General features: G+C 41.5%; 4 protein-coding genes across 6 annotated transcripts; all 4 read right to left on the bottom strand.

Moving 5' to 3' along the window:
- Positions 1–5,801: 5,801 nt before the first annotated feature.
- Positions 5,802–13,914, bottom strand: si:dkey-229b18.3 (uncharacterized). Of its 2 annotated transcripts, none has more exons than XM_063888428.1 (7): positions 12,603–13,914; positions 11,891–11,964; positions 11,435–11,663; positions 8,589–10,528; positions 7,952–8,170; positions 6,835–6,970; positions 5,802–6,720 (listed from the first exon to the last, which is right to left on the bottom strand). In XM_063888428.1, the coding sequence occupies exons 1-6, from the start codon at positions 12,949–12,951 to the stop codon at positions 6,866–6,868; spliced, it is 2,916 nt and encodes a 971-aa protein (XP_063744498.1). In that variant the 5' UTR covers positions 12,952–13,914; the 3' UTR covers positions 5,802–6,720; positions 6,835–6,865. The 2 variants fall into 2 exon arrangements, with proteins under 2 accessions (XP_063744498.1, XP_063744499.1); XM_063888429.1 differs by having other exon boundaries at positions 7,952–8,167.
- Positions 13,915–14,849: 935 nt separating this feature from the next.
- chaf1b (chromatin assembly factor 1, subunit B) lies at positions 14,850–24,821 on the bottom strand. Its single transcript, XM_063887931.1, has 14 exons — positions 24,143–24,821; positions 23,651–23,796; positions 22,935–23,067; positions 22,621–22,741; positions 22,068–22,171; positions 21,828–21,924; positions 21,650–21,734; positions 19,496–19,589; positions 19,323–19,392; positions 19,134–19,225; positions 18,856–19,015; positions 18,022–18,642; positions 16,503–16,591; positions 14,850–15,442 (listed from the first exon to the last, which is right to left on the bottom strand). Exons 2-14 carry the CDS (start codon positions 23,774–23,776, stop codon positions 15,342–15,344), a joined length of 1,893 nt encoding a protein of 630 aa, XP_063744001.1. The 5' UTR covers positions 23,777–23,796; positions 24,143–24,821; the 3' UTR covers positions 14,850–15,341.
- A 184-nt stretch (positions 24,822–25,005) lies between these two features.
- Positions 25,006–35,056, bottom strand: morc3a (MORC family CW-type zinc finger 3a). 2 transcript variants are annotated; one of them, XM_063887929.1, is made up of 19 exons: positions 34,867–35,056; positions 33,632–33,704; positions 32,976–33,108; positions 32,639–32,865; positions 32,245–32,395; positions 31,079–31,226; positions 29,979–30,107; positions 29,763–29,882; positions 29,560–29,657; positions 29,366–29,473; positions 29,131–29,259; positions 28,498–28,575; positions 28,181–28,214; positions 27,961–28,035; positions 27,747–27,867; positions 27,419–27,491; positions 26,412–27,333; positions 25,600–25,802; positions 25,006–25,475 (listed from the first exon to the last, which is right to left on the bottom strand). In XM_063887929.1, exons 1-19 carry the CDS (start codon positions 34,903–34,905, stop codon positions 25,313–25,315), a joined length of 3,024 nt encoding a protein of 1,007 aa, XP_063743999.1. In that variant the 5' UTR covers positions 34,906–35,056; the 3' UTR covers positions 25,006–25,312. The 2 variants fall into 2 exon arrangements, with proteins under 2 accessions (XP_063743999.1, XP_063744000.1); XM_063887930.1 differs by having other exon boundaries at positions 26,412–27,330.
- A 1,095-nt stretch (positions 35,057–36,151) lies between these two features.
- On the bottom strand, positions 36,152–56,998 carry dop1b (DOP1 leucine zipper like protein B). Its single transcript, XM_063887478.1, is given in 39 exon segments — positions 36,152–37,412; positions 37,688–37,826; positions 37,937–38,080; positions 38,163–38,218; positions 38,297–38,433; positions 38,556–38,684; positions 38,979–39,040; positions 39,273–39,422; positions 39,515–39,624; positions 39,715–39,797; positions 40,126–40,279; positions 40,396–40,462; positions 40,577–40,681; positions 42,521–42,576; positions 42,685–42,819; positions 42,925–43,047; positions 43,197–43,388; positions 43,479–43,578; positions 43,786–45,364; positions 46,003–46,193; positions 46,271–46,371; positions 46,505–46,657; positions 46,743–47,017; positions 47,577–47,812; positions 47,814–47,972; positions 48,062–48,372; positions 48,466–48,702; positions 48,880–48,988; positions 49,181–49,300; positions 49,396–49,516; positions 50,350–50,461; positions 51,021–51,130; positions 51,220–51,343; positions 51,572–51,670; positions 51,801–51,990; positions 52,590–52,760; positions 52,868–53,049; positions 53,640–53,817; positions 56,765–56,998. Coding segments are annotated over 38 exon segments (6,918 nt in total). The 5' UTR covers positions 53,778–53,817; positions 56,765–56,998; the 3' UTR covers positions 36,152–37,154.
- Between the last annotated feature and the right edge of the window lie 2,696 nt (positions 56,999–59,694).

Genomic DNA, 59,694 nt, shown 5'->3' with positions numbered 1-59,694 from the left:
TGCACGTTAATGTGTGCAAACCGGAGATACTAGACAAGATGGAGAGCAAGTGTCTCTGCTTTAAGCACGAGGAATGGTTAGGCCCTCTGTAGCATCTAAATCCACATAATACATACGCTGTGTGTGTGTGTGGGCACGTATACAGAGGGATGTGTGAGCGCTGCTTGCATGCAGTGTGTGTGTGTTTTTACGAGTGTGTGTGTTTGTGTGGTATGCTGCTCTCAGTCTGGTCCCTCTGTTTCTCTGCTGTCTGTGGCCTCCTCTTCCCCATGAATACTAATGTGCTTCAAACCCCAGAGATCAACCCTCCTCCCTCTCCCTCCTCCGCCAGCCTCCCTCCCTCCCTCTCTTCATCCCTGCCTTCCTTCACCAGCTTCTTCATTCATTTCTCGGCCCCCTTTACCTTTCAACTTTCCCTCTCTTTCATCTATCCTTTAACTCCCCATCTTTTTCTCCTCCCCAAACGCCCTCCCTTGCTTCCTTTTTCCCTGCCTATTTCCTTACCCTTCCCTCCCTCTTCCGTTTGCCTTTACTCCCCTTCATTTTCCTCTTTTTCTTTTCATCCTCTCCTCTTTTCTATCCTCAACTCAGCCTTTCATCCCCTTCATTTCACGTTACATTGCACAACTCTTCTTTTAACATCACCTCTTCAGTAACCTTTCTCTCGTTTCCTATCCTCTCTTTTCCTATCTCATCAAATACTCTTTCTTCTTTCCTTTCCTTGTTGTCTCCTATTCTTTCCGTCTTCTCCTCACCTGTCCTTCTCTCCTTTCCTCTTCTTCTCCTCGCCTGTCTTTCACTTTCCCCTCTCCTTCCCTCTTCTCTTCTTTCCTCAGCTATTCCCTCCTTTTCCTGTCATCTCCCTTTATTTCATCAAATCCTATTTATTTTTACTCCTTTTTTCGTATCCTCTTCCTCCTCTCCTCATCTTTTCTTTTCTATCATCATTCTGTCTCTCCATCTCTGTTCTCTCCTTTTCTCACTCCTCTCCTCATCTCTACTCTCCACTTTCTGCCTTGTCCCCTCCTTTCTTTACAGTACACTTCCTCGAGAGGACATGTAAATGAGGTCAGAACAGTCGAGTATATCAACTGCATCACTCAGGTGTGAACGTAGGTGTGCACCGACGCACATACATGCACATATCAAACATGTAAGTCAGCCAGTGTGTGTTTGTGTGTGAATTTGTTATGTGTGTGTGCTGCGTTCAAGTCCTAATAAAGAATTTCCTCTCTTAAGCTACAGTGAACCAAGTGCTCCAATTACATGAACGCCTTCACCCCGATACATTTTGACATCCTGGAAATTATTCACGGCCTAATTCATTTAAAATTGCATTCCGTATCTTGGCCTCCTTTTTTTCTGCTCTTTTTTTTTTTTTTTGAAACCACAAGCCGTGGAAACAGATGATGAGTCGGGTTGAAGGGATGAGAGGAGCTTTCAGTTACTTGTGTAACATAGAGGCTGCTGCTCTTTCGGTAGCCTGCTGCTTCTGCTGCTGCTGACTGGACGTTCTCAAACTTTACTGCCTTTCCACACACAAAGGATGAGTGTGGAAATAAAACACTGTGACTGCCAACAGCAGAGTGTGCATTGGTGATGATATGAGAGGGAGGTAAAGAGAGAAACGAGAGAGATGTGGAGGTGAGTGAAATGTTATAAAATGGGAGGAGATGAGGAGGAGAGGTCAGTTTTCTAGAGTTTTTTAGGGAGGAAAGAAGCAAGCTGCTTGTCGTGTGTTAATCATTAAGACCAGGTTGTAAAATGTTCCTGTTTGTGTCAGCAGGCAGCAAAATGTGTGTGTCCATGTGTGTTTGTTCAGCAGCAGCAGAAGTGGGAATAATAAAGCCAGAGAAGATGAATCCTGCAGGAATCCATTTGAGTCTACATTCCTCCTGATGCAGAACTGAGAGCAGTCAGAAGCAGAAAGCAACAGGCTACTGGAGATTGACCCTGTGCACACACACACACACACACACACACACACACACACACACACACACACACACACACACACACACACACACACACACACACACACACACACACACACACACACACACACACACACATTCTTAGGACAATAACAGCCTCTACTGGGGAGAAAACACATAACATGACCACACAGTAAAACACAGACAATTGCAAGCAGAAAAAAACCCACCCACAGACTGAACACAACACCCACACACACACACACACACACACACACACACACACACACACACACACACACACACACACACACACACACACACACACACACACACACACACACACACACACACACACACACACACACACACACACACAAATAGCACATACAGGATCCGCACAGATTGTTAGTAAACAGATTAAATTGGAAAAGCTATTCACACTGGCAGGCATGCAGAGCAACACAGGCAAATATGCAGATGCACATATGAGCATCCGTGTGTGTATGCTCGCAGACACACACGCAATTCACACTGCAGGACCACTTCAGGTTTCATCATCTTCTTTTCCTTTTTTTTTTTAGCTTTCTTTCTCTTGAGAGCTCGGGGAAGAGGGGGGACCAAGGGGGGTGTCTCATTCCCTCTCTTTTGTTGCTGCTGGGGAGAGAGAGCACATATCCATACAGAACGCTCTCTCCAGCCTCATTCACACCCACACACCGCTCCCCCCTCCCTTTCCTCTCTCCACACACACATCCACAAAGATACAACATCAAAGAGCCGCCACCGCCGAAGGATTACTTCAACCACACACTACTGGCTCCTCAATCCGGGTCTGTTCCTCTTGCGGATCCCCCCTCTTGCCTGGTTGCACTTGGTACGGTCCAAGCATTCCTGCCAAGAAGCTTTCACACATGGAGGGGAAGCTTGTCTCAAGCAATTGCTGACATGCTACAAACAAGACAGCCTCCCTTTCCCTCTCTCTCCACTTTTTTTTTTACCCTCCCTCTCTCTTTCTCTCAACCCTGCAACTCAGGTCTGCTCCTCACTCTTCTCTTTGCTCTTTCTAACCTCTCCATCCCCCCTTCTTTTCCTCCTTCTCGCCCCTTATTCCTCCCTCCCCCTCTTCTCTCTCTCTCTGAGAATGTGGGGGCCCCACTAGCATAAATTGTCAGCTGTTCCTGGGCGTACTCTCCATGGCTCCCTAAACTCACATAAGCCCACATATGCAGTCGCTGGTGGGACAAGGGTAACCCAAGTAAGCCCTGTTGGTTATGAGTCTGAAAAAGTATACCGTGGCCCCCGAATAATGCTGCAGTGTGAAGGCACTGAGAGTTTTACGCTATAATAAGCTGCAACAGATACCCAGGCTAATGGTATTTGGGGGTTAACTTCAACATGCCTTCCTTTGGCCTTTTTAATTCATCATAGCAAATATCTGCACAATATTGTTGGACTGGATCATCATGGCATAAAAGGAAACTATTACTATTACTTCCCTTTCCTCCAATTAAAGAGTTTATTCAATAGCGCAACTCCAAACAGGGTCAATCACATTGACATTTTGAGACCACAATCCTTTACCTTTTTCTCAGTTTTTATACTTATCACAGTCTATAAAGAGTAATAAATAATCATAGGCACATACAGGTAATTTATGCTTAGCTAGAGTTAATTAAAATGTGGATACTCACAACATCCTTTTAGCATTTTGTCTAAATGTGCTCTATGAATAAAACTAATTTCAGTTTTCCCCCACTCTGAGATTGGGGGTGTCTGGAGTTTTCCAGAGGTAGGGGTTTATAGGGCTTGCATTGTAGTGACACTGTTACAGAGCAGCCATTGTTAGTGCAGGCTGTCATCTAGTGTCGGGTTTGGGTACTGTTGGTTTAATAATGCTACACTTAAGGGTGCAGTTTTACAGCAAAAGGGCTGTTTATTAGATAGAATAAGGGACAGGTAAAAATAAAAGGTTTCTGCAAGTTTGGAGACAAATACAATGACCTGAATAATCCCCCAAATTTGAATTAATATGCTCAATAAAACAATAAATATTAATGTGAGTATTTTCTGAGTGTTACACAGATTCAACAAAGAAGTCCCTTCTTCCTCTGTCTGTGTGATTTCATGACAATCCTTATTACAGCAAAATTCACCAGTGAGACTTCTTTGCTGGAATATTCTCTTTCGAATATTCCCCTTCTCAGCTGGGGAGAGCTAGGTTCAGCTGCAGAGCGGTTTGGGTTGCAGTAACTTGCCTAAAAATACTGAAGTTTCAACATGTGTCCTCAGGTGGGGGGCAGTTTGGACAGAAATGAGTATAATGTCAATGGCAAATAGTAAATCAATTCTCTATTTCCAAAACAAATGCAGCCCAACATAAATCAATGTCTAATTGTCCACATATGTGTTCAGGGAGGAATATGATTTTTAAATCTTCCTGCACAGTAATGACAGAAAAGCTGCACAAGTGTTGTTGGCATTAATTTACAGAGACACCAGCACCGTGGGATAAACACTACCAGTGAGCTAAGGGGGCCAAAAAAAAGAGCTATTTCTCTCCCTTGCTTTAGAAACTGTTTAATAGTGAGAGTGCATTAAATCATATCAATCATTCAGTTGATCCGCTTTAGCTTAGATTGATCTGAAATAAATTCAAGGCTATTTCTCATCTGTTATTTTCTGCGTCTTTTTGGATGAACAGTGCACATTTCCTGAAAATGATTCTCCATCCTTCTGTTTTGTGAATTATGCAAATATTAATGACAAGAGCAAATAATGAAAATGTGCCTTTTCACTATCCTTTAGGCACATGATTTACCTCTGCAATTTGAATACTTTTGATAAAGGTGAATAACGATGGATAACTTTCCCCCAGGTGCATTTCCATAGTTTGACATCGAATATGATTAATGTGTAATATTCAAACAGTGAACTATTACATTTACTTATTCCCTTACAACTAAACTCAAACTGTGGGATTTGAATGCTCGACTATGATTTTGAATAGCTTTAAGCCTTTATTCTTGTATCCAAATACTTGTACTCCTTGTCATTGTTGTATATTCCCTGTCTCAATGGGTGTACTGACTGAATCGAGTTTGATTGATACTTTGGTTGAAAATATAAGTCTGTATTTTATCCCGTCTAAACACAAAGGCTTTCATTTTACCTGCAGATGAGTCAATGAGAAAGGATGCAAAGAAGTGATTAACGCCTAAGGCTCTTCCTCATTCCTCCTGGATCACTTCCTCCAGACAGGACTAATCCAGTGCCTCATATAACCACCACTTCACTTAGCATAGGGAGTATTTTTGCAGTCAAACTGTATTAGAAAAATTTCCCTGGTAAATGATATCTGTATGTAGCATTTATTACAATATGCTATTCATGTGATAACTGTATTTCTATTAATAGTGTGGTTTATAAGATTTAAAACATTGTGAACCATGTCCTTATGCCTATTGGTGGTTTTGTACAACATACTGTCCAAAAAAAAGAAAAAGACCCAATAGAGAGGCTGGAAACACATTTAGTTTTTTCTTACAACCAGATTGTTAATGATAGTTCATGTAATTGTTTTAGCTCCACTACTGTGTATACGTACACAGTATATCTATACCAGTAACTCAGAACATGACACCCACCTTAAGAAATAGATATATGTACTTTTACAAAACATCTGTGATATATATATATATATTTTCACAGAAAAGATCCACTTAAAACTTCACTTTGCCTTCACTTCCCAACTTGAATTTGTATTAGGAAACTGATTTCATATTAAAGAAATCATCACACTGGCTTCACTTCCTTCTTGTCTTTCAATTACAGTACAATACATGCAACTAAAGCAAGAACAAGACATAAAAAGGCAAAGATTTATTCAGTCTTTTAACATAACGAACGATATGTCAACAGATTGCATTTAAATCAGTAGGAGGGGAATTTAAAGTACAAGACGACGTACATCTTTTTCCTGGATTAAAGTGAAAGGAGATCAATAAAACATCTGTAATGACACAGCTGTGTTGATTACTATTCAGAAAATTCATATTTTAAAACAAGAAACATGTTCCCTTTTTAAAATTGGCAGCCTTAGAAAAGACAGTGGATCCCAAATGGCCTGCAAATACACATGCAGTGGTGTCCCCATAGCAGCCCGAGTCGAACCACAACTCAGGAGCATTATAGACTAGATGATTGATACGAAAGGAGGGACTGGTTAAGCCGTTTAAGAGTTAGCACACCAAAAGGACACAGACCCACTGAAACACCCAAAGGACAGTCTCACTCCTAAGACCCCCGCTTATCAAGTAGTCCCTCCAGCGCTTGCATCACTTCAAGTATTCCCGCCATGGACTGCAAATCTTCAATTTCACCACTTCTTAGGTTCACAACATAAGCTATTATATAAGTGCACTCAAGAAATCATCTATACATAGAAAAATAACAATAAGTAGCAGTAATAGTTATAACAATTACTTTTCATTTTATACACAACTGTGACGACAAAGCACTTTATACCGTGGCATCAAATTCCCCGCCCCCTGAGTGTAATGTTCAAGTTTAACCTTCTGTAGCTACAGAAACCAGACCAGCAACCTACGTTTGGTTTTTTAAATAACATTGGCGGTCTTCGGCGACAGCAATGATTAGAATCAGAGAAAATACGCCTTCCCACAGACCCCGGGCTTGTGTGTGACGAATGCATTATGTACAAGCTGCTGATCGATCATGTGCCTCTGGATTCAGCCTGCTCGCTGTGTCACTGACAGCCTTCGTCCTGGAAAATAAACACAGATGTCAAGACGTACAGAAATGAACGTTTCAACACATGATCTGATGAAGAAGTTTTAGGAGTGACAGTAAAGTGTAACCCTCTTTTACTTTCACCCACCTCAGTTCCGCTGCTCGAGTCGCCGGCTGCTTCAGGTAGCGGCAGCAATGCAGCTCCGGCATTTGTACAACTTAGGGTCATGGGTGCGGATGTGGCTCCGTACATTCCTCAGTAGAAAGAACGTCTTACTGCAGAGCTAAGCGACAGAAAGGGGAGGACAGAGAGTTAGCTGCTTATAAATGACAGCTTTCAGTTTAGACAAATCAACTTGACAAAAGTTAGATAGGAACATTTAAAGTACTCTCAGTTGTGTACGACAAATATGAAGATACTGCCCGCAACTGGTTAGCTTACAAAAATGAGTTAGCAAAGCTGTTTCCATCCGTTTTTATCAGCTAATCAGCGGCAGGATCACTGGAACGGACCAATAATTCCTCCAGCGTGTTCTCGGTCGACCCCTGGGCCTGCCCAGAAAACCCTTAATGAGAAGCCCCCCAGGAGGCATCCTGATTAGCTGGCTCTTTTCAAAAGGGAACGGCACGCGGTATTACCCTCAGCTCCCTAGGGATGTCTGAACTGCTTTATATTGAAAGGGTCTGTATTATTTTACCTGTGCACCGCAAGCTACACGTTGTTATGTAGAGCCCCTCCCTTTTCTAATGCATGTCTCAGTCTAAGCTCGTCCACCCTACGTAGGACATACATTTAAGCGGCTTGGATTCAATACATAACTTTTTAGGTCAATACCCAGAGAGCTCATTCATCTACGCCTGTCCATCTCCAATTCACCATCACTCACAGTACAACATTCTGTCAGAGGTCAAGAAATACGCCTGCGATCAGATCCAAAGTAAGGTGTTGTTGGCCTCCTCTATACGAAATCAGACCTCCTGGGTTATTGTCTGACAAGTATAAAATGAAATTATTCAAGTGAAGAAAAAGTTTTTCATAATTCTAAACAGTACATTATTCAGGCAATGTACTTAAACTTTCAAACCAATCCACAACGGGAACACCCAGCTCACACTTACACGCACGGTCATGTTTGTGTTTACAGCATGATGAGCTTTTTCTCTAAATCACAACGTTTCATTCTGGAATAAAACCTGCAGGTTCTCGGTGCTCAGGGTCATGATTTTCAATGCATTACAGTTGTGTGGTCCTAGTCTATGCTTACCAGACAAGGCCAGTGCTTGCCCTCGATGTGTCTGAGGCGATGCATGATCAGAGCGTCACAGTTCTTGTAGGAGGCTGAGCATTGCGGACAGGCGTGGCCCGCCTTCGGGACTTTCGGGACTTGACTACGAGGCCCTCGGAGCTGCTTTAGCCTTGCCCGACATACAGCGTCCGACATAACACAACTCCTGCTGCTTAACCGACGGCGCTTAACCGGCTGCTGGAGATGTAGCAAAAAAGCAAATATTATATTAGAAAAAGATGAAATATACATAAAAAATCTAAATGAAAGGATTAGATAAAAGGAAGCACTCGCAAGCTAAACACTCGGGCTGTAATTTACTTAATACATTTGTATTCGTCTAACACTCGAAAGATTTTGTACACTAATCAGTTACCTAATTGAAGCAACAGATCTGCAAAGTTTCTCCAAAAACAATACTTCAAAAGCTCCAGTTTGAAACGTGTATCAGCTAGAGATGTGATCATAAGTGTATCATGAAAGCAGGCCTTAAAGTGTTTAATAGATATTAAATTATTCTACGGCAACACGTTGAAGGGGACATGTTCCCCCTTTACTGCCCTTTTACTGTGTTTTACGCCACAAAAAACATTAGTCATCATTAAAAATATCATACCTTTGGCGCAGTGCATGTGGCCTTTGACCCCGCAGATTTGGCCAGGTGGAGATTGCAGCTGCGGGACTTTGGCCTGGGTCTCTGAGCCTTGCTTTGGCTCACGCTCCTCTCCACCCTCTCCTTCTTTATCACCGGCGGGGCGGGGGGTCTGGCTCTCAGAGACCTGTGGGGGGATTCCACCGCTCCAAATCTTTCCCCAACTTGTGAAACAGAGCGTGTTAAGCAGATATCCACGCTCTCCTCCTCTTTCTTCAGTATTGCCATCGGGCCCCCTGCTGGCCGACAGAAGCTGAACAAAAAGCCTGAGTCCAGTAGCTTGATGGGGGGCTTGCTCTGACGCTTGCCCAGGTCCGGTGAGGGGGGATCAGGGAAGGCTCCTCCAACGGGCACGGGATCTGCGGGCTCCTCTTTGATGACTTTGTACAGAGGGTGGCTGTAGATGGATGTGGGAGGAGGATGATCTGAAAACATGAGCCCATCACGTTCGTTAACCTTCCTCTCCTCCTCTCTGGGCTTACACTTTGTCTTACCCACCTCCCTTGTGGAGGCCTGCTTAAGCTTGGCCTTTGTTGCAGGCCGGCTGCTGTTGTAACGCAGCGTTTTAACAGTCTCTACAGTGACTTTATTCTGGGCCTGTGTCCTGTGTGAGGGGGGGTACTTGTGGGGTGTGTGGTCCAGGGGATTGTTTGATAAAAGAGGGAAACCTGAGACAGAGTATTCAGTCGGTTCTGATTTAATCCTGACTGCATTTTTCACTTTAGTCTTGATGGCGTAGCCTCTCAAAGGCTGCTGGGCAGTGTCACCCTTCCTCACTGACCGCCTAAGTTCCCTCCCCGTGAAGGGAGGCCTTGATGCAGGGCGGAACATGTCTGGTAATGTACCTTTACTTCGCATGCTCCTGTCACTCGGAGGGACGGTCTTTGGCCTCTTTGGTTTCATCTGCAAGGTGCCGATTGAACCCACAGGCTTAGTCTTTGCTGACTTGCTAAGAAGATGAGTGTTAACAGCGGTACAGAGGGGAAGCGACAGCGTCACAGCCCTAAACGGCAGTGCTGGGGAAGCAGAGCGGGGTTTCCTACGCTTTGTCAGCGAATAGTTGTTAGCCTTCAGCTTCCTTAGTCGTTTCTTCTGTCTCCAGCCTATCAGATCTTCTGGTCTTGGGAGGAGGGCGGTCCTCTGCAACCCAAGAACATTCATCAGATGGTACTTCTCCTGTGCTCTTGCGTAATCCTGTTCATCTTCTCCAACCTCTTCCACTTCCTGCTTTACCCTCACAGGGCTGCACACAGCGACCTTTGCAGCCCTTGACATCGAGGTGCGGGAATGCTGGGTGACAGAGGGAGGTTTTTTGTTTTTTCGAGGGCTCTCTGGCATAGGTAGCAATCTCTGAACCTTTTTGGCAGCCCCCGGAGTGGAGCGGAGAAGACGGCTGTTTGATGGTGATATGCGCGAATAATTCTGCGACTGAGGGGAGGGTGTAGTGTGTCGAGGTGTGGTAGCTTTCTTGGAAGAGGGAGATTTGAAGTCCATGAGCTTCATTCTGTGTGAGGGGCTGAGAGGGAGACCATTATGGCATTGGGCTTTTGGTGTCCTGCGCAGATTGTGCCTTGGACTTTCTTCTAATGAGTCATTTGATGCATCCAGCCTCAGACTGAAGCAGTCGCTCATACTGTCCCCGAAATCCGACACCCTTTTTCTTTTGCCTACCCTCTGCTGGCGGTGATGCTCATGACAGGCGCCAGTGCAGGCTGAGGTAAAGTTCTTGCCGGGATGGAGTTTTTGGTCTTGCTCTTTCATGAGGGCCGAGCAGGCTTCCACAGCAGGCCACATGCCCAGGTGGCGGGCCATGGCGATAACTTCAGGTAGGTCCTCCGGGCGGACACACAGAGTGGAGGAGTAGGAGAAATCCAGCAGAGACAGGAGGTTGTCCTCACTAAAGCCTGCAAGGAGATGGGAGCCTTTAATACATTTGATGAACCCTGGTCAGTCAGGGAGCAAAATAAAAGTGGCTGAGTAAACATCAGGGTGGGGAGCAAAGTGTAAACATGATGGTACAGACCATTAAACCAGCGCTTTAATTAGGGCCATTTCTGCTCCTATGCGACGACATATATCAAAGATACCTAAATGAGGAGACAGACTAGGGCTGTGTCCCAATTCAAATTCTGGATCCTTCAACTTCAAATTTCTAGATCAAATAGGTTTTTACAAACTACAGAGGCAGACCCTTTTGACAGGGACTTTTTCATGCAGCCGACGGTTTGCCTGAATGACCAGTGTATCCTGTGCTGCTTTCAGTAGCAAACATTCAAAGCGTTGTTTGAGCGGAAATCAGAAATGAACCTTGTCAACTCAAGTCTCCCGTCTTGTGACTGCTTAAAAACAAATCTATCAATGCAGTCATGGTTATCCCAGGGCGTTAGAGAAACATTGATTAGAATGAAATGCATCGTTACTAGAGCTGCAAAGATTATTCAAGTGACTGATTAGTCAATCGACCCTGATTTCAATAATCTAATTATCTCTTTTTAATACCTTTTGAACATCTACTGGTTCCAGCTTTGTCATAAATGATAGATAAATATCTATGTGAAAAGGTAATGCTCACTTTTCATTATTTAATGACAGAACAAATAATCAAATGAAGTAAAATAGTTGTTTTTTTTGGGTACACTGATGTACATTTCTGGTGATGAACTTAAAAATAATATTGACGAAGTTAAAGTGGAACTCTTTCGTTCCCAAATAAACCATTTGGAATTCAGATCCAAAATCGACCAACTAAACTTAAACAGAGATCTTGCAGCAATGTTTTTTCATTGTGTCACTTTGGCCCCTAATCTTACCAGTGAGATCTATGTCTGATTTCATGCTCGAGTCCATTTCTGTGAAGATCTCCTGAAAGTGATCGCTGACGGCCGCCAAGACAGCTCTATGGGCAGAGTAGGATTGTCCGTTGGTCCGCAGTGTAATGTCACAGAAGAGCCCGGCCTCCCGCTGACTCCTCAGCTTGCTCAGCATGTCAGCACTGTGTGACACCATCGTCTTCGTGACACATCCTCTGCCACCCAGCCCCTGAGAGACAAAGACAGCAAAACAGAAGAAGATAGAGAGGCATCATTATTGTAATGCAATGTGTGTGAAAGCACTTGCAGAGTGTGAGAGCAAGATTTAGGTGAGAATGAGGGTGAGAAAGTGTGGATTAAAATGTGTGAGATGCAGAGAATGAGGCACTGATAAAATGAAAGAGCTGAAAGTTTGATAAGAGTGTAAATTAAAATAACAGCAGGACAGTTGTATACCTCTGGTTTCTTGGTGCGCTGGCTCTGACACTCTAGACAGCCCAGGACAAAATCTCTGATCTGGAAGTACATCCCTGTGAAGAAAACATAAACGAAATCAAAACTCCAGCAACATAGGTGTCTGACCCTGATGAAAGCCACAATGTTGAATGTACTTCACAAATAAGTAAAGCAAGTGACGTGTTTAACAGCCTTCAATGATGTGTGAGTAAATGTCTTCATCTTTGATGGATTGAATCACTAGTGAATGCCGCTTCAAATGTCCCTACACATCCTTACAAACGATTACCCATTCAAAGGCTTTATTGGGCTATCTATAATAGATGCAGCTAGTTTTGGCAATACATAATATAAGATAATGTAGGATAAGATATACTTTATTCATCCCAATGGTGTTTTTTAGTCACAGAAGCATTTTAACGAACATTACACAAATAAAAAAATATAATTACAATAGAAAAAAATAAACATAAACAGTAAAGATATATACATAAACAATAGATAGTGTATATATCAATAACGTATCTAAAGGATACAGATTATACAACGCAAAGAATAAGTTAGAATACTATAATGGACCAACCTACTACATTACCTGAAATATGATACATACATTGTGAATTTAAGTGCATTTTTCTTTTAATTTATCAAATGTAAGCCTGGGAAGTAAATATGATAAGTAGCAGGCTGTATGCAGTGAGCTTCCTCATACCTTCCCACCAGTAGTTTTCAGCCACACATTTGTAGGTCTCTTCCAGGGACAGGTGGGGCTGTCCGAGACGCCGTCGGTGAAAGGTGGAGAGGGCCTCCTGTCTCCGGTCCTCATCCAAAACCTCCCGGTAGTTGAAGAAGCCCTTCTCCAGCTTCTTGCGGTACAACAGCCCGTCTATCGTCTCAAAGTTGGGCGACCACCGTGCGGGATGTCCACGCCCTTTCATGTTCCCAGCTGCCTGCATCCCTCTGTCTCTGGCTTCATCCGACCAGGGTTTGGACGGACAAAACGTCTCTGACTTCGTGAAGTGAGCATTCATGTGGGTGCAGTCGCCGGCCATTTTATCCATTTTCTAAATATTCTGTGGTAAAAGGTAACTTTGTGTCTTTGGCTGAGAAGCACCACAGCTGCTCCCTCTGAAGTAATCAGTCTCAGCGGGAGACTGAAAGCCTAACTTTACCCACCGACCTGCAACAAAGTCCACGTGGATACGGTGACAGCAGACAACAGAGCACCCTTTTAACAATAAATACAGAAGAAACAGTCTTTGACACCCTGCTAATAGTCTGACAAACCCTAGTGGACGGATACAAAATAGCCTATTAGCGTAAATGAACCTCAACGTCTCTCATTATGGCTTATACAAAAGCGTGTTTTTCCTAAGGAGAAGATGGGCAATTCACTAGCTGTCATCACTTCTCACTATCCAAACAGTTGTGGCTAACATCTTTACAATATCAAAATACTTTATTTTGGGGAAGCATTTGGTCAAATCTACGTCACACCAAGATACATGTTTGACTGTCCATCCGAGTGTAGATTAAAAAAAAATCAGCCAAGAGGGAATTGCGCCAACAGCCGCGAGACAAGTGATGTAAAGTCACCAGTTTCACAGCGACCCCGTGAACAGGCGATGCCCGAGAAACGCTCACCAGCAGCCCGTCTCCATCAGTCTCAGGGGTCGGGAGTGGCCCTCCGGGAATGGATGGCGGCGGGCAGTCTCACCTCCGGCTTTAACTTGAGATTTCTTTTCGCCAACTCGAGTCGGAAGCAACATGATGACGCAGCTATCAGCTCAGCATCGCCACTTGAACCAACGACCTAAAAGCGAGGTTGTCTCCGCTATCAGTCAGAAATGTTCAGAATCGTAAGCCCCAATCTCGTCAAAAGCGACCCAACAAGCTCCGGTTAGACACCCGACATAGTTGGTAGCTCTCTCGGTGCCGAAAAGCCAGTATGTCGGTCACATTCCCTATTTTTCTAAACTCGTAACCTTCTGTTTGTTGCTAATCAGCAGACCAACCGAGACGAGTTTTCCCCGCCTTCACACAAAGGCTATTAGCAGAAGCTTTAAAGAGAATCTGCCAGACGGCATGTGATTGGTTGAAAGAGCTGCCTTTCAAATTAGTTTTCTTCCCTGTGCAGCAAGGTAGGTTGCTTGCACACGATGCCAGTATACTAGAATTTGCTTCACTTGCTGGCCATAGACCATTATACAAAACAAAATACCCACTGTGTTTTCATCAATACATGGCCATTTAAGTTTTATTCTCCCATTTTTAATTTCACAAAATAATGTAAAAATGTCAATAGCAACAAATGTATAGTGTAATTCTCACAGATACATAAGTAGAGCATAAAATGACAACATCAAAAGATAGTTGATCTTCACAATCACAAAGTGTATTATTTTAAATACAGATTATGAAGTTGTGAATCTACATTCTGACCACAGAAAATTCTTCATCTGTTCAAAGCAAAGTTCAGAGTGTAATCTACTCATTTGGAATTGTATAATCATATATACAAGAAGTAAACTGCTATAAAAAGACGTTGGACATTTTGCCTTAAAATGTATTGAACAGTGAAAACAAGTTAAGACTGAGCTAAAGCCACCATGTAATGCTACAATACACCTAAGTCTCATGCTCTGAATTTAGGAGGATTTAGTGGTTATGGTTCTACGAGAGGAAATGCAGGTGGTTGGTAATGTCCTGGATAATCCTTATATTATGCAAGTCCCAATATGTTTAACATGGTCTCATTTCTGATAATAAAAATAAAATCCTGGTTACAGTCCTAAACATTTAGAATCAGACATGCACATCATTGATATACATACTGAGCAACATTAACCCCACATTATTCTGGTCCACACTGTTTTGGTCTAACTCAAAGACACAATTTTCATAACCATCAGCAACTTGTAGTTAGAAAAGCACGCACTGGAAACCACTTAAACAGGCAGTGTTTATGAAACGTCTTTTATTAAACAATGAGAAATGGACTTAACACTTTGAGCTTTTCTCCTAAGTTGCGGGCCCGCAGTCTTCAGCAATAATAAGACTTAGGTCACTTATTCAAAGTTTTCGCAAGGCACTAAACGTTGAAGTGTTTTTTTTTCTTCTTCAGGTTTAACAATTACATATTTGAAAAGAAGTGAAACAAAACTTTTCTTTTTCACTTAAGCATCTTAATGTCAAAAAAATCAGATACAATACTGTTAATGTATGATACAAAAATACACAATGAAAATAAGTACTAATTCATTAGACAGTTTTTTTAATAACCAAGTACATTATGTGAGGATAAAGCTTTGTCTAGTAAATCAAGTACAATCAACCCTGACACAACACGGAGGAGCTTCATCTGTGGGGAACATCATTGTTTTTACACTGAAGCGTCTCCCTCTGCTGCTTTAAATCTTTTCTGAAATCACTATCACACTGTCTCCAGACATTAAGTCTGGGTGGCACTGTTCTTCGCTGCGGCCTCACTGGTCTTTGACCGCTTTGGCTCTGGAGGCTGGCACACCGGATCTTTGGGAGGAGAAGGACGCTCTGGAGAGATACAACAGAAGGGTTTAGTGACAGAAGGGTTACCCCTGAAGGACTGACTAGAAAACACACTAATAATGAAAATGCTGGAGACGGGGCATGACATGAGTTCCTCCTTGCCAAAATTATTGGTACTTATTTGTATTTTTGGCCATTAATTGCATATGGCAAGAATCAAGATCAGACAGGCTATTATACAGGCTTTAAACAAGCCCCAGTTTAGTTTGACTTATTCCAAAGAGATTTTTTTATTCCATTCTGTCTGCGGTGAACAAGCTTGATGGAGACGCCAATTTCATTTTTCAGCAGGACTTGGCCCCTGCCCACACTGCCAAAAGTACCAATACCTGGTTTTATGACTATGGAATTACTGTGCTTGATTGGCCAGCAAACTCGCCTGACCTGAACCCTGTATAGAATGTACGGGGTATTGTCAAGAGGAAGGTGAGAGAAACCCGGGCTTCCATAACACCTCAGCAGCAGGCCGATCGCCCCCATGCCACGCCGCATTGATGCAGCAATTCATGAGAAAGGAGGCCCAACCCAGAACCGAGTGCATACACATGAACATCCTTTTCAGAAGGCCAACATTTCTGAATCAACAGTTTTTTTTTATTGGTCTGATGTTATATTCAAATTTTCTCAGATACTGAATTTTGGGTTTTCATCAGCTGTTACCATAAAGATTAAAACGCTGGAAATGATTCACTTAGTTTTTAATGAAGCTAAACAATATCTGAGTTTTAACTTTACATTTAATTTCTGAAATAAATTAACTTCTCCATGATATTCTAATTTATTGAGATGCACCTGTAGGGATGCACTGATGCTACGTCACATCATAATCAATCATAAAAAGGGAGTTTGACGCGGAGTGTAGTACTAAAAAACATCCTGTCTGGAGGTTTCTGACTCGGTATCAAGAGAGGTACAGGTGGGTTGTTGCATTCCTAAGCACAACAGCAGTCAGGTTGTGAGGCTGTCAATGAGGGAGGAGGGATTGTTTGGGACCTCAGCCTCACACTTGCAACATTAAAAGGTAGTCAAAGTACCCCTCACTCACCGTGTTTGGCCTTCTCAGTGGAGGAGGGAGCGCGGAAGAGGGAACTAACAGCTGGAGATCGGGATGCAACTGTAGTCAAAGATACCCTCCTGAAAACGCACAAAGAGGCGTGAGAAAACACAACAAAATACAAGGACTCCTAAAGTCAACAAAGTAAATCACTGCTATGCTTCATTTCTTTTCTCTATGTTCGTTGCCAACTAGTAAAACTATTTAAAACTATCCAAGGTGAACGCTCAAAGTTACAGACACAAGGCAAATACAAAAGCCTGTGCAGGCTTGCCTTTGTCTGCACGCAGTCTGTCACAGTGATTATTATTTTATAATCAGTGGGGGGTCCAACGGATCCCCCATACCAGACAGGGCTTTGTTCTCGCAGCCAGTACTGAGCTCATGTAAACAGACCATTATAGCCATCTTAATTGTTCCTGCATTTGTTAAAGTGTATTTCTAAAATAGCATTTTACACTTTCTTAAGATCACAGCGCTTTTAGCAGTCATTTGTAAACGGCATCTTTAGAGATAATCAGATTAGTAACTTTGATCATCAGAGGTGGATGCAGAACGCTCTTTAGGGTTCTTAAAGTCTGATCCTAGTCACATTTGAATAGTTCAAGTATTTCCATAAATTACCATATGCACTCCTCTTTTGAAGCAGCACCTGCATTCTGAATACTCTTGAGAGCAAATGTTTAGGATCTTGCTGGAAAATAAATTGTTTTACATTAAACCTGTTGATGGAATACTAACGAGAACATCAAAGCTTTCCCCTTTAACCTCGCTGAGTGGTTCCCCGCGCCTGATTATGGTCCAATTTAAGATTTCATTCAAAATCTTTCTTATTAGTTTTCTCTCCACTGTATATCAGTATTACGTGGTTTCTTTAACAGTCTGCCCCTGGGGTTCGGATCAGAAAGTCTTGCAAGAGAAATGTATTGACCCGATTGGTTCCTATTGTTTCCAATATACGGTCGCTCTGGTCTTTGATATAAATATTAATGCTTTTTGTTGTAATTTTCGCAACTGAAGCATTTTGTTATCCCTTATTTTTTTAAAGGTTTACTTATTTACTAATGATTATGTAAGAAGTATGTATATCTTGCTCTAAACCCTCTGAATAATGTCTTTGGAGGTATTGATTAACATGATTTAATTGTGATTTGGTTTATCATTATTACCTCAGAAAGGTGGTTATGCACTTGGTCATGTTCTCAGCAGGATTCAATCAAAGACTACTGGCTTGATTTGAATAAAACCTGGTGGAAGGGTGAAGCGTGGGCTAGGGAAGACCCAACTTAAATATACAGAGTGGATCCAAAGTTACAATTATACCTTCAAATATTATAAATCAAATGATTTGCAGCCCTACTACATGTACACACAAACACTTCTGCCATTCTGTCCATTAGAACTCCTACCTGTCAAATCAAAGCATAGCTGTGTAAATGTGTGCACACTTTCATTGGTCTGACAATAAACATATCTCTATCCCAATCATACCTAACTACTATGCATTTACCTTGGGGTGGGCCCCTTTGGGGTGGTGGAACCTTTGGGTGTCGTTTGCCCAGCATTATTACCACTTTTGGCGGTTTTAGGGGTGGAGGGGGTGAGGGGGGCAATCCGGGGCTGTGTTGAGGATGAATTGGTAGGGGTGAGAGGGGCGAGCCTCGGCTGTGTTGAGGAGGACTGGGTTGGGGTAAGAGGGCCGATGCGAACTTGGGGAGAGGAGGATGCGCTGGTGCTTTCAGATGTCGGGGTCTGAGATGCTGGTGGAGCTGTGGTTTTGGGGGAGGAGGGCTTCCCCCAGCCCTGCAGGGTGTTCAGGGTGATTCTCCGGGGCTGAGGTTTGGACTTGGCACTCGGGGTGCTCTTCTTCTCCTCTGGGGGGGTGACAGAGGGGGCATCTTTGCCAACCATGGTTGTGGGAGTTTGGGCTGAGCTTTGTGGCTGGGTCAGAGGAGACGAGTTTCTAGCAGCTGCCGACTTCTTGCCCTTTTTCTCAGTGGCAGTGCTTGGTATAAAGACCTCCAGGGTGGGGGGCTCCTTCAGCGGAGTGCCTAGCTCCCCAGGAGAGAAGGAGAGGAAGGAGCAGTAGCCGTCTGTGGAGGACACAGCCAGGAACGAGCCGTCCCGTGACCTAAAGAAGATACAATATGAAAACATGTCAGTCCTGGAGGGCTAAAAAATGATTAAAACATATTTAAAAATCAGGAGGAGGACGATATCTTGCTACATACGATTTAGTAAGTATCCATTCTTATAAAACTGCACCGTTGCTCACATCAAAGACATGCACGACGTAAAGCTTTGCAGGAAAGCTAGCGGACAATAGAAGTGAGCCCTGGTTTACCATGTCAGGTCGCTGAGTGTGTGGTAGTGGATGTTTGACACCAGGCCGAAGGGAAGGGTCTGCTGCGTGTCGTACAGGTAGATGGAGTCCTCAGACGCCACAGCAAACACCATGCGGTACGGCAACTGGAATACGTTGGGAAGGGTCTGAACAGTACCATCTGCAGAGGAGAAATGGAGGAAGAATGAACAACACAGACAAGTAAAGCATTACGGGTAAAGACAATAAAGCGAGGAAGGGCTTCATAATCATTCCAGCTTGTAGATAGATGTTCTTGCCTTCTAGCGTCTTGGTCCTCAGTTCAAAGTAGACGGGGCAGCAGCGCACAGCCAGTGTAGCTTTAGTTGGACATGGCAAGTGTGCGATAGGCCTAAAACAATCAGACAGAGGTTTGAACATATTTAACACCAACAATTGACAACATTGACTGAAAACATAAGTATCCCAACTCATGTCACAAAGATTACCTCTTGAGACTCTTCCTGGAAAAGATGTAAGTGGTATTTATGATGTTTTCTCCAACCTCCACACAGCCAGCTGAGGTTAAAAAGGTTGACAACATGTAAGCTATTTTAATTTGAATTCTACAACAACCTTAAATGCCAGCTGAAACCACATTTTGAGCAGGCTATGTAGGTACCTGGGGCGAGCAAGAAGGACCCATCTGGAGTGAATGAAAGACGACGGAAAAACGACCTCATGCTGTCATCATGGAACATTCTGTGCTGCTTTACCTGGGAACATAGAAATGCAGCACTGAGAGAGAGTGTGTCGCTTGCCTCACTCGCTTTGCAGCAGGGTGGCTCTCTGACAATATCAGGGTTTTGTCCAAACCAGGTAACAGGGGGGCTGCGTGCTCTCAGTCAGCGGTCAGTAAGTCAGCAGTCTTATACTTAAACTGGGATTTGTGAATTAGATCTTTTCTTTTACTGTCCTTTTTTCTCTAGAGGAAGTAAAGAAACCATAACACCGAATGTACTGGTTGTTAGAGATGCAGTGGGGCAAAAAAGTATTTAGTCAGCCACCAATTGTGCAAGTTCTCCCATTTAAAAAGATGAGAGATGCCTGTAATTTTCATCATAGGTACACTTCAACTATGAGAGACAGAATGGGGGAAACAATCCAGGAAATCACATTGTAGGATTTTTAATGAATTAATTGGTAAATTCCTCGGTAAAATAAGTATTTGGTCACCTACAAACAAGCAAGATTTCTGGCTCTCACAGACCTGTAACTTCTTCTTTAAGAGGCTCCTCTGTCCTCCACTCGTTACCTGTATTAATGGCACCTTTTTGAACTCGTTATCAGTATAAAAGACACCTGTCCACAACCTCAAACAGTCATACTCCAAACTCCACTATGGCCAAGACCAAAGAGCTGTCAAAGGAGACCAGAGACAAAATTGTAGACCTGCACCAGGCTGGGAAAACTGAATCTGCAATAGGTAAGCAGCTTGGTGTGAAGAAATCAACTGTGGTAGCAATTATTAGAAAATGGAAGACATACAAGACCACTGCTAATCTCCCTCGATCTGGGGCTCCACGCAAGATCTCACCCCGTGGGGTCAAAATGATCACAAGAACGGTGAGCAAAAATCCCAGAACCACACGGGGGGACCTAGTGAATGACCTGCAGAGAGCTGGGACCAAAGTAACAGAGGCTACCATCAGTAACACACTACGCCGCCAGGGACTTAAGTCCTGCAGGTTCCAGACGTGTCCCCCTGCTTAAGCCAGTACATGTTCAGGCCCGTCTGAAGTTTGCTAGAGGGCATTTGGATTATCCAGAAGAGGATTGGGAGAATGTCATATGGTCAGATGAAACCAAAATAGAACTTTTTGGTAAAAACTCAACTCGTCGTGTTTGGAGGAGAAAGAATGCAGAGTTGCATCCAAAGAACACCATACCTACTGTGAAGCATGGGGGTGGAAACATCATGCTTTGGGGCTGTTTCTTCTGCAAAGGGACCAGGACGACTGATCCGTGTAAAGGAAAGAATGAATGGGGCCATATATCGTGAGATTTTGAGTGAAAACCTCCTTCCATCAGCAAGGGCACTGAAGATGAAGCGTGGCTGGGTCTTTCAGCATGACAATGATCCCAAACACACCGCCAGGGCAACGAAGGAGTGGCTTCGTAAGAAGCATTTCAAGGTCCTGGAGTGGCCTAGCCAGTCTCCAGATCTCAACCCCATAGAAAATCTTTGGAGGGAGTTGAAAGTCTGTGTTGCCCAGCGACAGCCCCAAAACATCACTGCTCTAGAGGAGATCTGCATCGAGGAATGGGCCAAAATACCAGCAACAGTGTGTGAAAACCTTGTGAAGACTTACAGAAAACGTTTGACCTCTGTCATTGCCAACAAAGGGTATATAACAAAGTATTGAGATGAACTTTTGTTACTGACCAAATACTTATTTTCCACAATAATTTGAAAATAAATTCTTTAAAAATCAGAAAATGTGATTTCTGATTTGTTTTCTCATTTTGTCTCTCATAGTTGAGGTATACCTATGATAAAAATTACAGGCCTCTCTCATCTTTTTAAATGGGAGAACTTGCACAATTGGTGGCTGACCACTGTATAGTATATGACTCAGCAGCTTTAAGACATGAGGAAACTATTATTTTCCGTTTCACTCTGGTGCATTATATTCGCCGGAAAGTGGACGGGGCCTTCATACTATATTTTTCCAGAAAAACCCCGAATACAACTAAGTACAATTATAAATACAATGACTGTATATGGCTAATTATAGACCGTAGTCACAAATAAAACTTCAACATTTCTACTGACCTCTCCCTCTGCGAGAGGCCCACAGCTCATCTTGCTGATGCTGAAGGCTTTCTTCTTGGTGTGAGTGCTGTACACCCGCATCACTCTGAAGAGGAGGACAAACAAACATATGTTGGGTATCAATACTGAAGAGCAGCCCCAATAATGAGACCATGAGTCTGGATCCATGTTTTTGTACCTGTCACAGCTGAGGGTGGCTACATATTGCCCCAGAGGATCCCATGTCACCCCTTGCACGTAACTCTTATGGTCATTCAAGATAGACAGCTTCTGTCCTGAACACACAAAACAGATGCAACCAACATCATAAATACAATAGCTAAATACACATAAATATGATAATGGACTTATCAATGAAATAAAAATATAACCGATGAAACTGAAAGGAAAACACAGATATTTATGAGTCAAAGCAAACCTTTGTTGATGTCCCACATAATAGCTGTGTTGTCAACAGACCCGGAGATCATGGAGCTTGCATCCCGTGTCCAGCAGATGTCATACACATCCTCTATGTGACCCCTAAAGACATATTAAATGAAGAGAAACCCATTTGTTTATCCATACTACTGCTACACATGTAGACCTATCAGATAGCATATGGATAAAACAAGTAGATCTCAAAACTCTTACTAATTTAACCAAAATAAAAAAATGTGATCTATTAACAAAGACTCTGCATTGTGTCTTATAATACCGCAGGGCAAGATTTTACCTTGGTGGATATCATTGAATCCGGTCAATCGGACGATTTCAAAGTGTCAAGTAGAATTACAGTTTCCCTACAAAATAGTCTAACCATGGTATTTAATTAAATACATACATTCCTTTATTAACAGACAAAGGATATGTAACATGTGTCCCTGAGGGAACCAAATGCACAGTGTGGCTGAACTTTATGTTCAAATCAACTTCACAATATCAACAGGGATATATTTCAATATCCAATATACAGTTTCTGAGTCACGTACCTTAATGTCTTGACCACAGTCCAGCTCTCTTTGTTGAGCAGAGCATCTTCATCCTCCTGGAACATGGGCGCCTGTTCGGGCTCTTTAGAGTCATTGAGCTTCCACAGCAGAATCGCTGCATCTATAGCAAGAAAACACCCTAGTATTACTAAAGGCCACTGATTCTGAATGTTCTGTTCTGATTTGAGAATGACAACACCACTGCCTTCGTAATGGCCTTAATAATAATAATAATAATAAAGTACTTCTGATTCTGATTCATATACATCATAGTACAAATTTGATCTAGCTTTTATTTATAATGTGAGACAAACCATCTCCTCCTGAGGCAAGCAGCTCTCCATTGGGGCTGAAGCGCACAACGTTGACAGCCTTGGTATGTCTGGTCAGATTAGACAGAAAATCCACCACTGCCTTCCCGTCAGGGCCCATATCCACCCGCCACAGCTGCATCAACACCAGAACAACAAATCATTAAACATGTTCCTCTGTAGAGGACTGCGGCGTGTACACCACAGCTGCAAGCAAATACAAAAACTACTAGAAAATGTATTAATGCATTACATTACATTCATAAAAGATTGGCTGTTGGCGCCGCTACTAGGTGGCAGCCTGCTACAGCAGCTCCCTGTTTATTTCCCAGTTTGGGATAAATAAAGAACTTCTGACAAAACTCCATTTTGAAAATAGGAGTATAAGGACATCCTGTCATAAGATATAATACAATTTGATTGGAAAACTACATTTGTAGATTTGTAATTAAGGGAAAAAAATCATTGCTTTCCCATTGATGTTTATTTGAAGGTACTGAAGATTCCCTATCAAGTATGTCAATATCAAAATGCAATATCATTATATTCAGAAACCACCAGCAATGGCACATGATGTTTCCTTTGAGACACACATTGGCCCAATTCATGCACATATTTAAAGTGACATGTGCACGGATTTACATCAAAGGGTCCATAGTGAGTCTTGGTCGGAGTAGTATGTTATTTGTTCATCACTGCATTAACCCCTCTGCACTCACTCTGACTGTGGTGTCCACTCCAGCTGTGGCCAGCCGACAAATTCGACCATCCGGGCTGTGCTGGAAGTCCAGACTGTAGACTGGCTCCTTGTTGTGCCATGCAATCTCACACGTAACCACCTTCATGTTTTATATGCAAAACCAACCTCAGGAGGGAAAAACATGCAAGCATTAAATGTGATACATTTAACAGTTTCTAATGGCCTGCTTTTGCTTAATTTATTTATATACGCGGAGCAAAATAGAGCCACTTGTTACTGGTTACAGAAGAACTTAAGATACTGAAAACGAATGCTAACTAGCTTTAAGTGTTAGCACTACATTTAGCGGGTTTGTTGGGATGACTTGACGAACATTGCGCACAAATTACACAACTAGGTAGGCGTTTACATACGTATGCAAGTTGGTTAAAGTAACAGCTGAGTTGTACATGTTTATACTTTATCTTTGTGTTTATCTGAAGTACTTTCGCAAAGCACAGTACAATCTTACCTCCTCTGTGGTCCAGCTGAAACGAGATGTAATTTCCCGCGTACGATCCGTTCAAAACTTCCGGTCGAGTTGGCTGCAGTAATTGGACGAAAACGCGGAAGAGGCGGGGACTGTCTGACCACATTACCGTAATCAGTTTAGGCTGGTGTTTACCTTTTTTGGTTTCTATAAATGTAACGAAAATACAATCAAAGCCTGTTCTATTATTATTCTACAGTTGACATAATCCTTCTGTTATGCAAATATCATATACAACAATCAAAATGTAATATTTGAATACATAAATAAAGCACGACATAAACACTATCAAGATAATATGTGCAACCCCTTTTGTGTTTTTGAATACATTAATAATCTTCCCTAGCATTCTTCTTTTACTTTTCTTTTGTGATTTTTTATCAATTTCTCTTCTGTATTTTACTTTTTATAATATACAACTTGTTTTGGTTAAACTTTTACGTGTGTTAACTTGTAGAACAAATGCTCTTAATAACTTATGCCCTTTCGCATGATCAAATTGTTATTCACATGTATAAATTAAGCACATTTTATTTCCGTTTTAAACCTGTAGTAGTATGTCTTTGGAGGTAAAGGATGTGCAAGGGGACATGTGTTCCACTACCCTTAGATTTATATGTGTTCAACGACTGAAGAATACATTTACAAATTTAACCAAAATGGAAATGTATTCTTCCATGGTTGCATATACACCATTTGTCAAGCAAGGCCAACTTGTTAAGAAGCCATTAGTGAAGGTTCTAAGATAATTCTTGAATGTCAGAAGGATTGACAAGATCATCACAGAGCAAAGGATGTATAAAAAGTATATTTGACAGGAATTAAAATATATATATGCTTCAATTCAAGCCTGCTATTATTTAAAACAAAATCAGGAACAGTCAAATTCAATGATTTTACACAGAAACTTAAGAACAAAGTGAATGGCTTATTACTAAATGCATTATTGTTTTCTGATTGTATTTATTATATTGATTTAATAAGATAATAATATTGCTAAGCATCGCATACTGTGAAATTCATTATCATCTAATAGAAACTGTAAAAATGACATCTATAACCCTTTAAATAAATATAACTGAATTTCCCCCACTATTTTTTTATTTACAGGTGGAGTGTGGTACTTAATTCAAAGACCTGATGATTTGTTTATTAATTTGTTGCTCCGTCTCTTGAGACAACAGACACCCCACTATAGAGAAGCTGTTCTAGGATCTCATCAATGACATTGCACTCGTAATTGACCTGGTCCAGTTCCAAACCAGGCACGTAGGAGAGGAGAAGGCGCCCGATGTTGTGCCTCAGCTCAATCAAACTGAGGGAGGGGAGAGACAAACAAAAATCAGAATACGTCATAATTGCACGGTTGCTGAGTTCGCGAGTTGGATAAATCAGATATCGATGATTCATTAAAAAAAAATGTTTTCCATCAATCTAACCTTCTGGATGTCTCCGAGCTTGAGCCTGTGCCAGAGGTAGATGCCTCTCCTGCCTCCTCTGGATCTGTTTGTACAGTAGAATCAGTGACACTGTTTTGAATTCTACTTTTCTCTTGTGCGTTTTCCCTCTCCTGCTGCAGGTTCAACCTGAGTTCCTCACACTGGGATGCCAGGTTTGCCTTTTCCTCTTCCAGACTGGTCAACTGGTGAGTGAACCCCAGGAGAAAAGAACATTATTAAAGAAGGAATGGTAGGCAGGTCAAAATCAATTACACAAAGGCACATCAAATATCTACATGGGCTAGCAAATAACGTGTAAATTATTGAAAGATATAATTGAACAAAAGACAACGACAACAAAAAACAATATGCTTTTCCATATAGGTTTGATTTATCGTAATCTGTCTAGTAAAGAAGAAGAGTGGCAGATTTGAAAGCATTTGTAAAGAATATTCTCTATTTAAAAGTCCACTTTTCAGAGCTTTTAACAACACCTACTGTCCTCCAAACTCTGCCAAAGCTGATGTAGTGATTGCTCTGGGTCACAGAGATCACAAAAAAAGCCAAGCAAAACCACTGTTTACTTCTGTATGAGTAAAATGTTATAAGAACTAAGCTACAGTGCTGTTAAAGGAAACACTTAAGATCTTTTTCAGAAAGCAAAGACTTTCTTAGGGGGAAGAGTTAGGCAGAGGAAGTCATAAAGAAACATTGTGGGATTTTGTCTTTTTATGGGATTTGTTGAGAGTACAAAAAATAAAGAGTAACACCAGTCTTGTATGCTACACTGCATGTAAAGCTGTAGCACTGACCAGTGAGCGCAGTTCTTCACTCTCCTTGTCTTTTTTATCCAGCTGCCGCATCAGACCGTCCACTTGCATTGCTATCTCGTCAATTTCATTTTTGTCACATTGGTCTGTACTGAGTTTGGTGGCTTCCAGTAAAACCTTTTCCTTAATAAGTTCTTCCACTTTCTGTTTGGCCTTATCAAACAGACCTTTGTAGTCCTTCTCCTCATTATCCTCCGTCTGGCAGGCCTGGTTAGAGCGCTCCTTTACACTGATCTGCAACAGCTCCTGCAGTCTGCTCTGCGCGTCTTGCAGTTGGCAGGTGAGTGTCTGCACCTGCTCTTTATAGGAATCTCTCTCCTGAGCGGTTTCCTGCATAAGCTGGTCCTGTTGTCCCTGTACCTCAAACACCTTGACACTGCCGACACCTCCAGTCACACCTGAAGGATGTGTTACATCACTCTTAGTAGATGTACTCAGCCCCACTCTCTCCCCCCATTCAATTTGAATTTGGTCTGTTTCTTCCTTCTTTACTTTGCATACATCTGTTTGGGTGGTGCTGCTGGACACCTCTGGAGGGAGTGCTGTGGAGGAACTGGTTCCCACAGCTGTAGAGCTTGTTCCCACAGCATTTATCTCTAGGCCGTTATCCAAAGTAGCATCATTGCTGAACTCTATCAGCATGCCCACGTCTGCATCACTTTGCTCTGCCTTTATCTCCACTTTAATCAAGTCAACGGGAAGTTTAGTTGGCTTGGGGGTAATGGCCGTCTCCACGATGCAAAGGTCATCATCATCTTTTTCATTATCATCGAGAACTGATGATGATCTCCACGGGCTCACATTCACTGTTGGTGATGTGTCTAATTTGCCCTGACGCAAGTCATTCTCTCTCGGTCTTTTGGGCGTTGTTTGTGGAGAAGCAGGCAGGGATCTTTTCCCCCTGCTGTGCACACAAAGCACAATTAGTATGGTTATTAAACAAAGACACATGGATACATTTATGCTTGCAATCAGAAGAGAAATAGTACCTCAGGAAGGGTTTTGCCAGTGAGCATACATTGGATATATATGGATGATCAGCCGTACCTGAAGGGCTGCGAGCTAGAAATAAATAAAACAGACATCTTTAAATCTCTAAAATGTTTTTTTTCCTCTCTGTCTCTCTCTCTGTCTCTCTCTCTGTCTCTCTCTCTGTCTCTCTCTCTGTCTCTCTCTCTCTCTCTCTCTCTCTCTCTCTCTCTCTCTCTCTCTCTCTCTCTCTCTCTCTCTCTCTCTCTCTCTCTCTCTCTCTCTCTCTCTCTCTCTCTCTCTCTCTCTCTCTCTCTCACACATGACACCCAATGCAGACACACATACCAGCTTGTGAAAAGGGGGAAGACCTCAGTTGAGTGGATAGAGCTCTCGCAACCCCTCCTTGGGACGACATGTGGGCAAACCTACTCTTTGGGGTAGTGGGTGTGGAGGGGGAAGCGACAGCCTGTCAACAAGAACAACGAAAAGAAAAACATAGACAGTTAAACACAAACAATATATCAGTAAAGTAACGTCACGTTCAGTCCTCTCTCCCAACCTGCGGCGATCTTTGGGCCTTTTTCATGAGTTGAGCCACACGCAGATCGTCCTCCCGCTTTTGTGCCTCCTCAGCCTAGAAAAAATAAATATATTTTTTTAGTGCTATTAAAAAAGTGTGTTCTTTTAAAGAATTATAATCTAATACTATCAGAAAAATAACTTTTTGTATCCAGCTTGGTGCCATGTGGAAGAAACAGGTGAATAGGGTGCGGCCTTACCTTTTTCTCTTGAATCTTTCTGTCCTCCTTTTCTCTGTAGAAAATACACAAGCACAGGTTAGGCAAAGCAAGTCACTTCCTTGATCATGCATAAATAATGTAATTAAGAAGATTTTGGCAGCTTAATACAAAAATATATAATGAGGAAGTCGGCCAGTCGATTACAGATAAGGATAAAGATACGAATTTCAGAAACATTTAGGATGTGATTGTGCCCAATCACAATATATGCAATTATTTTGCAGTCTGAGCACTTAATTACCTTTTTGGGCAAACGTTACAAAAGTGGCAGGGTTCAAATTAACATTGGAATTTACTTTTGTTTGTATGTCTTGCAGTACGAAGGTTGCAGTTCGTTGTCTGAGTCCACAGGCTCCTGTTCTGCCTGGCAGGTCCTGGGAGGGAAAATAAGATGTGTGTCATTTGAAATCACAGAACATAGTGGCAAAAGTTGGAGTAGTATTTCTGTGGAAGAGTGAAATTCATGTTAAATTAGGTTTTGACCTATAACCACGCCCTGCAGAGGGTATGTGTGTATAAATCTACTCCATTTCACATAAGACACCTAACCCCACTCTTAAATATTGGCTCAGTAGTCGAGCAATGTCCCCGCTTATCTGGCTTCACTGGTATTATAAACAGATACTAGTTATTATAGACCCTAAGCAGACATTCAATCTGAACCTAGAGAATAATTTGGAGTCAATAGTATGATTATTGTGATTGAATCATTTCTATATCTGTTAATGTTTTGTTACTGGCTCTTAACACACTGATGTATCCACAGGTGTGTGTGTAGATCTAGAAATACTTACAGAGTATACCTTTGCATTTAAATAAAAAAGATGTGTGGATAGAAATTTCAACTTTATTTTCTTAACTTATATTGGTTCATTTATCACAAGAACTGATTGTCATTGCAACAGGGTTTTGGATAATGCTTTAGTTACCTGAACTGAGGATCCGGGTTCAAACGGCAGTACCACTTCTCTGGCAGGTTGTCGCAGTCGATCCCATCAGGTAGTTTGCGCCAGTGCAAACACTCATCACACTGCACCCAGTTTTGATCTGGTCGCTTACTAAGGATGCAGATAGAGAAAAGTATCAGAGCATGTAGGAAGCAAACATGGCTAGAGAAATATCCGTGCAGAATACATGATGATGGTCACTGCAAAATGTACTAACGTGGTATCTTCCATGGGTATGGTGCTGTTTGGATTCTCTTGCTTTCTTCTGTAGTTAACTTCTTTCCAGTACTCCTCTAGTTTGGTCCCCAAGTTGTTCATTGTCTTCCTATAAAAATAAATGAATACTTCAGATTTCTGTTTTTCTGGGCCTGAATCATACCGATAGGATTAAAACAGAATTGGAACCATTACCTGTATATGTCTGTCTCATTAAAGCTCTGTTTGTTGTGAGTAGGTTCCAGAAAGTAACACTCTATGATCCCAATGACCCCAACACCTTTGCTGTTGGCCTATAAAAGAAACGGTATAGTAAACATGAACACCAGATGAAGACATAGAATTTTTTTTTGAATTGTGTAATATACAAACACACTCCAAAAACAACAAAAACTCACCTTCTGCTGGCAGCCTACACGCTCATAGGCTTTGATCAGCCGATTCTTGTGATACATCATAATGCCATACTGGTCTTTACTTTTGGTGTTGTAGCCAAAAGTGATGGGAATGCGTTTGTTCTAAAATAAATGTAAGGAAAACTCAAGAAACACTTAAATAAATACAAAATGTCCCAAATCATACACATTTATCAATCCTATGTGATGAAAGGATACCAGGTTTGTGGGCTTGTAGTGGTCCTTTTTGACGTAGGCCAGAGTCTTAGCAATGAGCTGAGATTTCACCTTTTGACCCCGTATGATGATCTGCATCCGAGGCTTTAAGTAGAGGATACTGCAATATGCCTGCGGCAGTAGAGACATAATTATAACCCAATACAAATGAGGAGATATAAAAAAAATCAGTATCACGGTTTGAAGGAAATTCTCTTGGACACAACCCAGATTACCTACAATTAAACAGATTCAATTTGCCTAGTTTTCCTACTATTGTAAAAAGAAAATAAGTTTTATAAGCCTATAATTAAGGTATTACTGTTGAAGGAACCACAATAAAAACATATCGCATACTGATCTCTTATTTTACTTAGTTTTGACTCATACAGTTAACATATTGAGTTACACAACAGTCATATTTAAATGTATCTGAATAAACTTGAGTTGGTTATAAATTATTCATATAAACAAGTACTCCTTTTCGTGGATCAAGTAGTTATACAGCTTTCACTTGAAGGGGTTCATTGATTGTAAGGAAAAGAATATGTGGCAATGATTGTATCAGGGGGGCAGGGGCCAGAGATGGGGCCGGGCCTGGGACACCCCATGGTGGGCCACTGCTGATTTGGGGTGACACCTCGCAGGGGACCACCACTATCAGGGTGCCATAAAGTCTTGCATTACATCACAATTACAACACTGAGATGGTTAATGCATTATCCTGCAATTTGTTGATAGTGGTTTTGTCTCGTCTCCATTTGGTTAACAGACAAAACATTGTCGCTGCTCAGGATGCTAATGGGAAGCCAGACAATGCTCCTTGTGTGTCATCGCCTACTCGATGGTATCATGAATCCAAAACTGTGTTGACTCTGACGCTAAGTTTTTTAAACAGCAATATTTCTTCTACAACTCCTAACCCCCCAAAAAATACATTCTCATAATGTGTAAATGTGCCCTAATTGGCCCCAAATTTGATGCTTGCATATGTACTGTAACCCTATAAATTGTGTGACTATGGGCGACTAAGGCATAGAACTGTATGCTTTAGCTATACAATCATTGAGGAAGACATGCACATTACATATCACATAACTTACCCGCAGTGAGTAAAAACTCTCGGGGACGTTTGACGTGAGCCTGTCATGTTGTAGAGAAGTGTCCGTCATTGTCTTGTACAGTTCAGATGGTATTCGGATATCGTAGCGGTCACTCTCAACATCAAACTCTGTTGTTCCACTGGATGAACTGTTAAATATATAAACACATACATTGGCGATTAGTCATTATCACAATCTTTGTGTGAGTTGTTGGGCCTTCATTGTTGATAAGTAGGGTTAACAACCCTTCTGCTGTTTGTTGGAAACAGATTTAAAGTGGACACATGGTTGGGAAACAAATGTTTGAATACAAACATCTAGCTGTGACTAATTTTTACATCATTGTACTTTAGATCATGTTTGAATGAATGATAACTAGATTAGAAAAGTTGATATAGTCTGATCAGGCATGTGCAGGTACGGAGTTCAAAAATAAGGACTCACCAAAATTAATATTTTACCAAACTTTTTGCTCAAGTCCAAAAGAGGAGTCTAATAATGAGTGTAATGATTTTGGTTGCACTTCAAAGTAAAATGTTATATTCCTTCAAAACTACTGGTTTAGTGCCACCAGCAGGAGACCATTGATGTTTGAAACAGGTTTGGTTGCAATATGATATTGGTGTAAAGTTATACATAAAAAAAAAAACCAACCCCACAATGTTTTAAACGTTTATTTCTATAAAACTATTCATGTAGTATGAGCAACAATGTACCACTGATGTGTGAAAGGGGTTTGATTGCACTACAGTATTATGTTAGTCATGGAAAATAATTTGAAATAAAAAAGCAAGAACGTATATTCAAAAGCATATTTATTTAAGTGTTATACTGTAACAATGACATAACCATTGATCTTGTCTCTCCTCTGTTTAGCTGGGAGGACGGTGAGTATCGAACTGTACTGATAAAAACTACTCTTCAGCTCGTCACGTTAACCCTTTGCTATGGTTGTAAAGTCACGTTGTTTGTATTTTTACGTTATGTTCATGAGTTGAATGTGAACGTTTGAATTAAATCGAGGCCTCCAATTATATGTTGTGTGTAAAAATTAGTAAAGCATGGCCTCGTTTTGTTTATTTTTTCTCTCGGGCTCCACATGCAGGAGCTACCAGCACATATTTTCTGAAATAAAACATAAAAGTTTGTGTGTGAAGAACACGGACCTGCGTAGATTCCAGATGATGATCCGTGTGCCAGTTTTGGACCCATGGGAACTGATGGCATCGATCTCAGCCAGAATATCTTCCTGTTTCTTGAATGGGGAATAGTCCAGAATGTCCTGAAGACTCTTCTTGTGTTCTTCCCTTACACTGAGTAAAGCCCAAGTTAAGGAAAACCTCGTCAATTAAGACAAATGGAAATATGACTATCTGGCATTTGATTAAATCTGCATGTTATGCAAAATATTTGGGTTCACATTGGGTTAGGGTTTGAAGGATTTGAAACCTGCTGTGTAACATCTTGAGCATTCGGCTCTTCCTCATGTGCATGTCCTTTTCATCATTTACATTTAGATTACATGAAGCAATATGCCTCAACGCAGTAGATAAAGGATATACTTGTTTTTTTTTTTCTGTTCAAAGCACACAATGGGAACAATTATTTGATTAGCACCAATCTCTTCCAGGTAGGTCTGAGAGAGCATTCCAACGCAGGACAAACTGTCTGACTTCGAAAACACGATGGCGTCTTTGCCGAGGCGCATGGCTCCAGACTTGAAACCGTTGCCGTACATACCAATCGGCTTTACACCCTTTACAGGAGTCTTGTCACTGTACCCAAAGCTTAAAGGGGGAAAAATACATACATTCTTTAGTGAGTATATGATCAACAGCATGGTTTATTCATAAATGTATCATGTACAACATTCGTTTGGTGAGCCATTTCAAATTACCTGAGCATCTTATGCATTTTCTCATTGTCCAGTCCATTTCCGTTATCCATAAAGCTAAAGCAGTCCTTTTTTTGGACCACAGTCTTATTGATCCAGCACTGTTTGGCATTGACATCTGGATCATAGGCATTGTCTGTCGAGAGAAACATTTTTTAAGGGCAACCTTCAGCATTTGAAGTTCCCACACGAAGTGAAGTGGAAGTGTTTGGAGGATCAGATTTACTCCAGGATTCTTTGACTCAATATGATGTGTGTGTGAAAATAACAGGCCTATTCACAGTATTTGTTGACATTTTACAGCAGCTAACAAGATGCATCTCTTTCCTTATTAGACTGCAAAGGGAGAATTTAACAATAATAGACGGAGTACTGCAAAGTAATGCAAAGATATTCAAGACTTTAATGCTATGGCTATCTCAATGTAACCCAACAATAGGGATAAACAAATGTCCTTCTTATCATATCTTGACAACGACATAAACAAGGGCTTTGTCACCTTTAAACACAGAGGAATTACTTGAGTCAATGACTATAGTTAAGTTCTTTTTAATAATTCAAATATTCATTTAAATTAGATGCAAATCCTCCCGAGCAACAGCAAAAAATATATCCAACAACCTTATTATGTACTTCCAAATCATGTGATGATGACTCACCTATAAGCTCAGCTATAGCGCTGAAGGGCCAGGTGTGGCTGGTAGAATTTGAGTGAAGAAACTTTGGGCAAAGCTACAAGAGGAGGACATGAAAAAGTACACATTAATTACATCAAATCGGCCGTATTTTCGTATTAAATCAATGTGTCACAGAGGGTAGATGGTCACAGCAGAAACATTATTTTAGAGCACGGCAGAAGTTTCCTAAAATCATTCACTACCTAATTCACAATTTATTATAATTACTTAAGTTCTTCCCATACATTTGCAGTTCCAGTAACCGAGAATTGAAAGTGAAACTGAGTTTGTTTTACAACTTCACGTTCAGTAACAATAACGGCGTTGTAATGACGGAAACCGTAATAGATTACCCCGTTACTGAAAACATAACGGCGTTATTCCCAACACTGGTTAGTAATAATAATAATAATAATAATAATAATAACCTTTATTTATATAGCACCTTTCATGCTTTACAGAGTATGACAGATTGATGCATTCATGTGTTATAAAAGCTGGTAAAGGTGCTATCTGTGGTGGCAAAGTCCATAGGGGCTTGGCCTGGGAACTGGAAGGTCACCAGTTCAAGTCCCCGAAAGACCAAGTGCCACCGTGGTGTCCCTGAGCAAGACACTGGTTACCTACGCTGCTCCCCGGGCGCCGTACATAATGGCAGCCCACTGCTCCTAACACTAGGATGGGTCAAATGCAGAGACCGCATTTCGTTGTCCTAGTACTTGTACTCTGTGCAATGACAATAAAGTTGAATCTTCATCTTCTTCATCTAGCTTCACTTTGTATACTGCAGGGTAGCTATTCTTCAGGTGTAACAAATGTATTTTAAGGGTTGTTTATGTTTCACATCATTAATCCAAATCTGCAGAGAAACTAAATGTAGCTGGGTAAAAGTACAAGATTTACTCTGAATTGTAGTTGGGTAGAAGTAGAAGGTAGCAAAAAAGATGACGTCCCTCAAAACTGTACTTAAGTAGAGTACTTGAGTAAATCTACTTAGTTACTTTACACCTCTGCAGTTACCTAGTAATACTTGAATCAGACACAGAATAAACTGCACCACTTGCAGAGTCAGACTGTCATGGCATTTTAATCAATACACGTAGCCCGTATTCTCTCTAACACTACCTGTATACTTGAGCTACAACTGCTGGTGGCTGATGGTGCAGTTCACGCCACAATATAAATGTCAACATTAAAAACAAGTACATCGTACTTACTGTACTGAACGGGACACCGCGGTCAGCTTGCGCCGTCATATTTTCGTAAATACGGATGTTACCCACCGGACGGAACGCACTACTACAAACTGTGATGTCGGCATTCGAATGAACGTTCACCGAGTGAGACACATTTAGAGTCCGAGGGTGTTTTGGTTCTGGTATTACGGTATGGGGGCCCTGATCGACCAAAAAGGACGAAAACATTTTAAATAACAAATAAAAGCGATATTATATTAAACAGTTGAATAGGTGACATAAAATAATTCCTTGATAGCAACGTATTTGTATAGTGAAAAGTAAAATAACATGTAGGTTACCTTTGAGTAAAAGTTAAAACAGTAAACTACTTGTCAAATTGCTACTTCCTGTTATGAATACAACAGTCGTATTGTTGTTCATAAGAATTAATATTACATGTAATATAATCACGTCTGGTTCGACATTTTCCCAAATAAAGCACTACAACTACAAATTACACTTTAAAGGCTAAACTGTCACTACTCACAACGTGTTGAGGAGGGTCATCATCGCAATACTTACGAGAGCTTCCAGGTCATAACAGTCAAGTGATGAACATTGATTTGGTTATTATCTGGAATGTTCATCATTTCTGTACCTTATTATACATAATATATATTTCAAAAGCCAACACCATCAACTAGGAACACATTTGCACTTATTTATTTCAATACTAGTAGGCCTTACTTTCCAGCAAGTGATTGAAGGGAATGGTGTTGGCACTGGATGGATTTTGTGCAGAATATGCTATATTTCATTGATATTTCTTAACTAGACAGATTGTTGGTTAAAAAAAGGTTTGTTATGCTCTGTTTAGTGTTCATTATTTATTCATATATTTTTTCTTTGTTACAGTTGCACATTAAGTAATCATATCTGGGTCATGACAGCTAAATAAAGCAACTTGGTGTCCATATTTCTGCAGCCGTGTCCTAAAGCTCCTCCACTGGGATTTCAAGGACGTTGTTTCCGCCTGTCTTCATTAAGACATAGCCATAAGCTGCGCTGATGACTGTGTGCAGTGACTTGACATTAAATATTGTGTGATGATGTACATTAAACACAATTTTATACTTGTCGGTAAATGGTTACTAAATGTAAGGCAGAAGGGGTCAGTATTCAGCATCTTGGCCATGAACTCTACAACATGTGGGCAGAGGGAATCAGAGAACAAAAGATGAATTCAGTTTTGAATGTCAACAATCTTTCTCCAACACAGATGCAGAAAATCAAGAAACTATCCGTGTAAAGTGAAAACACAGTATTTAAACGTAATATTTAATGTATTGAATCTTCTTTCTGTTAATTCAAAACTTGAGACGGTCCTTTAAACATCCAAAATAAATTACAGTAGCATTCATCATTGCGGAAATAAAACACAACAGGCAGTTGTATAACTATCCATGAACATCTACAAAGAAATGCTGATTTCCCTTGAACTCCAAAAAATGGCAAGCATGTATTTTAGCATGGTACACCCAATTATAATTCAAAGGGTTTTCAAGGTGTACACAATTCACATTCAGTAACTTACTCATAACACTCAACATGAGTCTCGCCAAAGGTTTGTAAGGTCTAACAGTGACATACCCAATAAAGATCAAATAGAAAGTACCTCTAAAACCGCAGCCATACACTGTTAAATAGTACATTACATTCTCAGAGTCAGATAGACAGTAAGTAAGCACGCACCGGAACAGGTGTTTAACCAGAGGTTGTGCAAAATTACACAGAACACATTACAATGCTTAACGAGGTTCTACACAGTGAATCTGCTTGTTGGCATCAACTAAAAATATTGACTGGAAATACAGTTATGTGCATGCATTATAATAACAATGGGTTCTTCTTTGAAGTTGGTTTACATTAAGACTATTTTTACATTACACATCTAAAACCATATAAAACAAAGAGTAGACACTGACACAATATTAATGTGTGAATATTTAGCAATTAGGATGATACTGGTCCTTTTAATTTGTAATGAATACTTTTACCACATTTTAGATAACCAAAAGCCCAAATAAATCACTGTGACATGTCCAATACAGATTCAACGTTTGAGCACCTCAGAGGTACACCTATTTACGAGGAGATCAGAAAAGATACAACATTTAAAAACAGAATTCCAAAATATTTCCTTTTTTTGTAGTTCGCACTACAACATTATCACAGACTGTGCCAGTTTTAGTATGTTCCCTTGTATGGCTGCAGGCTAAAGAGCTTAAGAAAAGGAATTAGTCTATGAAAGCTTCATGCTGGAGCTCTTAACTCTCCATGGAGTCCAGGAACTCTTCTTCAATGATGTACTCCAGCCTTTTTAGGACTGCCTCTGCATTAGATGGTGGGTAGTCAGCTGCTGGGAAGTGTGTCATAGTGGGGCTGTAGCGGGAAGAGCCCTGGAAGGAACAGCAAAGGGTTTGGAGGAAAGGCACCAGCTGGGTGATGGAGGACAGGGAGCGCTGAGTGAGCAGAGGGAACTCCAAATGCTCTGTGGACGATTCCTCACTCAGCCCATTCAGTGTCTGAAATAACAAGAATGTGATGTGGTCATATCATAAAACCTGAATAAATGGGACTTTGTATGGGATATTCATCTATTTCATTGTGCCACCTCAAGGTCAGATGCCTGTACAATAGCAGTAGGACCACTTGATAACACATGGCTAAACAGGAGAATGTGTAACTGCAGGTTCAACACAAACAGCTTTATTAACACATATCTGTAATTACACACATAATGTTGTACACACCTTGGTGCTTCTTAAATTTGGCTGTTTTAACCCAAAAATGATCTTACCCCATATCGCTGCTCTATCCCTTCCAGTACTCTGACAACATGAGGACTTGGAGTGCATTCCTGCTCCCCTTCTATCAGCGCCATCTCCGGGCCACGGTAGCGGTTCACATCGACTTCAGGGACAAATGCCCAGCGATACCTGTCCAGGGAACAGACAGGAAAGGTAAGACAGAAAATAAAACGCAGTAAAAACAAATCATGTATGAAGTCCACGTAGCAAGATCCTTTTGTCCTGAATTGGGCTCTTACATTTGAAAGAGAGGCATTCTCTCTGGTGGATAAGCCAAGGAAGTGTCCAGAAACTTGCAGGATGACAAGTACATGTCCAACTCTGCCTGGGAGAAATGTACAGGTCCATTCTTTTCAACTGCTACCCGTACTACTTTACCCTGCCTGGGTGGAACACAGGAAAAGTATTGTGAGTATGAGAGTTAAAAAGAGCAACAATAAAATGTGAATACAATATTCAACTCACTTTGAGACGTCTTTCTCTAACTGCAGAGCTTTCTCCAAACGTACAAATACACGAATCTGAAAGAACAATAAATAAAATAAACACATTTACAGTATTGGTGTTTAAAGCCAGGCGGTTAGAAGGCTGGATCATACCAGTTCTGTGACCATGATTGGCCAAAGAGATGTAAGGTGCTGGGATGAAATCCGCAACAGGAGAACACGAAACATCAGGAACATCTGGGCGGTAACATTTGGGCTAGGGTTCATACGCAAAGCTTCAGTGAGACGCTCTGAAAAGAAGGGGAGGGAAGTATTACAAGTGTAAAAGAAAGCATCCACTACCGATGTGTGTTTCTACTTGTACATTTTACTTAATTACGTAAATAATCAAGACAAATATCCAGTAACACACCTTGAATGAGGGGCAGATACAGATGGTACTGGTCCAGTTCTCCACTGCACATGGCAAATGCCTGGCGCTTCAGCAGCATGGGTTTTTGGTCTACATTAGTAAACAGTTTCAGGGAGCCACTCTGCATGCCTATGACACAAATAAATACAGGTCAGTAAATCATCAAAACGTCTGATTCGTTGATTGGAATGAAAGACCACTTCCAGAAACTTTTGAAAGGTTAACTCTTTCCTCTTTTTTATGAACTGATATTTTTAACTTTCTCCATTAAATCTCTCCATGCCTATACATCTGTTCCCTGACATCTCTGCAGCAATGCTTCTCCATTATCCCTATTTTATGATCTAGGTGTACAAATTAACCTTCCATGTCACAAATTAGCCCTTTATCTTTACACACACATTCCCCACAGGCTGTACTCACTCATCAGGTCTTTAAACATGGTCTTTTCATGAGTCAGCAGGTGGTCAGTAATGGATTTCCAACTTTATAAAAAATCAAGGGAGTCAAGAAGAGGACATTAGACATTGGTAATCCCCAATTGATTCATGTAATACAATTAAATAAATATTACTGACAAATTATGTTGTTTTAAATTGACTTCAACTTAAATTAGTCATTTAGCATTCAAAAACATCACTAAAAAAATCCACTTAAGAATTCAAAACAACCAACTAGTAAACTACAAGAGGGCAGCTGGTAAATAAACATACTAACCTGGGAGCACAGGAGGCATCCATGGTAAAAAAGAGGGGGTCCATGAAGAGCTCAAAGACCTCCTTTTTCCAGGCCCTTTTGGTATAGGCATACCCACTCAGACTGCTCAGCAGCTGAGCTCCTGCTTCGAAGCTGGGCATGTTGTAGGCACTGGAGGAGAAAAGTAATGTAAGTGGCTGTCTAAACCAGAGACCACACAGACCAAAGCTGTTAGCATGAAGATAGCCCTGCACACTGGTTACCTGTGGTTCTTCAGGTAGGGGAAAACATAGTACATGAGTCGAGTAATGAGAGGAACAGCCTTCTCCTTCTCATCACTGCGGTATATCATGTCCAGAAGTGGTGCCAAGACCTATGCAGCAAGAGAAAGTGTTGAACAATACAAACACACAAAGCCTCACCCATTTATTTTTCATCATAAATAAAACTTAAGAAGCCTAACCTCAGCCAGGAGAACAAGAGCCTGCACGCTGTAGGCCGAAGGAGCCGAGGAGGAGACCATAGTGCTCGCTTGAGCCATGGACTCTGACAAGGAGATAAGAAAGTAAGACATTGTTTCCCCCTTTTTTCTGAAATGTTATAGAGCAAAACAATTCATTGACTAATAAATATTTGTAGTTGTCTATGTAATCAATAATGAAAATAATTGTTAGTAGTAGCCCCGGCAGCTCGTCTCTTCCCTTAGGTAACATCTTAAAAGTTAAGTGAAAAACTCGTGTCCATCCATGGAATTCTAAGCTTAAGTGTTGACTTGACTTTTCCAGCTCTTGAATTTCTCTCTCAGTGATTTCAGCATGTCTCCTTTTTTTTAAATCAGGTCTTCAATGCATTTGCTAGAAGAATGTCAATTTACCATAATGGTCCCCATCCACATCGTCATGCTCCTCTACATCAGGGCACACCTGTGGCTGTACTTTGACCTCCAGGCTGCGGCTCAGCCAACTGGTCTGCTCCAGAGAGGAGCCTGCGATCCCCCCTACTGCCTCAAGGATCCGCTGAGTTACCTCCTGCACAAGAACGGCTCCTTTAATATCACTACATTATCTCACATGCACTTCTTTCTATCTGTATCAAAGCTACAGCGTTACAACATTACATTACATTCTATACAGCTGACTCATACCTGCAGGTCTCTGGTGTACTTCTTATTATCCAGGTTGGGGAGTCTATTGACAAAGTCATTGAGTATTCTGCAAAACAGAAACCCCAAAACAAATTCCCAAAGCAAAGCAACAAATGTTATCAAAGGAAATCGTTGTGATGTCATCAACTTTGAATATTTAACAAAACTGTTGAAAACTGACCCCAGCAACAAGAAGTGCCCGGGCGGGGCCAGGTTGAGCTGTACGGATTCTCGTAACAAACTAAGGAGAGGAACCACGTTTTCCTGCAGAGTCTGAGCTGAAATGCTACATACAGAACGAGAGATTATTATAGTATGTCAAGGTACATTTTTTAAAGAGAGTGCTTTCAAAGTGTACCAGCGTTGTGCTAAAGTGCTATACAACAAAAATAATTTGGCAAAAAAGGTTATCACAAGACAAAAGTAGCTACATATAATACATACAATACACTGTATACACTCATGCATATCAATGTTAGATGAAAATCATGACTGTGACGCCCACTGCCTTACTCTTCCCTGTTCTGTGTGTGTGTGGGTGTGTCCTTTTTGATTATCTTCCCTTTGTTTGTCAGCGCTGATTGAGGGCACCTGATCGCGGCGCACCTGAAGATTGAAAGGCCCGAACCAGTGTCTCGCCCGGTCTCTCTGACTGGCTGAAGTCTTTTGAGAGAGCAGCTACCGTTCATGTTTTTGTTTGTTATTAGTCTTGGATCGGCATACAACACTTTGTACTACACCACCCACACCTACACTACAGATAACACTGACTAACACACCTCATTTTGGTAGCTTGTTTGGTTTGTTTAGTTGATTAAAGACAGATCTGCGTTTGATGTGGCCGTGGCATACCTTACCTAAAATCCTGCCACTAAAGATACCCACCATTGTATACTAAATCCTGTCGCCATGACATCTACCATTGTTAATAGTATATGATTTGCATTAGTCTGTATTGGGGAAGTGTTCCTCAGAATACGCTTACGAGACAAACTAAGCAGACAGGATACACGTTAAACTATTCACTCTAAAGATAAGAAACCAGGCCTTGTGGTTTTTGACACCTTGAGGATGGTTACAGCGGATTAGGATCTGGAGACAAGGAGGAAGATGAGGTGGGCAGGAAGTGACCTATCTAGCTGAGTTGGTGAACTGTTTATGACCTTTAAATGCTAAGAGGTAACTGAGATTATAGATATAGCTTAAATGTTTGATCAGCATGTTTTGTTAAAAAACATTAAAGAATAAAGTTATCCCATCTTAATGGAGTTATCCATCCATCCATCTTCTCCCACTTTTCCGTCAGGTTGCGGAGGTAACAGCTCCAGCAGAGAGCCCCAAACTTCTCTTTCCCTGGCCACATCAACCAGCTCTGACTGGGGGATTCCAAGGCGCTCCCAGGCCAGCGAAGAGATATAATCCCTCCACCTGGTCCTAGGTCTACCCCTCGGTCTCTTCCCAGCTGGACGTGCCTGGAACACCTCCCTAGGGAGGCGCCCAGGTGGCATCCTCACTAGGTGCCCGAACCACCTCAACTGGCTCCTTTCAACGCGAAGGAGCAGCGGTTCTACTCCTTAATGGAGTTATAAGAAATGTAATTCTAAAAATGACATAGTCAATGAGTTCTGATATGATAGACTTTGTTTCCATTCGCTTTTGTTAGAAATGTCATCTAAATACCATAATCTTCATTTGTTTAAGTTTGATTTAATTCTTGATAGTTTCCGTAAAAGCTGGAGTGCAATGCAGTATCGGACAAGTCCTATATGGTGTTATATCAAAGTTAGATCTTTTTCATGATTATAAATAAACACCTTTCTTTACATTGTGTCCTTTTCACAGTTTTGTGTTATGGCCAAGAGCCAGGCCATGACAATGACTAAAATAATTGCAGGGGTAGGCCAAAGATTTTAAAAGGATTCAACAGATACTGCTGTTTCTATATTTCATGGAGAATATTTAAGTGTCTTGGTGCAGCTACGGACAAGACCATTTCACTCAAGGTTTTCAAGGACATTGTGTGATAGTTAACAATAGTAATTCAACATTTGTAATTATACGTTTGCGTTACATTTGTGTTAGACCCCGAGGTGGAAACTTTGTATGCATTGTATGTCCTACTTACCTCTGGATATAGGTGTAGCTGAACTGCAGCATCGGTATATCTACCAGTGTTGACTTCTGATGGAGAAAACAGTAAAAACTGATTCAGAAGTCAGGGAAAATGTTCCTCTGAAACTTCCAGAATACATGCTTTGAGCAGCTGTGCATTTATGTATTTTTGTATACCTGGTCCCCTTTGATCTGATGGGGTTTTTTCACCACCTCCTTGACCAATTGTAGGATGGTATCTGTGTGCAGGGTGTGCAGTGATTTGACCAGAGCCACAATGGTTAGACGAGACTCACTGGCCACAGGTAACACCTAAAGCGGACAGGAGAGTAATGATGCCAACGTATGCAATAAAGGTTTTTAGTGAGATAGATGAGTCTGTCCTTTCTATGTTTCTGGTAAATCTGCAATTCTTACTTTGTTTTGATGTCTCCTTTTACTCCTCCTGCTGCTCCACACTGCTCCCAGTGAAGCCATGAGCTGAATCCCATAAGGGCCAGTTAGCGGAACCAGGAACTCCAGTATCCGCTGCCGTAAGATCTAAACAACGATCACACAATGAATAGAATAACAAATGCACATGGTTTAACACAGGAAGATGTGTATGTGCAGGGTGGACAAAACGTGAATGACACAGATCTGTGATTACATACACTTAGAAAGGTATACAATGTGAATGTGGCACACACCTTGGTGCTTTTAAAGTAGACAGAGGTTGAAGTGTGTCTGCTGCTCTGGGCGGTGTCCGAGCCACGTGTCTGAAGCTCTTCCCTCATGACAACTCCCCACAACAGCGCCATGCTACTCAGCATGTGTGGTAGTGCCTCGATGACGGCGTTGCGTGCATTACGAACATCCACAGGATCGCAGGACACAAAAGACTGACAGAGTAAGAGAAAGGAAAATGGGTATTTAAATTCGTATTCATGTAAGAGACAAATATCAGTGTGTGTGTGTGTTTCATTCCTCACCCTCTTGTTGTCCAGTAGACAATAGTGTGTAATGGTGGTCAGGCCTTCTAGCAGAGTGAGAGGGTAGTCAGGAGAAATATTTTCCCTCCTACCACTCAGGCTGATGAAAAGAAAGAAAAAACATCATCAAATTAAAATAAAATGTGTGAATTAATTTAGAAACTTTTTTTAAGTCATGGTTTCTTTGCTGTCTTATTTCAAATTTCAGTCGAAAGAACTGACTGGCCCCTCTTAAGACTAGAAAAAGGACGAATTGTTACAGTGTAAATAACTATGGTACTCAGTGAGAGACTCAGTGGTGCTCTACCTCGGATTTGTCTTTCCTCCGTCATGCTCGTAAAGCTTGACCAGCTCATCCAAGTTCCTGCAGATCTGACTGATGAGTGGAGCCACAATGATGCCTAATGATCGACCCAGGTATGGCAGTGAGGAGCACAGCAGTGACACCCAGTGGGGGTGCATGGAGTAGCCGTACTGTGGCTGCAGAGCCCTGGTTGCAGCAGAAACAAACATTCCCTGGGCTGTAATGGGATGGCTCTGGACGTACTGGGCTGCCTTGATGGACTGCTGGAAAAGAACTGCAGTTTGCCATTCACGAGCGAGCGGGGTGGTGGCAGTAGGGGATTCCCGAGGCTCCGAGGGCTGGCCAGACGCTGAGGCAGCCCCACTCGGCCACACATGGTACTCCAGTACTATGAGAGCCTGGAGGAGTTTCAGTAACTCCATTTGCAAGGGGTACTGTTCCTGTCCACCTCCTGCTCCCAGATTGACGAGACTCTCCTCCGACAGGCCGCCCTGCTCCTCCAGCAGCTCCATACTCTTGGGCGGTCCCTTGTCCGTTCCCCTCTGACCGGCATACATGGATGCAGAAAGTGTAAGCAGAGCATATTGCTGCACTTTACACTCTGACAGGAGTCTATGGATGGTCTCCATACTGGCCCCATTGCCCTCTTGTCCCCGTGCAATGCAGCCAAGCTGGTTCACAATCCGGGTCAGCACCCCCACACTCTTCACCTGAACCTCCCTGTTCCCCTGCATGTCAAGGGGAGCCAGGCTCAGATAGGATGGGTATTGTGAGCGCAGGAACCTCAGGCATAAGGACACCAGCAGTTCAATGAGCTGGGATGGGGGCACAGAGGGGGAGGCAGAGGGAGAGAGGAGGCTACCGTAGAAGCCCTGACCGCCCTGAGCCTGCTGGTGGCGCTGCAGGAGGTTGGAGACCAGGTTTAAATGTGCAGCAGAGCTTGTGTCCAGAGAAGTGTAGGAGAGCGCGTCCACTAGAGGACACTCAGCACTGCTCCTCAGCAGGCTGTCCAGCAGGGCCAAGCCTTGGAGAAGATGGCGCCAGCCGCCCGCCACAGGATACAGAAGCACATGGCGGAACAGAGAGTCGATGGCCTCTCTCTTCTCACGCTCCTGTTTCAACAGGCGAGACCTGGCTATTGCCTCCAGCTCTAAGTCCTCCTCATCCTCGCTTGACAGTGAATCTGATGCCTGTGTGTGCCCGGACTCTAACCTCCGCAGGCCGTTGACCACACCTGCTTCCTCAGTGCTGGGGTACGGGACAGAGCCGGAGCTGGAGTTCTCTGTGGACAGCTGGGCACCACTAGTGTCAGCGGACTCAGTGTGTTCGCTCTCGTCTTCCTCCTCCTCCTCCTCCTCCTCTCTACCCTCCTCTTCTGTCTCTTCACTCTCACTCCTAGATAACTCTAAAGTGTCTGGTTCTTTGGCCAGCTCCGGGCCACTTCCCAACTCTGCCCACAGGGCTTCCCGGTCCACAATGTTCATGAGATTTAAGGTGGTGACCTCTGTTGCCATGGAATCTGCAGATGTCCCAGATGTTTTGGTGGAGCTTCGACTTCTGTTGTTAAGAGCTTTTACATTACCTTCAAGAAATAGAAATTAAACAAAATTACAGCCAAACCAAAAGATATTTATACAATTGAAATATTATGCACCAACCATGACCAATGATCAGCCAATCAGTGTCATATATGAGATTATATTTAAACTAACACAGTTTAATGCAGCTGCGGCACACAATTCATCGACACACACAACATGTCGTTGGAGTGGAAGATCTAATTTGTAACACCTGCAAGTACGAATAAGCCATGGCCATTTAATTAGATTTTTTAAAAGGTATTTTTGATGCCATAGAGGGCCTTTATTTGAGATCATAAAGTTGAAAGGGGGAGATAGAGAGGACTACACTGCCAGGCAGCGGTTTACGCATATCAAACAAATCTCAAAGATCTTTCAAATGCACATTTGAAAGATCTTTGAGATTAGTTTGAGAGAAGGTACAGCAACTTGATACAGTTTTGGAGAGAATTTACAAAATTGTACATGTAGATCTGAATTATAGTTCTTAGAAAGAAAGAAAAACCCTTTATTGTCGAACCCAAAGGTCAGACTTCTAAAATATCGGAAATAGAAAGAGCCTAAGAAATTGAAATAGGTGAATCTCAACATTGTATTCCTTTCCACAGCATTTGCAACACATGCTGACAAATGCGCTTACCAGCATTAAGATTCTGTTTGATGCTCTGAATGGAGCAGCACTGCGTGGAGGGGTGGAGCAGCATCAACAGAATGGGCTCCAGGATCCGGATGACATCATTGAGGGACAGAGCCCTGACCAGCCAGCACTGAGCTGCTGCACTGATTGATCCGTCTGTACAGCTCAGACTGTCCACCACAACACACAGAGACCTGAGAGAGAGCACATGTTTAAGAACAGTTACATTTAGTTACAAAATAATGTTTGTCTGTGTGTGTAATGTACTAACCGGTCAAATGAGCGATTAATAGACGTGATCCTGTTGGTCTGGATCTCTCGGGTCAGGTGCCACAGAACTGTGAAGCGGTGTAGTGCTTCCAGCCTAACAGACTGAGGCAGAGCAACACAAAGATAACTTTTTGCAACGTTGTTCAACTTTAGTAGTACCTCTCTTTATGTATCCAGGGCACAGCATTACATTTTGTGAATAAATTGCGTTCAGCGTGCTTGAAGGCTTACACACCTTGTCTTTGTGCAGCAGCGCCTGGCAGATGATGTCTTCACAGATGGATGCTGACGGAGCCAAACAGTGCAGCCTGTAAAAGAGCTCCACACAGGAAATGTGCTGCTCTCTCCTCTCTGTGTCCAGCTGGTTCCACAGTACCTGGGACACCCTCTGAGGCACAGCAGAAAAATAAAAGATGGTTAAATACTACATTTTACTTTGAGTAACACATTTATTTTACCTTTTATAATCTAACCTGGTAGAAATCTGTGCCTTCCTCTACGACACGAAGCATAGCAGGGTAGATGGGGGGCACGGTGACCATTTGCAGCTGCCCACTCAGAGGGTTGGACTCAGATCTTTGGTAGCGTTTGTGCTTGTCCTGGATGACGAGCGCTAAGGACTGGGAGTGGTTGATGAGCTCCAACAGGGAGGACACTGCAGTGTGCTGGATGTTGTAGTCTCTGGACAGGCAGCACAGTATCATCAAGGACCTCAACCACACGGGCAGGCTGTCCACATCCATTTCACCTACAGAAAACAAAATCGCCCTTATCACTTCTGGGGGTTAAAGGTAGGAAGGAATGAAGGTCTGTGATTCTAACGCCACTTTCTGTCAAACTAGGCGATTAACTCCTAAATTCTGTGTGGGGGTGGATAACATTTACATTACATTTTTTGAATAAAACCTCAAACGTTATGATGGAAATGATAATATCTTTGATCAATACATTTTGACTTCTAGACTAAGACAGTTACATAAATGTTGACTGTAAGCCACACTGCTTTTGACAGAGACAGAGAGATAATTGATTGAAATGTCAACGTTACTAATGAAGCTTCATACTTTTCGGTACAGCCTTACAAGCCACATATCGTGTTTTTGGCAAGGGATAGGCCATAGGCAATGGGAGGGAGTTAAATCTGGCACAGGCTGAGGTTCTCAAGGAGCACTGACGGGAGCTGTTTATATTTCTTTGGTTGCTGAAATATGAAATATCTTTCTCTTAAGGATTGCCGATCCCATCTTTAAAGTATGTAGCTGACAACAGTATTAAATAAGCTGGATAAATAAGTTCTTTGTGCTGACCTGTGTTGCCAAACATGTGAGTGTGGAGATCCAGAGTCTCCTTTTCGCTCAGGTACACGGGGAAGGTGGTGCACTCCAGCAGCAGGTGGCAGGTGGCGGTGAAAGCCTGTCGACCGGCTTCAGAGATCTCCGCCCTGCTCCGGGGCATGAAGCCGGCCTGCCCAGTCCAGATGCCCACGCTCCTTCTTCTTCTCTGTAGGGGCTGCTGGGAGCTGGCCTTCAGATGCAGGGCGTGGTTTAAACTTCTGTGGATTGAACAGTTCACTCAGTTTGTCTTTAATTTCCCGCCCCCCTTTGGCCTGCAACAATGTCTTCTGATCCACAGAAACAGCAGTAAGGTCGGGCTGGGCTTCTTCCTCCGGGGCCCGGACATCCTCCACCTGCACCAGCAGGTATCTGAAACAGTGAGTGAAATTATTTAGAAATCACACTAAATAGAAGAGTTTAATGTTGGCTAGAGCTCATTCAACTTCTCAGTAGTTTACCTTGAGGTTATGAAGGCCAGTATGTCCTGAAGACACTGACTCATGGTGTCGACGCTGCCTCCCCTTCTCCACACTCCCTCGGCTTCTTTGCAAACTCCATTTCCCTCCTCCCCCATCCTGATGACTCGTTGGAGATGCTGCTCTGATGGTGAGGCGCTGATTCCCAATCCACTGTCTTCAGACCTGAGTGTTGAGTAAATACCGTTGGCAGGCTCTGCCTCATCTCCTCCATCCCTCTTCAGCTCTTCCTCTACATGGTGACCATTAACCTGGCCAACTCTTCCATCTTCCTCTCCCTCCTTCTCAACATCCTACATAGAGTACAACCGATATAAGGTCACAGTGAAACATCAAAAATAAAATTGAAAAGGAGACTACATTGGTGCCAACTGTAAATGCCTCACTTGATTTTTTTTGCTTTCCTCCTCTGTTGACTGAAACTCCAGCTCTTCTGTCTGGGACCCTGCCTCATTGTCCATGTAAGCAACAGGCATCTGGATCTTACTCAGGACCTTGAAGCAGGCACGAAGACCCTGTGTGACATCTTCCAGGCTGATAGAGTCCATGTGGCTGTGCAGGGTCCGCAGTATGGTGCCCAGCATCTCAGGGAGGAACTGGGACTGAATGTCAGCATGGAGTTCCTGTGGGAGAAAAACACAACATAAAACACACTGTTTGTGTACAGTAAACACATTTATATATATATATATATATATATACTTGTCAGTCTTGGGTAAACTAACTAAATATTTTTTTTAAAGCAAACTGTAAGTGAATATGCAAAGCTTGATATCTTTCAAATTTGCAAGTTTATTTACAAGAGGGAGAACGTCAAGCAGGAAAATGATGAGTGTAGACATTTCCGTGACAGACGGCGCAGGATGACTGCGTTCTTGCTGAGGAGGCGTTGGTGGGTCATCTTTGTCACTGTTGGGTAAAGATGGAGAAATAAAAACTGTGGTCTTTGTCTGTTGATATTTGCGGGTTAACATTTTGTTTTATGTTCTTGGCATATTCATTTGCACAAAAACAAATGATTTAATTGAGCCATTTGCTGACATTGTAGTAATGACGCATTTCTGTGTATTCTGTTAATAAATAAATGAGTCTCTGCCGTACCCGAGAGAGGTGCAGAAGCGTCGGGTCATGTACTCCCACAGGTATTCACTGTTCATGGTGCTCACGAGCATGTTCACCGTCTTTATGATCTCTGATGCATTCTTATTCTCTTTTATCGTACTGTTGAAGAAGAGTGGAAGGAAAAGGGTGATATTCATGAACAAGCATTCAACAGTCAGCCAAATTGCATCTGTCCTTTCCTCGATGGCTCTCACCTGGCTAGCTGGTTGCCTGAGAGCCCCGAGCTGGTGATGGTTTCCTCCCCCACCATCTCCCGACAGTAGCTGTAGAAAGCTCGCATCACCTCCAACAACACACTGCTCAAGACCACTGGACCTGCATTGAAACATTGAGCGTTATTCATCGTAAAATAAATAATACATCATTTTCGAAAAACAGTTACACAGTTGTTCTTGTGCTCAACGCGTATTAGACTTCCGTTTGGGACGATCTTTCTAAATTCTCCTAAATGTTCTTTTTCATTTCTGTGTACACACGTGTGATGCCCCTGTGGGTTTATCTGGAGAGGGTGTGGCTGTGGGATGTCTAACTTTGATTGCAGTAACTCAGGGCACCGCTACTTAAAGTCTCCCTGCCACACTAACTCTCTGCTCTGCTCCTCTCTGCTCTTTCCCGCAGGCACCAGGTTTTGGTTTGGTATACTGTCACTTTAGTTGTTCTACTTTGTACATCTCAACACCCTCACACATATACGTCCATGCAACCCTCACCCTGCACTTACACTACTGATACCACTGACGTCCACACCTCATCTTTTACTTATTTGTGCACTTCTTACTTTAATAAAAATATCTTTTGTTACCATTGACATGGTGTGTCTCTCCTTTGTTGTGGCCTTTTTGAGCCAGGTCATAACACGGCACTGAAATCTTATGACTTTTTTTTTGGATTGGTGGGGCGTTTACCTATGCTTAATGGCATGCAATTTCAATTTGAGCACAGTGGGATTATTTGTTTTATAACGACACACAAATGTACTAACAATTCAGTGGTTTTAAAACATAAAGGACCTTTCTCGGGAACATTTTAAGAGAAAAAAGTAGGAAGATAGTGGTGAATGTGGCACAGTGAAACATGCTGAGACATAAATAAAGAGTGGTGGATCAAGTAAGTCGTATTTGTTTATTGTACTTCTTAGAGCTGCTTACCTATCTCCGGTTTATCCAGCAGACTGATGATGATGCGGAAGGGCTTGAGGTGCCTAATAACATTCTCCGGGTTGCTCGCCACATCCTTCTGTTTGAGGATGTTAATCAGGGCCTGAAGTCACAGAAACACATAAAGAATAAGAAAAATAGGAACACTGTGAAAGATTGACACCTGTGACGAGTCTATAATGCTTCCTCTCATTTACTCTACAAGCTAAAGTGTACAATTACTAAGGAATAAGGATACAGGAATAGTTAACACGTTTTTAGTTTGGTTTTTATAAGGCACATTTTTCTTTTTGCTGGGGTTGAAATTAACAATTGTTTTCATAGTTGAATAATTAGCCAATTGTTTCTTAAATGAACTGTTTAATCTTAGATGTATAAAATGTAAGAAAATACTCGACTGATAAATAAACATTATATAATTTTACTACGTCTCAATGTGTGAGTTTTTGAGGTACTTGTAGATCTATTTTTTTCAATTTAGACAGAATCAGATAAAGCCCTCCCCCCCTCAGTGTGTAGTTTTAATGAAACCAATCTAACCCTCGCGTAGGAATCATCTGAACTAACTCTCAGTGAATGAGCTCATATCGTTGAATTTTAAAATCAGGTTATACTATTTTAAGTATGTATTGTTCATGTATGTGAGTAAACAAATGTGTTACCTTCACAAGGAAATCTCTGGAGTAGGTGTTGAAGTAGAAAGTTGTATGTTCCTCTTTGGTAGCAGATAGGGTGGGGTGAGGTGCCACCATTCCTCCTTTTTTGTCGGTCCCTGAAAAAACATACACAGCAGCAAATACTGAGTTAATAGGGAAACTGGATGGTTTAATCATTATTGAGGTTCATTTCAATGATCAGCACCTAAGAGCCAGGCATAGAGGCGTCTGTTTAGGGACATGTCTCTGCGGAGTAGAGTGAGTGAGGCTGCAGACACCACTTCAGTCATCTCCTCATTACTCAAGGCCATACCGGACTCTGCTGTGTCCTAAACCAACAAGGCAAGGAAGTTTTATTTATGGAGGAAATAGAGGTAGGTTCAAGGTGTAGTTCAGAGTTAATAAAACAATATAACTAAAACAAATAAATGAATAAAAACATTTAATAGGAAATAATGGAAGTCTAATGACAGGATGTGCCCAATGTTCAATGGCAAATAGGGTAAAGATGTACAAAAAAACATGAAGTGTGTTGGAAGTGTGTTTTATCTACCTACCAGGCATGTAGCAAAGGGGAAAAAGTAGAGCAGTATTTCCAGCATGTTCCTCTGTACCAGGACATTTGAGTCCTGCAGAGAAAGACACACCGACTTCATCTGAAAAAAGACAGAGTGTGAAAAGGTCAGACGGATGAACTAAACGGAAACATGACAGAAATACAACATATTTTCCGATAACTATTACATAATGCACATACTACATTTGTGCAGTAACACAGACACTCACCACCATACTGTGGTCGTAGCCCAGCATGTGTTTTTGCTGATGCAGGGTTGCCTTGGAGTCAAAATGTGTGACAATGAAGACCGAGGCAGGCAGCCGCACCATGGGAGTGACCAGCATGCTGCCCCACAGCGCACCGTAGAACACCTGCTGACCCACCAGCAGTGACAGCCGGAGCAGCAAGGCATCAATCCTGGACAGAGAGAGAGGTCAACATGGAGAGCAGACATTTAACTTATAAACTATTTTTTGAGTAAGCAAATAATTAAAATGGTTAGATTACCCATAAGTATTTGCATAAAAATGTCTTTTTTTAGAAGATTTTTTAAACTATATCATATCTTACATTTGTTGCTGTACTAGTGGCAAGAGATTATATAAAACCTGCAGTTTCTGTCTTTTAATTATTTTTCACTTCCCTACCCTGTCTGCGGTTTCCGGCCAAACCCCCTTTGTTCCTTCTGTAATGAGTCACTCATGTATACTTTCATTAAATGAGTAAATAAGTGCACTTTAGAAGAAATAGTTGCAGATAAATACACACCTGGTTATCAAGTATGTACGGCAGCAGCATGGTGTAAGTGTGATTGACTAAAAATAAACTACAGTGCCTGTGTTCCTCTTAATGAAGGAACATTTCTCTCAGTGCAACAGTGTGGCTATTTGTTTATGACACATTTTATATCAGATTTGGATAGAGAGACGCGTGTTAGCAGGATACATTTATTTGTGGTTTTGGTGTCTTCATGTGATATGTTGAGTTAGGGTTAGGGTTAGAATATAGTGACGTACCTGTCGTAAACTTCCAGTCCCTCCTCCAGGCCTGGCAGCAGTCCTGTTATGAAGGCCTGGAGACTTGGCAGCAGAGCCCTCTGCAGCGGGAGATAGTAGCGCTCGTACAGAGTCAGCAGCATAGGCTTCACTGCCATTGCTGCATGGCCCAACAGCGGGAACAATCCTGAGCTGAAAACATAACTCACAAATTCAATATCATAAAATTCTGTACACAGACTCCGGCCAGTTCTCTCCACAAAGCAGTAAAAGGTTCATGCCTGTTTCTTGGAAGTCACCTGTAAATGAACAGATCCTTGGCCAGCCATTTTGTTCCAATGATTTTAAAAATGACCTCATATGTCTCCAGAGCCTTGAGGTGTACTCCGCTCGGCAGAGCCGGGTGCAGGCATTGTGCGAGACGCTTCCCTATGATCAGCCTTTTTGGAAGGAGGGAGTAGCGAAGGTTACTTTGCAGGGCCTGAAATTAAAAGACATGAAAAAAAGAGGGTTGGCAACTTCCTTCTCATCATTCATTTTTTAAGCAACAATTATCGGGTCTAACCAACAACATCCCATATTAGTTCAAATTTGGCCATCCAATAAATCACAAATAAACCTACACAGGCATGTTGGATTTGTTTTTGTGCATATTGTCAGTCTTTCTGTCAAATTTTCTCTGTAGTTTAGGATGCTATATTTTGCCTCAGCATACACAGACACTCCAAAGTAAACTCTGCAGGGGAAAAGTACAGTAAGTGAGACGTTTATGGCCCGAAATAAATAGCCAGAAGACTGGAGCAATAAGGGTGTGTTATAGAGAGAGAGAGCCAGAGAGTTTCAATAACAAACAAAAAAATGTCCTCATCAAACAGAGAACTGAAACACACAGCAGCTGTTAAGTTGACACCTGCAAAATGACAACACCAAAACCGAAAACTAGAAATGCTAATGTGAATTCCGATTACACGATAGACAAAGTTCTTAATACTGAGATATCTAGCTAAAAACGTTAGAATGTACAGTTTTTAAAAGGTCACATCCACTCTTTGCTTCATACAGTCACCTTACCTTATTGAGCTTCCCCAGGGAGGAGATGAGATCGGCCCACTCACTCGAGGACTCAAAGTTTCGCAGCGCCTTCTCAATAACCGCCGCATAGCTACGGTAGCGGTAGTCATTCTGCAGTTCTAACTCCTCAGGATCCATGATACATCAATCTGATCCCAGCATGTTCAGCACAATATTCCTAAAAAACAGGCAAGACAGACAAGAGATCTTAAGAAGAGAGAGAGAGTGTGTTTATAAGCGTCACAAGAAAGATCAGCTCAGCGATAGTATCTCTCTGCATCCTCCTGGATATCCCTCTGCCTCTGAGGCTTGTTTCTGGCAAATACAATTAGCCAATTAACTATGTTCACTGATATATACAAGCCCTGAGGCTATGGAGACAAATGTCCTCATTCATGAAAGGTCAGTGTTTGCCTGATTGACCTGTGCCACAGTCTGAGGAAGGAGGAGTCTTGCTAACACAAACTGTGTGGCCATGGATGCACTTTAAGAGAACAACAAGTTATGGACGTGGCACAAACAGAGAGAGGAATGGGGCTGGGGCCATACCTCAGTGACATTGACATATGATCATATTGATTGAAATGTTGTCATATAACACATCCTACAGATAAAGAGCAACATCAGCGTTCATAGGAAGTTGTGTGTTTGGCCACAAAGTCAACTGTCAAAGTCAATGGCTCTTCTAACGGTTCCAATTCATTAACTAGCATATGCTAACGTTTCCTGTCTGCTGCAGTTTGGTGATGGACAGGTAGCACACGTCTTTTTCAGTTTATTAGAGCAGTGACACTGAGCAGTACATTTGTAGTCAGTAAAGCCACAACAAATGAGCTAAACGGCACTAAAAAGCTGAGGGAAAATATAGAGCTGGGTTAAAGTCTTATTATGGCCATTTTCACATGGCATTTTTTTGTTTAGTTTTACTTCAATCTCGTTTTGGCTGCACAGGTAAAAACACAAGGGACAAACAGCTTAAAATGCTGCATGATGTAGAAAGAGTAGCTTTCTTGCTTTCGAGCAAATGGCAAAGATGATGGTGTGGGTATGGGTGCTTGAATGAAGCTGAACAGAGAAATGGGTGGGGGAGTAGATGGCAGGATTAGAGGACAGACATCTGGACTCCCTGAGCTGTGAGGAGCTTTGTGGAGTGACAAACCCAACAACACATGCAGAAACTTCACCCCAAATGTATCCTTTAGGTATTGTTCACATTATTGAATGTATTACATGTCTAGCACTTGGAAAAGCGCTAAAATAAATACCATTATTATTATTATTATTATTATTATAATAAACACTCTGAATCATGGTGGCCTTTTGACAGATAACTAATAAATATCATCAAAGATCAAATTTTTGTGTAATGCCTCTTCCCAAAACACAGTTTTACAGTGGGTTATTTGTTGCTCAACCAAAAACAATAAGCAATTATAAGCAATCACTTTAGTTTTTGTTAATTTGTGTTTTTGACATTTCATTGATTAAACCACTAGTTGAAAATAAATATGTTTAGTATTATAAACAATGAAAATAAAAACTCAAAAAGGCCAAAACCAGATCATGACTCACAGGAATGACACAGATAAAGGTGGGGGGATTTCTCAGATGGGAAAAAAGATGGAAATTAAGAGTAAGCAACTAAGTGATGGAGAGTGTTGGAGATAGATAAAACAAAGATGGTGTCACGGCTTCCTTCCTTTTTTACCCATCAAACCACTTGACGTCTTAAACAGACAGTTCTAACGCATTATCTTTGGTTAATTTGTTTTTATAGTTGTGGTGACTTGTTTGTAAAATGTATATCTGTTCACGCACATTCAACAAAGAAAATAGGTATTTACAATAGTCAAACAAATGCATCCAAACCTCAAATAAATGATAAACAACTGAGATTGTCTTTTTCTCTTTGAGTTGAGTAGGATAATATAAGTTAATGGTTAAAAAATGTGTCTTGACGGCGTCTATTACAAGGGTTGCCCATCTCTGTGTCTCTTGAGAGGTCGCTGCTGTAGAAAATGTAGTCTCGACAACCGATGTCACATTAGGTGCCGTGTTTTTTTTAAACCAAAGACTGGCTCAAACAAATTGATATTTTTGGTTCTCATTTACTACCAGCAGGTTCAGTTCAGGGAATATCTGAATCTTGGACTATAGCTTAACAATACATATAATTCAGAAGTATCAATGTGTTGTGTGAGTGTAAGTGGTTTGTTATTTCTGACCAAAACAGAACAATAAGAGATGAGAAAACCCTTCTAATTCATAAAAGCCAGATGAAGTACTTGTGACTTTTTTCCACAATGACAAACTTGATGTCAAAATGAAGGTGGTTGAAGAAAAAAACGTCTCCCTGCATAGCAAACTACCCTCAGATTGGGTGCTGCTATTCTACTTATTGCCTACACTGTTCAGATGTATCTCCTTAGATGGATTAAAATTCTTCCTGCAAAGAGACAACTTGTTTATGTTCAAGCTTGAAGCAAATGAGGATCTATAAAAACAGCCTATTCATAGGTGAGAGATAATCAACCTCTGTTGACCAAGCATAACTAAATGCATGTTCTCACTTCCTCTTCGTATGCATCAGCAAAAGTGCGATAAAAACATAAATTTCAACAAGCTGCAGAGTGCATTGAGACTGTGTCACCTGACTGACACCACCACCACAAAGTGCTTTAATGTGACGCGGTTTCGATGGGATAAGAGGAGATGGCAGATGAAATAACATAACAACACAAAATGTGGCCATATGACAGAAGTCTGCTGCAGCTATGTGAATATACTGTAGCATCAGCACAGTGTGTTATGTAACTGCACGACCTCAGACTGAATGTTTATATCACTGCTTCCAAGACTAAGTCACAAGTAAGATAGTTACAGTAATTCAAACATGTTTTGTAGCTTATGGCTAGCTACATTTACGTCAACACTGTAATAGGGTTAAATCTAAAATAGCAAGCTAGCAATGAAAGCACAAAGTTAACGTCGCATTAAAACGTAAGGGTTTCAATTTCACAATGTCCAAAGGACTAATATGGTATTGTGGTAAACAAGACAACATATACAGTATAAGCATCGCCGTAAACAACATTAGCTAGCTATCAGGTGCATCAATGACTCACCAACTGCGAAACAAGCCCAAGAGGAGCCCGAGCACCGACTCTTCAAAGCAGTCAGACTTAAAGAAGCGACAGCCCGGTGACCATGGTGCATCCTTCAAGCTATGATGTCTCTCATAAGAGTGATAGTGAGCCTGTTATTTTCCTGATGATGAGTATGTCACTATACATCCCCAGACCAGGGAACCAGGGGCGATTGCCACAACGGGGCGGGTCCACCAACTCAGCTGATTCAGAGCTGTACGCGGACGGAACGTTCACTTCCCGAGAACTAAGGGGTGGGGCGGGGTGTACTTTTTATATAAAACAGGATAATGTTTGTCTTTAGACTTTCGTCAGAAAGTCAAATACATGCGAAATCTACATCTAAATTACTCCCCAAAGCAAAACGAAACCGGTTTCTCCTCGTGCAGTTTTAAAGTGAATATAGAAATAACATCACTGCCCCCAGGCTTTGGTATAGTCTAGGATATGCAGTGTTTACAAACCTCTCACCTAACTGCTAGATATTTGACAGCAAACTGCACACTGTTTTGCAGCCATAAAGTCTATGATAGCAAACTATAAACATCGTCGTGGCTTAATTGTATATACTAAGTCAAATTTTAGCACAGTCCAACAGATTTATATTTTTAAGAATTTCTGATGTTTATATTCACTCATGGTAAGTGGTCTGTTTATGGAAATATAAACCACAGGGTATCAAAGTTTTTTTCATTGTCATAATTCTTAAACCAAAAATATTTGAATGTGTTATTCTTGATAGCCAAATAATGTGACAGTAAGTGATGTGTGGGATGGCGTAAAGCACTTTCTTGTAACCAGTTTACTTGAAAGAAATCTTGATTGGCAAAGATTTGGAAAACTGAGAAGTCTTGACAGAAATTGTGTAATTGTATGCATTTGAGTGAAAAACTGCACTCACGTCTCATACTGAATAAGAGGCCTTCTTGTCGTTGTTACATACTGTAGGATTCATTTTAGTTTTGAGTTCCTATATTTCTCTATACATATGTTATTGTGTCATAATTCCTCTGTATGTCAAATGTAATGGGTTTGAAAATAATTCATTTTCAACTAAGGTTTTTGGATATAATTGGTTTAATCCAGTTTGTATGAACACAAGGAACGGCAATACCGGTTTAAGTCTCTAGATGGAGCTCTTGTATAATGCAAACCCTTTTTAACTTGTCTGTTCTAGATTGCTGAAATTTAGATAATAACCAACATTGCTTTCTGTTTGAAGTAAACAAATGATTTATTTTAAAGACTGCAATTCTCCTTATAATAAAAACGTGTTATCCATCACCAGAAAGTTTCCAACTTTTATGGCCAACCATTACAGCATGGTCAGTTATGAAGTGACAACTAGTGGTCTTTTTTTTCTTGTTAAATATAGACTTTGTACATCGGGAATTCAAAGAAAGTCTTTAAGTTGTGACTTTTTACCAACATGTTCTACCTGAGAACAAATAAAGCTATTTAAAGTCAACTCAATAAGCTACTGTTAAATAACAGACTGTAGAAAAAGCAAATATTCATGCCTGCAACATTAAAGGCCTTACAATTCTAACAATCAGCAAGAAGCTATTAGTGCATTATTTTTCTCCCCCTTAAGCACCAGTGGACATGAGCCGAGTCATATAATAAGAAATCCTTTTATAGACTAAATGACTAATACTGTAAATAGCAATGAAAAGTATGATTCATATTAGATTAGCTGAATATAGTTTGAGTAAGAGAACACAGTATTAGACAAAGTAATGTCTGCCCACAGTGCCCCAACAATGCCTTGGCAACTTAACCCAAGAAATGTTCAATGTTAATTGTTTTAATTAATTCACTTAATTTCCCATATGAGAAAAAATGACTTAAGAATCTAGATAGGCTAGGTCATTGGTCGAGTAAGAACCTGTTAGGTTCTGGCATGGTGTTTATCAAGCACTGCGTATGTTGCCTATATCTCCTGAACTCTGAATAAAACATTTGAATATGTTTTTGATACTTTTTCCTATATCTGATGGCAAAAGGTTTGGTGTATGGCCTGTTTGCACATGATTACAGGCATCAGTCCTTGCTTATATTTTCTTTATCTATGTCATTTATCGTATTTGATCTACACTGGTACCACTGGTTTTGAAAATCTTGAATCTAGCTGTTATTCGTTCCCCAATGTGTGTGCTTATAAAGTCAGCTTAAAGTTGGTCTGGCTACGACTGACTTGCTTTGTGACACAGAGAAGGGAGTGACGGTCATGAACACATGTGTAAGTGTACTGTACACATGAAGAGTGTTGTGAGAAAATACAATGATGTTTCTAATCAGCCACAACCAAGTTTCACAGAGATGGGGAAACAAAAGCTTTATTGTTACTCTTGCCAAGGGGGTTGTTTTCTTCATGTGTCTGTTTGTGTTTCCATTGAAGTGATATTTCAAAAACGATATTTCATTTATTCCAATGACATTTTATGGACTTCTGTCCAGGCACAATAGGCCATTTCACCTGTAGTTGCCTCTCAGTGGCCATGTTTAATTTGCCTATATTAGCAATAAAATAACAAAGTATATAAATAAAATTAAAGTGCTCGCAGGATTATTTTTGTAAACATATCAAGTAAATAAATACAGAGTAACATAATATTCCCAATAATAATAGAACAAATCTATAAGCTTTTTTTTTTTATAGAAAGGATATAGCATAACAAACAAAATATTGTGATACTTAAGTTAATTTATATATTTGCCTACACCCCTCGTCAAGCTGAACTCTCAGCACTGGCTGCTTCACAAAATATTTAGGCAAACTGTTGAGTTTGCACCCGTGGGGTGTGGGAATTAAACCACTGTCTATTTTAGCACAGGAGGAAGGCAGCACTGTGTGTAAAATGTGAATTTCCATAGTAACCTACTGTGAAACACAGCTGTTGAGGCCT

This window comes from Eleginops maclovinus, chromosome 7 (assembly GCF_036324505.1).
Source record: "Eleginops maclovinus isolate JMC-PN-2008 ecotype Puerto Natales chromosome 7, JC_Emac_rtc_rv5, whole genome shotgun sequence".
Classification (NCBI taxonomy): domain Eukaryota; kingdom Metazoa; phylum Chordata; class Actinopteri; order Perciformes; family Eleginopidae; genus Eleginops; species Eleginops maclovinus.
This window is presented reverse-complemented; position numbering and strand designations above follow the sequence as displayed.

What these genes read in the sequence shown, in the direction of transcription:
- chaf1b (XM_063887931.1), bottom strand. Translation starts at nt 23,776, where the DNA reads ATGAAGGTGGTTACGTGTGAGATTGCATGGCACAACAAGGAGCCAGTC. An exon ending in GCCACCCTCAGCTGTGACAG is followed by an intron (nt 21,735 to 21,827) that starts GTACAAAAACAT and finishes CCTCCTCTTCAG; the next exon opens with AGTGATGCGGGTGTACAGCA. An exon ending in GAGGACCAAGACGCTAGAAG is followed by an intron (nt 19,016 to 19,133) that starts GCAAGAACATCT and finishes TCTCCTCTGCAG; the next exon opens with ATGGTACTGTTCAGACCCTT.
- si:dkey-229b18.3 (XM_063888428.1), bottom strand. Translation starts at nt 12,951, where the DNA reads ATGGATAAAATGGCCGGCGACTGCACCCACATGAATGCTCACTTCACG. An exon ending in AGCGCACCAAGAAACCAGAG is followed by an intron (nt 11,664 to 11,890) that starts GTATACAACTGT and finishes TTTGTCTCTCAG; the next exon opens with GGGCTGGGTGGCAGAGGATG. An exon ending in GCAAGCACTGGCCTTGTCTG is followed by an intron (nt 6,971 to 7,951) that starts GTAAGCATAGAC and finishes TCTGTCGCTTAG; the next exon opens with CTCTGCAGTAAGACGTTCTT.
- morc3a (XM_063887929.1), bottom strand. Translation starts at nt 34,905, where the DNA reads ATGACGGCGCAAGCTGACCGCGGTGTCCCGTTCAGTACA. An exon ending in GTGTAGGCTGCCAGCAGAAG is followed by an intron (nt 29,658 to 29,762) that starts GTGAGTTTTTGT and finishes TTTCTTTTATAG; the next exon opens with GCCAACAGCAAAGGTGTTGG. An exon ending in AACCCGGATCCTCAGTTCAG is followed by an intron (nt 28,576 to 29,130) that starts GTAACTAAAGCA and finishes TTTCCCTCCCAG; the next exon opens with GACCTGCCAGGCAGAACAGG.